General features: G+C 42.9%; 1 protein-coding gene across 1 annotated transcript; it reads right to left on the bottom strand.

The window, feature by feature from the left end:
* Nucleotides 1-4,210: 4,210 nt before the first annotated feature.
* PPP1R14C (protein phosphatase 1 regulatory inhibitor subunit 14C) lies at nucleotides 4,211-60,264 on the bottom strand. The gene is made up of 4 exons (XM_064447029.1): nucleotides 59,778-60,264; nucleotides 16,441-16,524; nucleotides 14,978-15,010; nucleotides 4,211-5,301 (listed from the first exon to the last, which is right to left on the bottom strand). The coding sequence occupies exons 1-4, from the start codon at nucleotides 60,063-60,065 to the stop codon at nucleotides 5,227-5,229; spliced, it is 480 nt and encodes a 159-aa protein (XP_064303099.1). The 5' UTR covers nucleotides 60,066-60,264; the 3' UTR covers nucleotides 4,211-5,226.
* Between the last annotated feature and the right edge of the window lie 2,389 nt (nucleotides 60,265-62,653).

The raw sequence follows: 62,653 nt of genomic DNA, 5'->3' as shown, positions 1-62,653 counted from the left end.
TTCAAGCCTACCAAAGCTGTAGTTACTGAATCAGTTTTAGCACCCATTGCCTCCAGTACTGTCGTGGTGCATTTGTCTACAGCCTGCATTAATTTTCCCCATTCCTTCAAGTTTAACAGTGATTATTTCTCTTAATGACCTTTTACTACTCAGTGGGAATGGGAATGTGTCATCTGGTGCTATTTCTGCCACAGAGGTTCTGCTGCCAATACCAAATCAATCCAAAAGATTAGAAAGTATGCTGTAAATTTTAGTGTCTTCCGAATTATATAAAAATCCCATCAGCACTAGGTAAGATTATTATAAATAACCATTTCAAAACCTTAGAAACACTGTATTTATGCTGTTGGCAGAGTCCTCAAATGGCAAGAATAAGTTTTGCAGCACTAAGTACTTTCTAGGCACATTTCCTCTTCTTCATTTCAGTTTCACTCTGGCTTTCAATAACAACTTTAATTACATTTACACTTACCGTTTGCTTACTGCCAAGTTAAAAGAAAGGCAAAGTAACATGGAAGTCAAGTAAAAAGTAGTAGAGCTGTACATAATATATGTAACTGGTACTGGTGATTTGACTACTACATAAGCATAATACCTGCATACATAAATCAGTTTGTTTTTTCCTCTGCTGTACACAATTCTAGACAAAAATCTGAATATGTCTACCGTTCTAAGACCTTTACCTTGACTGAACTGAAAAAACTCATCTAATGAACTCTTATCTAGAAAAGCATTTCAATTTGAGTATACTAATAGATGGTGATCTTACCTATTCCCTCAGTAGCAGGCTCAGAGGGCTCCTTGCCCTCACCATCAGGGTCCTTTATCTTCTTCCACACTCGAAGTTTCCTTTCATTGTCTTCCAGGCATTCCTCCTCATGCCTTTCTCCAATACATGAAAACCCTTACAGCTCTCATTTTCTTCTCATACAGAAATATATGCAGCAAAACAAGATTCTTCTTTTTTTTAATAGCTAAACCTTAACAGAGTAATTTTCTTAGTGATTTTTTCCCTAGACTACCCAGTACTTGGTTTCTTTTCTGACTCCCTCCCAAAACCTCAACATCACTAAAGGCATTGCATGCAGTTATTCTGTACCTGTTTAACATCAGTGCATGATGCTTGCAATGGCAAACCCTATGTAGCCAAGAAGCAATTAATCCTTTTGTTACAGCACTTCAAGAGTTTAAATTCAACTGTGTGTTCAGAATGAAACCTCTATCTTCTTCCAGTTTCCAAGCAACAGGCTCTCTGCTGATATGGTCCACATGATCCCCCCCACCATCCCTGAGGTGCATGTTTACATGAAGGCTGTCTTAAATCAGGAAAACCATCATAGAAATAGATTGTTGAATAGTTCCGATTTCACATACACTATTATACCTAGCAGGATAAAGCGGTAAGGGCTCTTACCAAGACTCAGTGTCAAAGAGTTTGAAGTGCACAAAAGGAGCAGGTATTTTGCTTCTGCTTTTTTTTTTGTCATGTTCTCTGACAGTAGGGAAAGCTTCCCTCCCACATTTTCCCCAGATGTTCCCCACATTAATGGCAACTTTAGGAGTAAAGCCCACCATAGGAATAATGAGGGGAAGGAGCAAAACCAAGGCTGGCAGGAGGATGGCTCATCATCTTTCTCTGTGCCACAGCAATATACTACGCTGTCACTACAGCCTCACAAGGCACACTAAATATGATTACAAGTCCTCTTTCTAAGCCAACTGGAAGATCAACCATGGGAGACATCACACTTCAGCTTCTGCTGTAAAACATGCAAAGGCTAGTTTGGCCACAAAGCAGACCCCAGAAACAAGTGCTATTGCAGGCAATCTTTGTATGCTGGAAAGGCACTTCAGTACCAAAACATAAACCTCAGCTTCTCTACATATTTATAAGAGGGAGCTTCAGCTCCTTTCATTAGCCACTTTAAAAGCCCAGAGGAAGCTCTCACTGGAGCCAGACGTGGCCCTTCACATGAAAGCTGTCCAGCCAGGGCAATGAAGAGCCTGGGCTGTAAGATTTAATTTCAAGTTGTTTCAGTAACAGTGTGCTATTGATATGCCCCTTGAATATTGCCCAGAGCCAGGAACACCCACGCAGTATAGAGACATAAAGCACAATGAAATCTTAAGCGAATGGGTGATTCTCCTTTCACTTACACCAAGGCCAAGAGTATCTCCGTTATGTAAAAAGCAGCGAGAATGAGACCCTGTAATCACGCCAGCTGCAAAAACTACTTGGAATTCGTTTTTGCTCACTGACACTTGTAAGAGAGTGAAATACGTAGAGCAGGAGGAGAGGAAGCCCTTCGCAGAACTGACTGTCCCATCCACACAAGACAAGAAAAATAGTAAGCACTGTCCCAAGCTTCATTGTCTAAGTGTATTACCAAACCAATTGGTTTCAGAAGGGTTAGACTGCTATTTTCCACAACTACTTCAATGCCAGAGGAATAGGACTGAAGACACAAAAGGATGATGCACACAGTTGTGTAGGCATTTTTTAACTAAGTAACAAGGGAAAAATATCTGTGGAGTAACATTTTGCAATAGGAGGTAAGAGAGAACTGGTGCCGTTGCCATTATGTGATGTTTCCAATTTTTCACACCGTTATTATAAAGGAAGAAAAGACATTATATTTGCGGTTGTAAGTGAAGTTATGAAGTGCTTTTGTTGATGTGGACGTTACCAGAACCTTTTTGTTCAGACTTGAAGTTGTTTCTAAATATCACCTGCAAAATGTAGACAGCTATAACCACCTCAGAAGGGAAGGTATATTCCATGGTCTCAATTGTTTCAGCCCATGTGTTAAATGCATGTGAATAAATTTATGAGTCAGGGAACAGTACCCATGAGCAGACAGCATTTCAGACACCAGCTCAAAACTCTAAACATTACTAACAAGTCTCAAATCAAAAAGGTTTTTTCCATCTTGGACATAATAAACTTGGTGCTTACAACAGGCTCTCAAAGGTTTACAAAGCAACAGGCTTTCCAGAAAAAGGCCTGTGAAAGTAGTTGCCTAGTCAAACATCAGAAGTTTTCTAGTAACTAGACTTTTACTAACACCACTGACTTCTGCCTCCAGAGTTGAATAAAAAAAAAAGTCTAACAAGAGGCCCCTTACCTCAGGAGTTAGGGAAGCTTTTCCTGTAACTCTCTTCCCTCAAAGGGCAACGTTGATCCAAACTTAGTCATTTAGATCTAGCTACATCAGATCCTCTGCAAGGAGCACAGACCAAGGAGACCGTCTCTTTGTGGCAAGAGAGGTCATTCATATGCACCTCTTTTAGAACCAAAGACATCCCAGGCATAACACAAACAATACTGGGAGATCCCAACACAGAAACAGACGAAATCACAAGCTCCCCCACCCTGATTTCCCTGGAGCACAGGTTTCGCTTCACAATTTCAAAAAAATTGCTGGAAGACTCCTTAGGAAACCAGAGCTGAACTGCAACTTCAGCAAGGCACAAGATTTAAATTTAAGATGCTGGAGGCAAAACCACCAAGTCTTGTCTTAGGGCTGCTGGAATTTCTTGAGAAGAATTCAGAGGGGTGCAGAAGGGAAGAAAGGTAGAATGCCTATCGCTGAAAGACACCCTTCTTCCACACCTTCAGTAGAGAACTGAGTGTCACCCAGTATAAGCCCTCCCCTACTCTCACCTCTGGTGGAAGGAAAAAAAGAAAGCAGCAGCTTTTATCTGAAAGAATTTCCAGGCTTGCCCCCCATTTTTTAAATCCCCTAGGGCACAACGAAGGCAGGCCTCATTTGCAGAAGACTTTCAAAAGCAAGGCTGTGGACCAGGTTACAGGAGCTTGGCCAAGTAATACTGGGCAAGGGCTTTTGTTGCACATTAAAAGCCAACTAGGGTCTACACAGTTGGGTTCCCATGTACTTACCACCTCACAGGCTTCTTTTTCTGATGAAGAAGTCCACTTACCAACCTAGTCAGCAACGGTAGTCTTGTAAAGTGTACATGTAACAAGTCACAAGTTGTTCCATTTATTTGAGTAAATATCTGGTAAATAAAATCATCAGTAAACATTACAAAATTAAATACATTAAAAAAGCTTGCCGGTATACATAAAATTCACAAACATGTACTTCTTTTGAAAAATAAAATATGTTCAGAGCACCCTTGATATAAAATGCCTGACTAGTGTCACCTACCAGCATATGGTAGCTTATTGAACATTTTAGTTAGGACATTTTCCAGGAGGGAGCAGGGATCTCTCTTCTGTTCTTGCTTTTACAAGTACGAGAGCCCAAGTTAGGAAGTCTCCCCACTTCTCAGGGCAGAGCCATAAACAAAGACTATAATATTCTTTGCCTACCTTAATAGGAGAGGAATCTGCATTCGATTAAGACCTCATCACTAAATGCAAGACAGTGCTTGTAATTCATTTTGGTAGCATTGCCTTTCCTCCACTGTGAAGCAGCTTTTGAACAGTGACAGACATTTCTCTAGATATCACTGGAGGCCCTTGTTCAGTATAGGTTACCACAGTTCCAAGACACCATGAGGCAGAGAGGAAACAATCTGGCAAAGCATCAAAGTCAATCAAATAACTTTAAGTTTACAAATTAAGCCCTTAAAATTCCCAGTTGTCATATGCTGCAGTCTAAACAAGGAGATATGATGAAATTCTTCACTGGGCTGCTTTAAGGGTATTCAGAAAAATGGCAGCACTCATTTTAGTAATCTAAATCAGTACTTTCTGGTAGCAAATTTGCAATAACCACCATTTAAATAATTTACTGTAAGAAACTTTTCCTTCTATCCGTGTGAAACAGTATTCACAACCCACTGTATAGTTTATGTACAGACAAGCACAAGAAACTTGACATCCATGAGTTAAATGTACAACCAACTTAAAAAAAAACGTTATCAAACTAGTTGCAAGGAGAAGTCTCCTAGCTCTGTAAATTTACAAGATCTTCTGGTTCACCACGTAGGCTTGCTGCCCCTCATCACTAACTCTTGGATTCTTCACTTGCTTCAGTAATCCTCAAGTGAAAGTTGAGCTGCATCCAAATTGTTGATATTCTTGATAAAAAAACTGACACTTAAAAAAGAACCCTTAAAACACACAAATTCCTTGAGTCAAAACTGAATGAAATCAAAAAAGTTGTGGAGAAAGACAACTATTTTAATAAAGGTCTTGTATTCAAAGTCCAATTTCCCTTGCCATGTCTTTTACAGAGTGCTACTACTTTGAGTTATTTATATACTCTTCTTTTGAGGGGGACTGAGTTTCCTCATTCCTCTTATCCGAGTTAGCAGCTCTTTGATAAATTCCTAGGAAAAAAGATTAGAAAATATGAGTAATTTTTACGATCCCATAATACCACGATTGAGTTTGTTTCGTTTTATAAATCAAAGCAAACGATACATTTCTATGTAAGCTTTTACTGTTAAGCTGGAGGTTCCCTGGCCTGATCTCTAGAAACCTCATATGCATACTCTCATCACATAGTAGAGGTGCAAACAACTAGTTTCTCCTCTGCATGAGTGATCAGGCTCAGTTGCTAGCTGACTTTCAGGTTTTTGCTACACAGGGCCTTCTACCAACTGTTGAATCAAGCAAAAATCTATGGCTGATACAACGCAAAGAGTCAATGGAGACTTTCACAGTTTAAGCTTGCACAGAAACCAGCACTCCTGCCAAAAGAGGTGTTTCTCTCATCACTCTCCATGCCGGCACTAGCATTTTGGTTGGCTGCATACTCAGAAAGCTGATCTGGCTGAAAACCTAGCTGTTTTTCCTCTTCCTCTGCTACTTTCCAAGCTGCCTCAGCTCTCTGACGAGGCTCACCACTCAGCCCCACACCAATGCTCACACCAGTCTGAGGCAAGGCAGGAACAAGGAGCCAGAGGTAGCACCACTGGCTTATGCTGGGTTGTGGAGCTCAGTGAATGACACCATTCTGAAAAAAAAAACCAAAACAAAAAACAAAAACAACAACAAAAAAAAAAACCAAAAACAAAAAAATTCATGGACCAGGTCTTTATTCACAGTGATTTTTTCCCCAGTTTCAGCAGATTTTCTCTTTTTAAACTGTGGGAGAACAAAAGCTTACAGAGTTACACCATTATCTGAAATCCTTTTGGTATACAATTTCTTATAATAACTGCAGATGCATTAAAAGCTAAATCACCCCCCTTACTGTCAACGTTGGGAGAATAATGTTTATCCAGAGTACTATGTATATAGCTACAAAAGGGTTCTTACCATGAAATCATTTAGCTATAAACATGGAATGTAATTACAGATCTAGTCAGTCAAGATGATGTGAAAGTAGAAAAAGCGTGACTTCCTAGCTGAATGCTTGAGGCTAAAAATTCCAGTGAACAAGGTCACCACCTAAATGACAACACAGTACCTTTCAAAAAAGTCACACTGAAATGTATATTATCCAGGTGCTACACTGTGAATAAGGAAAGTCTCTGTAAATGTGTGGTTTACCTTGAGAAAGATGTCCGGTTTTTCTGGTGGGACCACAATCTTGGCAGGTATCAGCCCAGCAGAGCAGTTTCCTTTCCTGACAGTTTATGCACATCTATGCTACACTACATGTACTTTTGCACCATGGTTATTGTTGCACCCACACTAGCTGTGGCTTCAACTAACAGCAGCAAAGGCAGAGCAGCATACGTGTCAGCGTGGGCTACAAACACTCACCAAAACCCCTTTTTGTTCTTGCCTCCATTCCTGAACTAACTAGATCGAGGCCAGTACAGGAAAACATCGATGTATATCAATATTGCACTTTCCATCTGGATAGGCAGATAGCCTGAAGAGGTGATTGGAAAAGCAGATTTGTTAAGACCTCAAATCCTCCCCCTCCATCCCCTAGAAGCTGTCTTTTTCCACACCGACACAAGCCACTGCAACAACATCCACCCTAAACTTGTCAGAGTACAGTACTTATCTATTCAGAGGTCAGAAAAAGGAAGGAGACAGGTTTACTATAAAAATTCACAACTTTCAATGCACTATGCATTGGTTCTGCATTATCCTTTCATCATTTTACTGTAAAGAACTGCTAGATAACACAAAACTAATGTGGCATGGTACTGTCCAAAACATCCTAAATGTACTTTAGGATTTTTTACTATCAAACTTAAATGAAGTCCTGCGTGAAGTCATTATAGAAATAAACTCTCTAAAGTGATCTTAAAAGATTTTTTACTTGCGATTAATGCAATTACTATTGCCTTTCAACAGCTCTTTCCATAAAGCCCTATATTCCCATGCCAAAACATCAGATTAAGACAGGGAAAGAATGGGCTGAAGTTCAATTCTTCCCTTTGAATGACTTTATTAGTCGTCTGTTAAAGGCACAAATACTCTACACCACCTTCTTTCACCATCAAGGCAACAACAAGACGCCTCCACTGGAAACTGTCCAACTGTTTCACAGAAGTCAAACGTAAGAGCACTGCAGGAAGGGCCATCCACAGAGTGGACCAGGAATTTTACAGTACTCTGACTGTACCCATTCTGAATATCCCTGTCTGAAAGGCACTTCTGCCATTTCTCTGTCCATTCTTCTCCACAACTTGGAAGAATCTGGAGCAAGTTTCCCTTGGATATGAAATATAGCCAGGGTCAGTTGCTTTTCAGTACAACATTACAGCAGGGGAGGCGAGTTCCCCCACTTATACTCTGCAGTGGTGCCACAAGCACCTTCTTTTGTAAAACAATATATTTGCTTGAAGTTTTCAGTATTAACTCCACCTAGAAACTTCTTAGTGCTGCCAAAATAAACGAAATTGTAGGGCAACCCCCTAACCAGATCTGAATTAATTGAGGCTGTTCTTAAGGAAAGGGAACTGTATTCAATTGAAGTAGTAAATGTAATAATTGAAAAGGCTTTACCCCTCAGGAACTATTTTCCTTGAAATAAGGGTCAGCACTACCAAACAGTAAAACCCAACAAGAGCATTTTGTCTGTGGCAGACATTTTATGTAATGCAGTAGTGCTGTTGTGCACATCCCGTGGGTGTGCAAACCACAGAATTGCTTCAGTATATTTCTGATATAAGTATCATTTTGCATCTGATGCTTGCATGGAGCCAGCTGTCATTAACAGCAGTGCTCTGGTGCTTATGCCTTTCTTGTTTTGCAGCTCCCCATCAAGGAAAGGAAGAATTCTAGAAAAGATGCATATTTTCCCTCTTGGAGGCAGGAAAGGAAACTTCACAGCATTTCAATAAGCCTTCACTTTATAACTAACCAACTCAGCTTTATGACATACAGTAAACCCATTTGTTTTCTTTAAACATCACTCAAAAATGCAGTTTTATTCCTTGTGGACATCTGAGTTGAGGTTTAATAGAAGGCTTAACATCCACATCTATCTCAACCTAATACACAAAAATCATTTTACACAGAGCATTTTCCTGAAATCCCTCTAGGAGACATGCTGAAGTTTAGCATCATGCATTTGAAAGCTGATCATGTACCAATCTACGTTAAAAGTAGTTCTGTAACACAGGCTGGATTATCTACTTCTGTATACTTATATGATGCTTATTTAGTTCACAGGCTTGGAAAACATTTAACAATAATTCAGCTAAAGATTCAAGACTTATTAATTTTTCCATGGAGGGCTACAGCCAGAAATACACAGATACCAGCACATTGGGCCTTGGTAAATAAAAATTAAAGAAGGCAAAAATGTACACAGACTTAGCGTAAATTCTTTTTATAGATTGTCTGCAAGGAGGCCACCTTTAAATACAGTTTTGTTACAAGTATTGAGGGTCCTGATAATTCATAATACAAAATCAGTGTTTCTAGAAGATGTCTTTCTAATTCTAAAGGCAAATTTAAATGAGACAGAGTAAATCTATAGTTCATTTGAGCTCATCTATATTCAGCCTTAGGCATTTGTCTTCTCCCTTGTCTAAGGCTTTCCCTTGAATCAAAGGCATTCAGTTCAGCAAAAGCATTTGTCTAATGCAGAATAAAAGAATAGAAGACAAACAAAGGTGAAATGATGATTCAGGAGAGGGAAGGAAATCACTTCACCTCTCTCCTTTGCAGGCGTGATTCATTGTTTTAATGAGGTCATTTGACAGACAATGAATTCCAGTTAATTCTGGAGACTAATTAGACTCTGTCTCTCCAGATTTCTCTTCCACAAGCAGTACATATGTAACAGGACTAGTTCTTAAACCAAAATGTAGGGTTTCTAGACCTCCTGCTTCACTAGAGCATGAAATGAACCCTAAACCAGCTTTCCTCCACAGCTTTACTTCCCTGCAGCCAAGTAAAAAAAAAAAAAAAAAAAAAAAAAAAAATCAAGATTTCCTTGAGTGTTTGCCCAAGGCTATTTCCTGGAGACAGCCTCATTGGCTGCATGTAAAAAGTAAAATCAGCCTGGAAAGCAATCTCCACAGCTACTTGGGAAAGAAACTAAACAATAGCTCAAAAATGCCATCTGAATGGGAAGAAAAAAAAAAAACAAAAACCTTCCCCACAGGCTCAAACCTGAAGCTGATCAGGAAGTAGGGAACTGAGGAGGCACAGATGGTTCAGGATAGCAGGGCCAGGAGCCACCTTCTATTAGCAAGAATTGGTACAGTGTCTCTGCTGCCTCGCTGAACAATCCCATGGGCCCGCCTCTCCAGTGAGGCCAGGGCACCATTAGTGCTCCAGAGTAGGACAATACGCAGCAATTTATCTTCTCAGTGAGCCCTGTACAAGGCACTGACTAAACAACGTAATGCTTAGCTGTGGTCAAGTCATACAGTCCAGTGCTCTCCAGTTCAGCAGCATGTAAAACAAACACAGCTTATTCATGCCAAATCACCATTTGCTCCACTATTCTTATAATATCGCTATGGGTATTTGTAAGTCGTACTCACGAGTACTTGCTGAACAAGCTTAATTCCCTCCAACACGGTAATAAAATATATGGCAAATCTCAGCAGGCACATAAAAAGTTTTACTTTACTGAATTCAGAGTGGTCAAATGGACGAACAAGAAACCATGTTTTTCTAGAAATGCCTCTGTCTGCGTTGCTTGTAAATATGCATGCTTCTCAACTTTTTTCACTACAAAGTGTCCTATTTGATCTCAAGTAATAAGGACACATAATATAGTTACTATGGCTTAAAAATTTACCACCCATCAGCTGAGCTGCAATAAATGTCTATGAGCTTCTGGGCTCCCTCAGATGTATGGCAGTGCACTGCACTGAGGCTTTAGGACACATCTTCAGTTACTATTGCTTTGAAGGGGTATCCTATGTATTGCTGCCTTGTGGTTATACTAAAAAACAGTAGCATGAATTTGGAAGAATTCATAAAACATAGTAGGACCAAAAAAATATGATCCTTCAAAATTTTAGAGGTTCCACTTCAGAAGCGTTGAGCTTTCTGTTTCTATCTGCATACTAAGTATACCTTATCTGAAGACATACTCAAAATAGTTTTCAGTTTTAAAACCACAGTGCTTGGACCACTCTAAAACACTGCATCACAAGTCTGTCATTTGCTCCAACTAGGAATTAAATTTGGAGAAACATGTAGTTAAGCAAGTGCATCTCTACCTTTCTCAAAAATAAGTGTTAAAAGCTCCTGAAATAGCCCAGCCACTGAAGTAATTGAGTAGTCAGTGACTTAAATCTCTGCCCAAATTCTCCAGGGAATATGCACAGCAATTTAACATAGTTTGTTTGGAAATCATACTGAAAATTGTTATTAATTAAAAGTTCTGAGCAAAATAACTTTCTTCTATGATGCAACTTCATGTGCTTTTTCTTCTGTTCTGCACTACATGAAGAATTATACTAATGAGATGGTCTGGATACATTTAATCCTGCCACCTGAGTGGGAGAGATCTCTAGCCCATTCACCTGAAGCTTTGTATATTTCTCTGAGAATAGAAAGCAGCAAAGAAACGCCAAACCTAATTTATCCAGTTCTCTTCAAAGATTAGTTATCTACAGCCACTGTGTAGCTCAACCACACCCTTCAGAGTCAGTAAACAAAAATTGCCCCCTCATTGGATTTCTCTCCTATAGTAGTTTAAGAATGTCCTTGTCATTTCTCCTGTCATCACTTTGGCAGTCTCACCTGTGGAAGCTCTAATTCACATCAGCCACAAATATTTCAGATTTTCTCCAAAGCCCCATCTAAATGGGTGGTCTTGCTGCTGCCAGTAGCAGAGACATTAACACAGATTTAGCAAGCCTCCTTCAAAGTATGTGTCTTGACAAAACTTCATTGATTTCATGCCTACAACAGTCTTCCTATTCTAAATAAGAGTCTATTGTCAACTATCATCAAGATTACAGATTATATTTAAATTTCTTTGTTGCATTCACTGCAAACATGAAACCTAAAATTCCCTGTGACCTACATTAAGATTCTCCATCACGTAGACAGAACCAAGATAACAACTTGACAAAGGTGTGGGTGGGATTTTCCACAGGTGATGTATAGCGCCGAGAGAAACACTGGCTCTTGTGGCACTCAGGTGATGCAGGAGGATGCTGCTGCTCCCTGCTCCTTTTCAACCACAAAAGTTCAGATCCGCGATTTGGTTGTGGCAGTGATTTTGCAGATAGCATACCCTTTAAGTTTGTGCAGTCCTAAAAATTAATTCCTGTTCTCTCACATCCAGCCTTGCCTTATGTCAAGACTACATGACTTGTCCCATTTTTCAACTAGGCATGATAGTAACAGGAAAGAAGAGGAAGCAGAGAAAGTGTAAACTCTCTGAAGAATACTTCTAGCACTGTTCAGTTTGGCATGGTGGAAAAACCATCATGTGTCAAAGCACTGCCCGTATTTGAGATCCCAAAGCCTATGCCTTGAGTCAGGCAGCTACTCAACCTCTCTTCAACAAGTGCAACTTAACTACACAGAGCAGGGAGATTGCGGCTTAAGTAAAGGATGTCAAGTACAAATACAAGTCACATATTGCAGTGATTAACGCCAATAAAAACATATACTTTACAGTTTGCTAGTTACCAAATATATCTCTTAGCCACCAGGTTTTAGGGGTTTTTTTTTAATTATTATGTTTCTACAAACAGCCAAGTTGGCAAATTGTGCCCAGAAATTATTTTTAGTTTCTGGCACATTCTACAAAACTAACTTTTAATGACTGAGTGACACATCAGTCACATTGCATATGAATCTTGATTAGCAAATCAACATTTTAATTTAAGGATCATTAACATAAACTTAAATAGCACCCAAAAATCGTACTGACTGTGTGCACTTCCCTGATTAACCTTTATTTGCCTTGTTTGGGTAAACTACACAACTCTCTACAACAAGGTTCCCATGTTAAGCATATTTCCATACCAATTAAACCAACAGCTGTAGCACCTACCTTAGCTTTTAAAAACTTCAGAGCACATTCAACAGTCTGGCTATATTTCCCTTAAAAGAAAGGTTCCATAGCAGTTCCTCATAAGTTACTGTCAGCTACTGTCTTTGGCCAATTTATTAGAGGCTAAGAATTCCTCCCACCTTTCCAGTGACCTGGATAACTCTACTGCTTCTGATGAAGAGTCAATCCCAAATACATGCAAGAAGCCCTCAGTCTTTCCTTAACCTTTAGTCTAAGTGGAAGACACTAAGCAAAACCGACAAGATAAATGAACAGATGGGATAAGAGCTTCAAGTTATTAAGCTTTCTGCCTGTACTATTTTTCCTTATGTTCTCAATAGTGAAGGCATCATATTACATAAATTTTTCCCCTGTTAGGGATTACTGTCTTTTGCAAACTATATAACTCTTGGTGCTAAATCCCTAGTGCACTTGGTTGACTGTATTTGATTGGTCAGGAGAAATTCCATCAGCTCACATCCATTCTCCACAAATCTTCCAGAAATCCTTTCACAAACCAATTACCTCAATAGCTTTGAATGGTCTGCAAATATGAAAAGATTGCCGATATTCTAGACGAGGTGTGGATCCTCATATAGCAAGTTTAAGCCAACTTAAAGGCTCTTAGTCCATACGTGGCAAGTTAAAAAAAAAAAAAAATCACTACTTTTAAGTGGCCTAAGTTAGCAGTCATACCGTATTACTGGGCTTATCATGCTACAGATGAAGAAAAGCTGCTGTTGTGAAAACAGTCCTGGGAAGTGACTCCCATTTTGGCAACTACCCTCACAGTAGAGCAGATTAAGTACTCCTCTCAGTTTGGCTATCTCAAAAGTTTGTCAAGGAAGGTGGATGTTCCCCCAGGTAAAGGATCTGCCTCCATCCCATCAGCACAGGACTGAAAAGACAAGTCACAAGTTCAGTATTAAAATCTCAGCTTGATCAAAGAGTCTTGAGGGCAGCTGAACACACATGTCCAGGATGTTGTTTCCTGTGAACTGGCATGCCAACTTAGTTTACCAGCGTGGCACAAATATTTCCGGCCATTCTACCACCAATGTTTCCAGGTGAAAACTCACTAACATTTGTCATGTACCTTTATCAGAGCTCTGAAATTTGTCATTGCACTAGATGTCAAGCTTCAGAGGTAAGAAAAATAACTTCTATTACATGTTCAATGAAGGAGAAAAAAGGGTAATCATTTGAGTCTCTGCCTTCCTCATCTACCTTCAGATAACGTGGAGGTAAGAGGTCAGTACATGAGTGGCCGCTACACTCTTGGCAACCTGTTCCTCCCACTCACTCATGACCCCCACATTCTCTCACTAGCCTGTGGGAAGAACCATGCCAGGTTCCACATGCCACATCAGCCTGGTGCCATAAGGTTCAGTGGCACACGCTGAGAGAAGGCTGGAGGAGGCTGACAGGGGTCATCTGTAGTGTAGCATTACTACAGTGAGACATCAGAAGACTTTGTTTTTTGGCCTGGCATATCCATAATGGGAGACGTGTTACCGGCTGTAAAGAAAGCAAGGTACAACACAGACCAAGCTATACAAGTGTTACCATGTGAGTATTTCTGGGTCAATTCCCTGCACTGCCAAAATGTTAGTAGCAGCAACTGTAATTGCAATTCTGGAAAACTTTCCCAGTCTACCACAGGCATCGATAACAACAGAAAAGCCCTCAAGAAAGTATCTGATACACAGGGAATTGTCTATTTAACCATACTAGTGGTTCTTCCTGACAGCCTGAGTAAACCTAGTTTACGTGGCTACAGATGCTACAGAGGAACCAAGCTATAGACAGCCTTGTTTCAAAAACCAAACACCTGGCTCCTAGTCATGCACAGCTGAAAGGTGTCTAACTAGGGCAATCCTGCAAACCACCCACTCCATTAAATACTGTGCAGCAGCCACTGGTGGGAAAGCACTGAACCAAGAAACTGACCCACAACTTAAAACTTTTTTTTGTTTAGGTTTTTTTGTTTGTTAAAAAAACAATAAGTCCAAGTTTTTGTTACAATATTTACTCTTCCTAGTAAGCACACATTACTGTATGAGAAGTAAGCTACATTGGCACTGCACATGTTAATGGATATTCAAGTTGAAAGCTGAGTACTTTTAACTAAATCCTGCTAGTTCAGGTTATCCCATGATTGTATTCAAGTTTATTCACAGGAACAATTAGCTGAGCTGCACAGCTTCATAACAGTTCCCAGAATAAACAATTTTACTGTCAGAGGTAAAATTAGATGGCTTCACATTGAAGAGCACTCAGTCCATCTCTCAAACTGAAATTTTATGCAAACATAGCAGTGTTTTAACCATCTGATGGGATTTGTATTTAGTTCTCTTGTAACATGACAGCTTTAAGAGAAAGTAGACAGTATTGATACTTCAGCTGGAATGACCAGCAGTACCTCCACAGGGCCCAGTCCTGTTCCTAATGTAGTCAGGTGACAGGCACAAATATTTCCAGGATATAAAGCCCCAGACCATCAGCTCCCCATTAATATTCCTATAGTTACTTTATCATATGTATAAAAAAAAGTTACTTTAGCTTGAACATAGCTACACTTTCCACATAAGAATAGTATTTAAAAGAAGTCGTTTTACCTCTGTTGGTTTGTAGCAATCTACAAGAGTTTCCTAAAAGCAAAATAAGAAAGCATCAGTTCCAATACAGAATAACAGTGAACATAAACAAGTCTACAGTATAAAACCTGGCAAGGGAGTACGGAAAGAAAAGGAGCAAGAATCAGGAATCACTGGATGAAGATGCTATTGAAAACTGAGTGTTACAGCAAGTCGCCTTTGCCCCCTTAGGTGGACCAGAATGATTTGCCGCGGGAGAAAAATAATGGCTTCTTACTCCAGGCTGGAAATCACAAAATCTCTTTCTCCAAGAAAAACTGAAAAGAGGAGAACCCAAGAACATTTCTCCCAGCAATACACATGTGAAAGGGAGCTTTCTGTGAGGGCACCACAGCCTTTGTAATGCAGAAATACAGCGGTTAGCTAAGTCCGGCATTCCTAGCAGGGGGGCTGCAGCAGCTAGCTTAGGCAGAAGCAGCAAAGCTATTTATGAACGTTGAGAAAACAGCCCCATGCCGCTGTGGCTGGGCAGTGGGCACTGAGGAAAGGGTGCCAATAGGCACTACAATCAGGAATGGTGCATCTAAGCACCAAGTTAGTCACCTCCCAGAAGTGAGCTGCGGGCAAACCACTGCTCTGGGACAGGCATCCTTCCTGTAGTGCATCTGAAAAGATTATAAACAGAGACCCTCATACTGTTTTTATATCTTGATTTAGATACACATGTCTCTATTAAGACAATGTTTCTTTTCCTCTCCCCCCCCTTCTTCTGTTCATTAACTTTTACCTCAAGCAGCGTTCAGAGAATGCGACAGCTGGTTTGAGCTGTATAATTTCAGCAGATAGCTTCTGAATTTCCCTACTAATTCCTGTTGATTACCATCTTATCCTTTCCTCAAGCGTTTAGACAAGTTACTCTAAGATAACTCAATGGGTTCCAATTTCTAGCTAGCCTAGTCAGAGAACAAAGTTTTCAGTATCCTATGGACAACAGAGGATTTCTGCTCTGTATACGCAGGCATGTATATTTCTGCTGCTGCAGTGAATCACAGAAACTACCTGGTCATCGTAACTGAGTCGCAGATGCCAAAACTTTTATGTGACTGTTCTTCATTTTTCTGTGGTTTCTGTTCTTTATTTTATGTCCTTGTAAAATAAATCACAGAATGGTAGGGGTTGGAAGGGACCTTTAGAGATCATCTTGTCCAACCCCCAAAGAATGAGTCTAATCTGTCTAAGCATATCTCCCTATATTAGTGGATTCTTTGAACTATTATTTATTCCTGTTATCACTTACCTTCCAGAAATTCTTCATCCTAAAGGATTTTGATTACCTTCACACAGTCCAGTAGATTATGCTAAACTCAGACCTAGGAACCTCTCAGTTCTAATTCTACACATATAGTGGATTCAAACACAAGATACAGCCCCAAATGCATTAATTCAGCCACACATTCTGATTTAAAATTAGAAAATAATATTACCTGTAATTTGAGAGCTCTCTCCTCTTCATTGGCTGCATCAAGAAGGTCATCAATGTCAATTTCTACATCTGGCATCTCTTCTTCCTGAAAAGCAAAACTTCCCACTTAGTCCATACAGATATCCTCTAACTAACCTCAAAAGCAGCCTAGTGATAGCACACATAACCCCATCTGCTTGGAGCCAGACAAGAAGGAAATCAGTAAGGGACAATGGCTTGATTCCTTGCCCCTGGCCCAGCAGAAGGCCAAGCCCCAGCCACACAGGAGGTGACTGCTCTTAAATAACCCTTCCCTCACAGCCAGGAGCTGTGTTACTAATCCATGCCCAGCAGCACAATCATGTTATTCTCATAGTAGTGAGAAAGAAGATGATGAAGAGGTCACGGCAGGGGAAGTAGACAAAAGCTGCAGCAAGCCACGAAATTGCTTTGAAAACTCTTTTGATTGGACTGCTTATTTTGTTACACTATAGAAGATCTCCCTTGCTCAAAGTTGGCTTACAAGGTTGACACACATGCGCCATCAGAAGAGCTCAGATTTCCAGTGCCTGCAGTAAAGCAAAAGTCTAAGCCAGAGTATTTAAGGCAATTTTTTTTTTTAAACTCCTCCACCCACACACTTCTCGCTTTGCATCACCAGCACATCAGACACATTGTTCTGAGTCAGGGCAGCAGTACACACACTCTGAACAACCCGAGCTCTGGAATCCCAATAAGAATTCATCATCCACAGATAGCACCGTTTACTGCATTTGCAATTATGCAAAAAAATATTCTGGTGGCCGTTTTTTGCATTTTCTCATAAAAAAAGAGCTCAGAACAGTAAAGCAGCACCTCACTGCACATACAAAACCCTCTGGTCTCAGCCTCTCCCCCACACCAAGTCCCCCCCTCACAGTGGCCTTAGCGCCAGAGACACATGGCTCTTCTGTTGCCCCTGCCCCAGCCAAGGCAAGGCCTGGGTCCTCTCCCACAAGTGCCCTGTCACTGATCAGCTCCCTGGCGCTGCATCACCTTGGCACCTCCTGAATGAATGCAGGGACCTGAAAGCATTCAAAAGGGAGGGTGGATCTGAGAGCCAGAAGGAAGCAACAAGACCATCATCCCCAGCAGGGGCTGTCTTTTTGTACCCCACCAACACTTTCAAGATCCTTTAAAGAAGCATTTTGACAGGAACATCGTGGTCCAGCAGTTTGCAAAAGTTTCTACAATTGTGAAAAAATTTAACAGCTCCAATAGCAAGTGCCACAAGTAACATCAAAATTACTCTTCTACTGGATAAAAGAAGAGTCCAAAAAGTAGTCAGGAAGATAACAAGTTAGCTCAAGTTAATCTAATGAAAGTTAAGTACCCAGAGTGCCAAACAACTGCCTATATCAGAATCTCCAGCTAAAATGCCAACTGCTCATTCTTTATTCGGGTGTGAAGAGGAAGGACAGAAATAGGATGACTAAGTTCCCCGTTCCTCACCTCTGAAAGAAAGCATGCAGGAACAAAATAACACAGCCATGCAGGCTGTTAGACCCGATGAATAAAAATTCACAAAGCGCATCCTTTTCCCAATTAGCAATTTCCCAATTTTTCCCAATTAGGTTCACTCTTTCAGCATGCATTTTAGTCAGAAAGAAAGTATGGCCATTTGCTGAGATGAATCAAAAATACTAGTTACTGTAACAAAATCTGGCAATAAGGGAGTTTCTCACCTAATGCTATAGACTCATTAGCAATTTAAATAATGGAGGGAAGAGGCGGAAAAAAAAAGTCTTCCACAGACGATATTCAGTAAAAGCGATCAGAATTGGAAGGGATAAAGATTAATCCATAACAGTGGTACTCTTACTTAGTAGCTTACTATCCCAACCCTACACTAATTCGCATATCACACTAAGAACAAGAAAGTCACTAAACAGACAATAAACATCCTTAACATTTCATCTAAGCAGCTCATTATAAATACCGTTAAGATAGGGTGCCTGGAGTTATTGTTAATACTGTAAACTTATTAAAATACGCACCCATGGACCTGCATGAATGCCAATTGTGCATCTGTCCGCACTCAGAGTGCAGTTCAGCACATTGAATATTTTGTCTGATACGCATTTTGAACTCTTGTCTGTTGGCATGTCCAACTGAAATGACATTGAAGGTGACAGTGAGGTGGGATTCCCTAGAAGGTATATAGTGCTTTTTTGTGATCATAATTCATTGAAGCCGAGTGCTCATGGAAGGAATTTTACTCCGATTGGTACCAGTCGTGGGGAGAAATCCTTACTCCTATCCGTCTTCACTCTTCAAATCAACTTTCTCTTACAGTCCAGAGGGCAACTGTACCAGTAATTCACCGAAGTTTTGATATAAGACGTAACACAGCGCCTCTACGCCAACAAAAGCCATTAAAAAAAACAACTACCAAACAACTTAGAAATACTTCAGAAATGAGGGACTAAAATTGTGTCTGGCATACTGGCATTCAATTAAGTTACATTTTCTGTAAAAGATCATGCATATCTTCATCACTTTACAGCAAATCTGAACTCTGATACACAACACAAATGGAGGGGAGGAAGCCCGAAAAGGTAACTCTTGCTCTTATTTTTGGCTGAACGAACAAACAACGCACTTTTTCCCCTCTGAATGACGGTGCCTGCATGATCAGGTGTTTTATGTTAGGAATGAAAAACACATGCTTAGGTCAGGACCAAGACCACTCCACAACAACTGTAGTGACAGAGGGAAGGAAGAAACAGTCATGTCTTCTGTTTGCCTGATTTTACTGGTGAGGTAAGTGCGGTTGATCCTACTACAACTCAGCAGGTAGATCCAGATTAGGCTGCCGCAAGCCTGAAAGGGGCTGTGCATAGCTGAAGGGTGGTACTTCAAGGGTCTTGTTAGCACCATGAGGCTATGCAAGGAAACCAAAGCACTGCAACTTTCTGCTCCAGTGAAAGGGAGACAAGGTGTTGCAAACAGTAGATGATGGAGGGGAAAAACAGACCACAGGAAGCATGCTGACAGGGAGCAGCTTTCTGAAAAGCTAGAACAGAAGAGGTATGGGGCTTGTGGGTGCAAACACCCATCAACTGAAACAATGGGGGGAGGGGAGGATGGACACACTGTTTTTAAGCATCCTCTCCAGTTTGCATTAATAATGTAGGCAGGGCAGGAGCTCATTTCTGCTGGAGTATTCTAAGGTCCAAAAATATCACCAAAGTTAGCTTCCATGCTGTTGAATTTGACACTGTCTCCCATTACATCCTCATGGACAAGCTAAGGAAGTGTGGGTTAGATGAGTGGACAGTGAGGTGGATTGAGAAACGGCTGAACAAAAGAGCTCAGAAGGTCATGATCAATGGGGCAGAGTCTGGCTGAAGGCCCGTAACTAGCAGTGTTCCGCAGGGTCTGTGCTGGGTCCAGTCCTGTTCAATATAGTCATCAATGACCTGGACAATGGGATAGAGTGTAACCTCAGCAAGTTTGCTCATGGTACCAAGCTGGGAGGAGTAGCTGATCTGCCGGAAGGCTGTGCTGCCATTCAGGGAGACCTGGACAGGCTGGGGAGCTGGGCCGAGGGGAACCTGATGAAATTCAACAAGAGCAAGTGCAAGATCCTGCACCTGGGGAGGAACAACCCCATGCACCTGTACAGGCTGGGGGTTGACCTATTGGAAGGCAGCTCTGCTGAGAAGGGCCTGGGAGTGCTGGTGGACAGGAAGGTGACCCTGAGCCAGCACTGTGCCCTTGTGGCCAAGAAGACCAATGGTATCCTGGGCTGCATTAAAAGCAGTGTGGCCAGCAGGTCGAGGGAGGTTATCCTCCCCCTCTACTCTGCCCTAGCGAGGCCACATCTGGAGTACTGTGGCCAGTTTTGTGCTCAAGACAGAACTACTGGAAAGGGTTCAGCAGAGAGCTACGAAGATGATCAGGGACTGAAGCATCTCCCTTATGAGGAAAGGCTGAGAGAGCTGATTTGTTCAGCCTGGAGAAGAGAAGACTGAGCGGGGATATTGTCAGTGCTTATAAATATCTGAAGGGTGGGTGTCAAGAGAGTGGGGCCGGACTATTTTCAGTGGTGCCCAACAACAGGACAAGGGGCAATGGGCACAAGTTGGAACACAAGAAGTTCTAGCTAAACAGGAGGAAAAAACCTTCTTTCCTGTGAGAGTGCCAGAGCAGCGGCACAGGCTGCCCAGGGAGGCTGTGGAGTCTCCTTCCCTGGAGACATTCAAAACCCACCTGGACACGTTCCTGTGCCCCCTGCTCTGGGTGTGCCTGCTCAAGCAGGGGGGTTGGACAAGATGATCTCCAGAGGTCCCTTCCAACCCCTGCCATTCTGTGATTCTGTGAAGGCAACTTAAATTCAAGCTTTCATTGGAAGATAGCCCCATGGTTATTTAGGTTGCATGAATGCTTTGCAGGCTACTGGCAAAAGACACTAGGGCACTGACATGCATTAAGTAGTAAATAGCTGTAGCAGTTTAAGACATTACAACCTCTCCAACTGTTTGCTATTTAGCCTCTGGCAGAGGTGATCACTGCCCCAACAGTGAATGGAACAGAAACAGGCCCATTAGTGAGGCCAAGGAAGGTCTGACAGCCTCTGAAACCACCTCCCACAGCAGCTCAAGCCAAAGGGCTGGATTTTGCAGGGGCAGCTGAAGAACACTTGCACACTCTAGTCTGCTGACCATGAGGACGGCACCTCCAGAACAGCAAAAGCAGGTCTGACAACATTACAAGTATTTACAAATTAAACATTTATCTGATACTTTAAAATTTAAAGGGCAATAGTTGTCCTGTGGATAAACTTGCCACTATAAATACAACTCTCAAATTAGCCTGCTGTCCCTCATCCTCACTGACCATTCACTGTGCATCATCTCATTCGCAGTGCTGGGAATTAATGAGATAGGTTGTTTGATGTTTTAGTTAAGATTTTAAGTTTCGAGAGAACAGAGAAGTTAAGTAAAGTTAAAGCCATCATTTGTATAGTAAGTTTGGAAGCAACCTGAAAGGACAGCAAGAGAAAGATGAAGGAAAAGGAGGGAAAGATGACCATTAATTCAAATGTATGAAAGTTTCAGACTGTACGAAACTGGGATTTCTCTCAAAGTCCTGGAAGATGGCCAGCGTAAGTCATCAAAAATAAATTAGAAAATAAGACCAGTTCTTCATGTACTAAATGTATAAGTCTAGAAAAGATTTATTTATTTTTAAAAAGATATATCTGCTGGACATCTAATACAGTTAGCTCTAAACAAGTTCACCTGCAGATATAGATGGCACTGCCCCAATGGTAGACAATGTTTTAAGTCTGAGGATGATAAATAAAAGTGCCATAAATTACCAGGACTGGAAGATGTTGGTTTCGTATGTAACCTGGTGGGATTACGAATGGGTTGCACTTAGTACAGGTAAAAGAATACTAGCAAATAGTCATTTGTATGAAACAAATGAAAAACCCACGTGTTCCTCATTTCAAAGCATTCAGTTGTTTTGGCGACTTATGGGTCAGGGCAAAAGTAGATAAAAATGAGAATAAAAAGAATAGTTTAAGTGATCAAAAATTATGAGTTCAGGATCAAGGAAAGTTCTTTTCGACTTAAAGCTAATCCTCATTAAGTGGAGAGTCAAAATACAACAGCTAAAATAAAGCCGTTTGCAACACAAGAAGGCTTCTACTGTCTATTGATTATTATGAGGAACAGAAGATTAGGAAAGGATGTTAAAGACAGCAAGAAAAGACTTAGTAGTGCCAGGGTTGGGGACACCTGCAGTAGAAATAAGAATCTTCAGTGGTACAACCCCATTACTAAATGACTGTATGTTTTCTCCAGTCCTAAAATATTAACAGCAGTAATGCCATAGCAGCCATGGTGATCTAATGTTAGCCATGCAAAAAAATTCTCTCTCATTTCTGTTGGTCCAGGTGAAGTGGTTCATGGAACAGTGAATATTAGTTTGCACAGTTGATAATCAGTGAACACATTTAGGATGCTGCTTCGAGTATGATACAATCCTTATGCAGTTTTCTATATTGTTCCCCCATCAGACACTTCTCATTAGTGACCAGCCACTTGAATGCAAAATTTCAAACACAGAAAGCAAGGCCCCACACCCCTGAGCACATGCCATCCAGTCTTGGCTCCAACTAAGAGTTAGAAATGCCTGTGCTGCATGCACCCAGGCTGTTCTAACCAGAGCAGCAGTCTCTTCCACCAACATGGAGTCTACCTCTCTTCATCACTCTTGTTCATTAAATAAAAGTGCTGTTACCAAATTTGTCCACTCATTTGAGTCAATGATCCTACTGTTTCTGAATATCATAATTTATCTGTGGCATTGCGGCTATTTACAGAAGCCTTCTCCTGTGCTGAGCCTGTCTTCAAGCCTGATCTCATGTGGATCCAGTTAAACACCCAGAAAGAGAAGCACAGTAAGTGTCCAACGGGTCAACAGAATGCCTTACTCAAGTTGCCCAGTATCTCACAGGAACACCAAGTGCATCTATATCTACATAACATGGTAGAATGGCTAGATAAAAGTCAAGGGCAGTGTTTTATCTATATGGTCTAGACCTGACCTACCCTCACCACTGGTGCTACTAGGGGACTGTGCCCATAGCCTTGCAGACACACCACTAGAGGGAGTTAACACCTTACAAACAGCGAGGGCCCCTGAAGTTGCCGGTAGAGCTTGGAAGTTTTCCGAGACCTAGATTCAGTTCTCAGGTCTGGAGAACAACAGTCTAACTTTTGTCCTCAAGTACCCGTTCCCCTGTGCTCCTGTTCTTAAAAGTTTAGTCCTCAGCTTTTACTCTCAGATGTTACCTGCAAAATCCTACCTCCTCTGCTCCTACATTTTGGAGTATTGCTTCTGCCTCCTTCCTATGTACCCTTTCTCCCCAGCTGAGGGGGAGAAGGACCACTGCAAGCTGAGAAAGGAGCTGGACTCAGATCCAGGCACTGTGACCAGGGCTCCCTGCCTAGACAAACTGCAAGAGCCCGGCCCTTCCTTGTTCCCTACAGAGGAAGCTTGTTCACATAAGAATCTTTGAGCTTATTGCCAAACTTTCACAAGTTTGGGCACATGACAAGCACAAGTCAAAGAGGAGGGGAGATGCTTGATTAATCTGGGTACACTTTCATAAACCGGCCACAGGCATCTCCAACACAAAGGAAGTCTGCTTCCTCTGAAATTTCCAAGATCAGACATACTAGAGTTTCAGCTAAGCTGCTGAAAATCCTCATATAATGTAGAAAAACACTTTTTTCCTCCTGATTATGGTCTCAACACCAGAAATAACTGAACTCTTACCTAAAAATCTTTCCAAGATATTCCAGATGAGGCAGGCACCCACTCCAAATCTCTTCAGCTCAGATTATTTCAATTTGGACAAGTTCACCATTTTAAAAGTGTGTTTTCCAATTGTTAAATCAAGGGTAACGCCAAGAACAATGCTTATGGGGCTCTGCATGAAGGAATACACATCTTGCTGTGAAGCAGAGGGGGAGGTTACCTGGGAATCATCAGTGCCTGGCAATAAAGAAGATGTAACAAAGCTGCAGGAAAAGGATATTAAGCTAGATGAGAAAGATGGACAGACAGACAGACACACACAATGATAGTGTCTACATAGGCAGGTACAGCTTGACCTTAGCTTGCTCTGCCAGTGTGCACAAACTGCATGGTCCAGAAACTATAGCTGTATTAGTGCAGCTTGCAGACCAAGAGAATAAACCCTGTTGGCACAGCATTCACGTTCAGGTGCCATAGTTTATTAACACATCAATCAGATTTCCAGACCAAAGCTTAACCCACATCCACATGGCTTAGAGAAGAAAGAGCTGGTTATGCCTGTCTGCACTTCCCAGCTCACCCTATGTTGGCTAGTACATAGGTGGGCAAATAGCCTGAAGCTTATATTAAGACAGCTTATATTAAGAAAAGCACATCTTACTCCAAGGAAATCACAAAGAGGAGACTGTTGGAGATTGATGTCTGAACCCAGGGAACAGGGAGCACCCTTGAGCTCCCAGGTCTAATGTGTAACCTTATCTAACCACATCTAATGTTGCATCTCAGTATGCAACTTAGGAGCGTGTTGCCCCCAAATGGAGACACACTATGAGGAAAAAGCACAGCACAGGACTACCTGTTAAAGAGGACAAGACCGTGCTCCTTGGACAAGTGAAACAGCATGCCCACCCCACCATCTAGCCAGCCTTCACTAAAACATCGTGGTTAGGAGTTCTTCCTTCTTTCTCCCTTTACCCCAGCACAAGTAAACACAACCTTCTAACACATCCACTTCAAAATAGAGGCAGATTTGCACAAATAACCTTATTTAAATTAAGTCAGTAAAGTCTGGAAGGACAACACAGACTGGGTAGAGGATATAATAGTGACTAGATCCCCCTACATTTTCCAGGCTAGTACTTTCTGTACAAAACATACCTCCAATATATCAGTATGCTCACACACATCACTAAGCAGCTGATCAACAAGTGACTTGGGAAAACATCCGTCCTGTGAGCTGAAGCTTCAAAGAGCAGGGAGCTCTCTCTTGACCACCAGTGAGCAAGGAAAAAAGTAAAAAAAAACAGAGAAGACTGAAGCTCCTTCTTTAGCTTTATATCAAACAGCTCATTCATTATTCCTGGTGAAAAACTACATAGTATTGTTAACTGCAAATATTTGAAAAAAGCACGTAGGGCTGCAAAACCATACTGTCACAAGCTGACAGCAACCTGTTGGTCTAACACACTCATCTGGATAAACGCTCTCCAATAGAGAGCAATATGGAGTCAAAGGGAAAATGAGACTAGGGGTGAGAAGGGCTTTTACTCCCATTTCGTATAAGCCATCTGCAAGCATTTTGGTGAAGAACATGGTTCCTTTTTATAGGCTTGGTAAGGTGTCCTAAAGTTAACCCTAGTTAAGAAACACTTGCCCACGGTACATCTGAAGCAAATGGTTTCCTGGGCCAAAACGCAAAAAATGGAGGTGAGGGATCCTGTGAGAATGACTCCTCAGTGGCAGGACTCCTGTGAGTTCTGACTATTCAGGATCACTGATTCCCTTCTGAAGCTTATGAAAGGGGGCAAAGTTAGCCAAGAGAAACATAGAGAAAGAGGCACAGAGCTGAAGTATAAGGGCAGCCTCTAAGTAGCTTGGCCTCCTCCATACCCACCACTGTCCACATTATCGTTTCCTGTTACACAGGTAGTAGACCAGTTTCAGCAACATGTCCCTTACATGCAAGGAAAAGACCCAAAGTTTGGATTTAACCAGCCTACACAATGACATGTGTAGAGAATTTTTAAATTTAAAGGGATGCAGTCAAACAGGGACATGCTCTCTCTGTGAGTTACATTATCTGACAACATAACTTGCCAAACAGTTCACTCTCGCAAGCTGCCTGGAAAGCATAAATCATGAGGGTCACAAGTTTGTGGTTTGGTTTGGGGAGATGGAAGAATTCAGGACAGAATGATGTCAAGCAGGACAATCCCTGTATAAGGATATCACCCTGGGCAAACTGGGACATTAATCCCATATATTAGTGTTGCTTATCAGTAGCCAAGAATAGTTCAAACTTCCTTACTTAAAAAATTTTAAAGAAAAAACATGGTGCAAAACAAATTTAAAGCAACTTCTGGGAATCACTTAAGTATAAGGGCCTCTTAATGTCCTTATATGTGCCAGGAGTTAAGTACAGCTGTAGCTTCAGAATTCAAATGGAAATTAAAAATATACTAACAGGGCAATGACTATATAGTGTACACAAGCCACTTAAAATTCTAGTTATGAAGCTTATTAAAGCCATTAACCACAACTGATATTTTCAATAAGCAGGGGAGGAGCACCCACTCAAGCAAAGTTCTTCCACCTTGTTACCCAAGCTAGGTCTTTCTCTTCCCTCAGTCACTGTAAACTGTTTTTTGTTTCAAGCTGGCACTGCCACAGATCAGCCTCTCCTCCTGGCTCTCAAGCGACTGCAGAATAGATGAAGTGGACAGATGCTTTTCCAATTACAAGTTCCATTCAAAGAGTCAGCCCCTCTAAAGCAATAGCACACAGCACACATTTTTATTATAAAATAACACTCAAGTACACCAAAATAGCAAGAGCACAATCGTGGCACTTCGGTGACACAAAAAGAAGCAACTCTCTTGTGCCCTTACTTCAGCCAGGGTGCCTCTGTCAGCATAGAGGGATCAGGGTTATGGGCAGAGGTAAGAATATCACCCCTCAATGCAATTGTTATGAAAGCTCCCTTTATGGGCAAGCCTTTGTGAAAGGGGATAGGGAAAGGACCTCCACATCCAGAGCAAGGGTCCCCACCCAGCTTCCCTGAATATCTTCACCCTCCCACAGAACACAAGCCTGCCTGCACTGACACTTGACACAGAGGCAGCTGCTCTCTTTGCAGATGCTGTTGCATTTTTGCCTTTCCTTCCATTAGAAGGCTAGAGGGCAGAAAGACTATGGCAACACACCATGATCTCCTCTGGACAAACTCCTTACAGCTACAGGCTGTCCAAATGCTAAATTTAAGTCAGCTGCTTAGGTCCTACATCAGAACATGGTTAGCACATATAAGATTTTACCCTGTGTAAGGGGTGTGGGAAGATAAGATGGCCAGCTGTGTCAAAAGTCAGCTGGAAGAGGGGAAGGGAAGATTAAGTTAAAGCACAGCAAGACAGGTACAAGTACTACCAAAACATTTACTGAAGTGAAGTTACTCAGGGAAAGGCAGGCAGGGCCAATTTCAGAGGACAACTCAATATATAGAGGCCACACAACTAAAGGTTTTTGGAATTGGAGCAATTGAAAATCTAGACCACTCTCCTGCTACTGTGGACAGATGCTGCGCATCACATCTAAACTACCTTAGTGCCACACAATTATGCCAACACAAGGCTTGGAATAAAACATGGTAGCACTTAGCATACAACAAAAGAGCAAGTAGTTGAAAAACTATTGGCATATTTACTTGAAGCAAGCACTTTAAGCTACATCAAAATTTCCATGAGCTGTTTCAATGTAAACTCTGGCTTACCTACACCCAAGAGCAATGACAACAGGATTTTCAAATGGAGGTCAGAGGCCCTCTTTAATCAGTGAAGGCTAACCAGCCATTAAAATTCACTGTATACTTCTGCATCAGTGTAACCACTACTGTCAGAGATGCCTCTGTGTTTATATGGACCGTATGAGAATGCCATCGTGACCTCAGCCAAATGCTCTAAAACTGGCTCTGCAGAAGAGGAAACCTTGGTCCTCCTCTTCCCCCAGTTCTCTGTTCTGCTTGCTAGCAGGGCCAAAAAGCTGCTATTGAAAGAATAATGTGCTAGGAAAGCTAAACTGTAGTTTTACTGCACTTCAAACTCTGCCAATTCAGTTGAGGCTGGGCTCGCCTAGCAGACACACTGCCTGCTGTTGGTCACCAACACACCCAACCAGTTTTTTGGCTGCAAGGAAGACCTTCTGTGCTCTTTCAGAAGGCCATGCCTTTTTACTTAGACACCCTTAGAGCCAGCATGGGCTAGCTGCCACATTTCACTGCCTGCTTTCTCCCATCAGCAGCAGGGAGGTAACTGTACGGCTAGATGCAGCTTGCAGCTCCATAAACAGCACTGGAGGCTCGTGTAGGCACCTCAGCCAATAACGATAAGTAACAGAACCTTTTACTTCTCCCCATTTCTGATCAAGATTTTTTTCCCCCTCAGCTTTTTTTTTTTTTTTAATTATATGAGAGCTAAGGAAGTAATCTGCAGAGAATCAACAGTAGTAACTTTTCCTCTAATTAGCTACTAAATAGGCTTTTGTAAATGTAAAAAAATGCATACACACACTATATAGGAGTTTGAGGGTTTTTTGGCAAATTAATTTCCTGGTATCTTGTGTTTTAACAAGTTTTGAAAAGACCCTATTATGTAGGTGACTGAAAATACTTATCCTGGGCCCTGGACTTGCTATTTTTAGCTTGGCATTTATCTGTTGCTTGAATGGGTGACTGAAACACTAGTCAGGGGTCACACACTTGCAGTGTTGACTCTGGTCTGTCCATACACAGTAGTTCTTGTATGAGCAGCTGTTTAGGAAGCACTTGCTCAGATCTCCTGCCACAAAGCATCCAACAGTGAGAAACCAAAATAGGTTCTGACTTGGAACAGAACAGCTTCTAGGAATCCCACATTGGCCAAAAAACACAGTTTGGCAAGCCTTGCTCGGTTCATGGCCCCATCATTCATTTAAATACTTCTATTGATTCATTTGGGAAATGGAAGCTGAGAGTCAGATAAAACTTGTTATTTTCTCTTATTTTACTGTATGGGTATTTGATAGCTTCAGAAAAATTGTGACAGCCCTAAAAAATCAGATGGTTTTAACTGTGACACTAATACGGCCGCCCAGTACAACAGAAATGTGGCCATTTCTCTTGAATAGGCAGAACAGCTTTGGGCTTTCCTCTCCTGGCCAGGAAATCCTTGCCTAGTCTACAAGGAAGAGTCATGGTGATGCCAATGCAGACACAGCTGCTAACTTAGAAAAAGCATCTTTCTCCAACATTTCTCTACAAGCAAAATAGCACAGGCCAGTAAGAAACATGCAAGTAAAGCTCTGTTTCTCTACTATTTGACAATTTAATAGATTTCTCATCTGAAAAGTTTGTGTCAACAGAAGACAGAGCAAATAAGCGAGTGCTGGAAGATGAAAGATGAACATGAAGTTCAGACTATATTCTCTGCCATTGGTGTAGGTGTATTAATCCCTTTCAAAATGAGGATTTTCAATGGAAGCATTTAGTTCTTTTTCTTGCATTGAAGCATTGTTTTCCCAGCTGGTTTGTTAACTGGGATTTTTGCCATGCAGCATCACACCTCCTTCACACTTGCAAAAACACCATTTCACTACCTGACATATGTGCTCACAGGTTCTATATGTCGTCTCATCCCATCTCAGTTAACATCTAACTGCCAGTAAGTTTTAGCCCACTCTTCTCCAAAATCCTTTCATTATATCCAAATGTAGCAAATTCAAAAGGAATTTAGGCTTTAGGCTTCATTTTAGGATACCTCCATTTACTGTCTCTAAGAAGTCTGGCAAAAATGTCTTCCCATTCATTTAGTTCCAAGTATACACATTCACTCTTTGCTGAGTCTCTGAAAAACAGGTTGTAAGGAGACACTGTATTTCTACATTAGAAGCACATCCTTGCAACCAGAGCACTGAATGCTAGAGAAGAGTTCACTGCAAAGAAGTCCAAAGCACCACTAAAAGAAAAGCTTCCAGTAAACCCTTCTCAGTCCCAGCTCCTCCCACATTCTTCTACCCATTTCACGACGAAGCCCCTACGTCCCTATGGGCACGTTTACCTGTCCCAAGAGAAATGAACCTTTGCTCACTGCCAAAGAAAGAATTGCACTCTAAACAGCCAGCCAACCTTATAAATGGTGCTGCCATCTTGAAAATGCAAACTGAGCAAGTATCATTTGACAGAGTCTGCAGATTGTTGCAGGTGATCTGCAACAACTGTTTTAAGAACAGACACCAGCCTAACTGCCTTCCAAGGTAGCCTGGCAGCATCAGGACCTCCCATTTCAGCTCCCAGGATCCTTAAACAGTGCACTTTTTCAACTGAATTCTCACTTTGCTGTGGTCAGCCTAAAATTTGTTCTCCTTCTCCTGCTTCAACTTCAAGATTTATCTTTCTTAAGCAGATGTCATAAATGCATGATAAAATATTTTCCTCCATTTTTCAGAGACACACAAATATGCAAAGTCAGGACTTTTCAGAGATCTCTAACCATCTGCATTGTTGGAAATGGCCACAGGCTGAAAAAAACCATGTGTTTCTCTTAGTGGCATTCCAGAAGAATTCCGAGCTATGGATGATACAGATATATTTCTTTCTTTTGTTTTCTTAAAGGAATAAAAGCTTTGTGGTTCCACAACCATAGCCTGAAGAGTCATTTAAGGTATACTGCAGGAGAAAAGTATAACATAAACCAAGATATTTGTTGGTTTGGCTTGGTATAGAAGTAAAAAAAAAAAGTCATTCTGAAGCATCTAATTTACTCACAGATTTACTTTTTAAATGCTAAAGATCCCATCATCTTCCAGGATATGCTACCTTGCTAGCAGCAAACATGTGGCAGACCTTTTGACATTGGATAATGAAAACTTCCAGCAGGCTACATGATCATGACAGTGTTAGCAGCCCAAACCAAAATGGGGCCAAAGCACTGAGGCGTCTCTCTGCTCCTCAGATACACGAACAGGCAATACTTTCCAGCACACCGTAAAAATTCCAGATGCTCATGCAACAGCTGCTAGCCCTCACAAATCACTGTAGCTGAAAGATGATGCAGGCAAACAGAGCAAGTCCAGGACTGATGAGGACCCTTAAATGAGATGAACTTACAGACTGGCAGTATCAAGTACAGAGAAACTGCAGTTGGGCTGAACTGAAGGGAAAGAGCCCCAACAAACTGCTGAAGGACGAACACTAACACTAATATTTTTTCCTCCTGCTTAACAGCACAACTCCCATGTACACACTAAAGAAAACAACTGCTTAAACAGGTTTCCTATGACTGAAATGCAGCTCTGGGAAGGGACTAATTTTTGAAAAGCTACATCACACCTAGCCCTTCATTACTGAGTTGGAGCCCTGGCAGAAGTGCTATAATCCTCACATTTTGAAGTTAACAAAAGAGTGATAGACTACTCTTAAGTATGTTAATTCACACAGTAGGCAAAAAAAAAAAAGGGTGGGGAGGGAAGAAGGTTTTAAGGCAAGTATAATTTTCTCAAGTATCCCTTAAATGCCAGAAGGAGCCACCTTCAATTATAAGGGATTCCAAAACTTCCCAGAAAGGAGAGAACTCACATGCATACTCAAGATCCCATTTCTTAAACAGTTTCCTGGTTCTGTAGGACAGCACACACCAGGACTACCTGGGATCCAAAGTGCTTCAGTGTAAATCAGAGATCCTCTGCAACTCCCAGAAGTCCAGAATACAGTCAGAGCAATTCTTGAGTTTCCAGAGGCCAAAACAGGGAGGTGTTAGCAGGAGCTTTGTCTGTAGCCGAGGAGACACAGCTTTTCAGACGGAACCCAAACGAATACAGCCGTCTTTCAGTTTTCTTCTGAAGTTATTTACCTGCTATGCAAAGCATTTCCAGCAGCTTAGGTATATTAAAAATATAGCCAAACAGTAGCTTCATTCAGTTTGATGTTATACTGAATTGCAGTACTATTTCATGTATACCATCCAATAGCATACTATATACAGTGTACACACATATACATACACACTAGCCCTTCAGAAGCATGTTAATAGACCACAAATATGCACCTTCTACACATATGTATGAACAGTTACCTGTTGTTACAGAAAGTTACCAGAAGAAAAAGAATCTGTACAAAAATTTCTGCAATGAAAATATAGGCAGCAAGGCCTTGAAGAAGCATGGCTTGCTGTACGTAGCACAGCAGAGCATATTAGCAAGCCATCTGTTCATTATAACAAGCTCAACAGGATTCAGCTTCTAGCTGCAGAGATGCTACCTACAGCACATCCCTTGATCAAGCAGACACTTGTTGGATATTGCCAAAGTCTTGCCACATCCCTTTCAGAGAACATGTTATATGTCTCTGCCACCAGCACAGACTGGATTTAGAAACTGCTTTCCCAGGAGGCTGTGCCTTTGAGCAGAATTAGTCACACTAACAAGCAGCCTAGAGTCAGGTTCCTCCAGCTAGAGATATGCAGACATTACCAATGCTATTTGCTTAAAGCTCTAAAACTTCTGCTCTCACCTCGGAGAAAGACACATTGTATTTCCAGGAACACAAGCACTGAAGAACATGAAATCCGTTCTCAGAAGAGATATTGGCTCTTGAAGAGGAGACAAAAGCAACATTTCTCTCTAATCCTTTGCAAGCAAGATGACTAGTCTTTCAGTTTCTCTCTCCCACCCCCCACCCCCCACTATGTTTCTCCCTTCAAACAGAGAAATTATGAAGCAGCTGTTGCTTTTGCCAGCTTTGTGAGAGGCAAAGAGCAGCAGTCAGAAGTAGCAGCAGGGGAACAAGACTGTAATATACTCCATGTCCCATATGTTGAGAATGGGTAACAGAAGACAGAGGGCAAGGAGACAAACAGGGACTCCAATGTACAGTCAAACAGCTCCTTTCTTAACACCTATCTTAGGTTCTTTAGCTCAATATCCAGTGACTGCAGCAAAGGAAAGGACAAAACTCCAAGTTAAATGTACAACATCAATCAGTTTAGTATCCTGACAGTGTTCACAAGCAAGTTGTTTAATTAATACACTGTGCAGCCAGTATTTTGGCTTAGTTGTTACTCTGCCATGTGGCAAACTAGACAAAGCAGATGGTCAATAAGCTCTGTTAAACTGTCAGGGCCAGCTACTATGAAGAGACACAAAACAGCTCTCTTCTAGTTCCAAAATTTTTAAGCTAAGTCTCAGCAACCTCAGTTCAGTTCTTTCTGCTAGAAAAGCTGGCATTAAAAGAATCAAGATTAAACTAAACTTTCCCAAGGCTCAAATCCTCAAGTTTAGAGCATGCCAGGCCCCATCCTAAAAGATGCTCTAGTTCATTAAAAGGCGCAAAAATGCAAGAATAGCCAGTATCATCTGCACTACACTAAGAAAACACTGACTTGTGAAATCAGCTGGTTTGCATCTTAAAAAAGAAAAGTGTAGCACTTAAGTCAGAAGAGCTAGAACTGAAGTTTAATATTAAACTCTTCAGCCTTTGAATTCCAAACAGGGAAACCAGCACAGCATGAGTCTTGCTTAAAATGATGAATCAGTTCAGAAGTTAAATTCCAAACTACTTTCTGCTCTTCACCAGAAAAGTTACTGTCACACCTAAACTCTGAAACAGTCTCAGACACTTTACCTCACATGTACCTCCAGATAGTACTTTGATCCTCACAACAAAGACAGATGTTCTGAACAAATAACCAAGCATATTTGAAGTCAAAGAGCACCAGCTTTGCCAGGTTAGAGGAGAAAATTTCTGGCAGGGCACATAGCTTCATTTTGTTCTGCTAAAATCCATCTCTTCCCACTACAGTAGCCTCTCTGCCTGCTCATCAAGAGACATTCATGTAGGGGCCTTGTTCTGAGGCATCTCCAGAGTCAAGCGTTCACATTGACAAAAACATGCCTCTTCCTCCCCTACCACCTCCCATGACAGCAGGCTTTCCTTCAAGGCATTCAGGTGGTACAGTTTAACTTCTGTGTTTCACCTGAGGAAAAGCACACCCTGTGGTTTTACAGCACTGTTATGACAGTGCGAATCCCAGCTTCAGCAAACGTGGCCAGCAAAACATAACATACATGCAGCCCCAGGGCTCCACAGCTCTTCTGAAATGAAGCATCAAATCAGGTAGACTGCAACATATCTTGCTTGGGCACTGCAGAAATACCAGTCTCCTTAACATGGGAAGTTCTGCTTTCCCAAATAAAAGCAGCTGAACCTCTACACCAGGAGACTAACAGCAACTAACTTTTATTAGTCTCTACTACAACAGACCAGCATTTTAAACAGAGCCAGCCAAATAATTAATGTGTTTGTTTAGCACAAGGTAAAAGTGAACTTTTATCATATTTTAAGGCAAACTTTGATGAATCAAAGGCTCATGCATCTACATCCATAGGCTTCAGCCCCAGCTACATAGGGTATCTTACTGACTATCACAATGCCAGCATGTTTTGCTCCCAGGGCCACAAGGAACACAGGTAATGCCTATGTGTACTGCTCCCTGGCCATATAATAGCTAAGCGCATGACGTACCTTCTGCTTTAGTGCTACATCCAGCTAAAGTAGTTGAAGTTTGCTTAGGATTTGGAAGTTTTGAGCCCAGTTCTCTGTAAACCGCCATCAGGAGAGGCTAGAAGCTTAAACATGTTTCTCAGGCCTGAGAACACATGGAATAGTGTTGCAAAAATACTGTAGTTAGAAGTTGGTTGGATGATGACATTTCTTACTGAATTTTAACATTTATGCTTAAGAGTAATTGAAGGTCTCCCTTAACAGACAAATGTAAACATTACTATAGAGTCATGAGAGGGTGTCCAGTGAGCTGATGCTCCCATGTCTGCAACCTCATGAAAGGCAAGCTCCTTAAGTGTCCTTCTAGCAAGTCACCTTTGTGTTCACAAGCAAAATATTAACAGTTAAATCTTCTGCCACCCAGAACCTTTTCAGGGTCTAAAATGGCCCTCATCTTTAACATGCTACTTTGAGGCCAGCCACCTCAGATGACAGCTTTAGACTACCAACAGCTTTTGGATGGATCCTATACCAGCTCACTTGAGTGCATTACAGTCACCATCACTAGACACCTCAGCACCACATTTTTCAGGCAGTACTATCTCTCATTTGGGTTTGCAACTAAGTGCCTATCACAGTAGCGCTCTAATCTTAGTTGCTTGGTCTTGCAAAAGCTCCTGCAACAGCTGCCAAAGTCATTTTAATCATAAGTTCACTGGCATCGTTCAGAAGCTGCTGGCAAGAGAATTTAAGGAGTTGAGACAGATCAACTTTGTCTAAATTATCTTACATTTGTGTAATAGGGGCTCAAAATTTCTACATCTTGAACTCAGCTAATATATTTACAGCAAGGAGCTAGACCTGCTTGAGCAAGCATCAGGTAAGGCTGTAACAGCATGTGTTTCCTCCTGGACAGCACTGGCTAGTTTCTAGCCTCTGGCAGACTTTCAAGGAACCATTCAAAGAATTTAGCTGGATCCACACTTCAGTTACTCATTCCAGTGAGTTTCACTTTCCTTCCACTTGAAAGCACTTGGAGGTTAGCCCTCTCCTTTCTTCATCTCCCCTGCTCTCAAACACATCGATCATGTGACAACCAAAATTCATGCATGTGAAGCTGCTTAGTATGTAAACAGTCATACCTAACTCAAGAGCAATCATTTTCCAAAATGAGACCTCCATCCGTTCAAAATCATGTTGTGCTGGGCAACATTTCAAAGCAAAGCTACAAACATTACTACTATTTTTTTTTTAAAACCAAGGCTCAGGACTCACAAGCTGGGATTTCTTTCACCTGGCTTTGTATGTCTACCATCAATCTACAGGAGTTGTTTAGTTGTTTAAAGGGAGTGTCAGCAATTATAGTATAGAGGTCTGTCTTATGGCAGATGAATCTTACTAATGGTACCTCTCATATACCTGCAGAGAAGACCTGTATACTCCTGTTATGGGAGTAGCTGAAGTTCACTCCTACTATTTTTCATCCTGAAGGCAACATACAGCATTATCTTAGTCCAGGAGAGCTGGAGCCAATGCCCTTCCTCAGATCTTGATGAAGTTAACCAGTGTACCTTGGTAAAGGTTGAGTCAGGACATGAGACTAAGGACAGACTGTCTTGAAGTCTGGCTGATTGTGTTACTCATACTGCTTCGCTAAAAGAGACATGTTACAAATCACAGTTAATGTCATTTAGTTTTTCCATCTGTTATACTGCCTTTTAAGGCTAAACTTTTTACTACCAGAACAAATGAAACACATCAAAAGTTCTAAAGATGGGCACTACCAGCTGGCTACTTTGACCACACAACAAGTGTTAATTTCAGTGCCAAAAACCCATATAAACCTTAGCCTGCCTCAGGTTTAAAACTTAACTTGGACAGATTTTAATTAATTTACTCAATATAGTGCAGTAGTCTTTTCTGCAGAAAATTTTCTACTTCCAGATACCAAGAAAAGGAAGTTACACAATCAGAGCACCATCCTTTCTGTTCCAGTTATTAAACATAATGTAGCTTTTTCTCATTAGCACACCTTAGTCAAAGAGCTATTTTGCATTCTTCTCACATTATTCCACCTTTGAAATCAAATATAGGATTGGAAATGCAGAAGAAAACTTCAGGTAGTTAAACATTACGACTTAAAATAAAATGGTGTATGTAAAGGACAGCAGTGTTCTCACTGACACACTGTACTTAGCATATACATTCAAATCCAGAGTCTTTGGGTGGCAGTGAAGTATGTATAAGAAATACAACACATTATCCCATAGGGCATAGATAAGGAACTAACTCCAAGGAATCCAAAACAAAGTCTTTCAGCTCCTTCCCAGATGACCCAGGCCTGCAAAATACCTGCATATAAACCAAATACCTGCAGCAGCCTATTTCCATTCTAGGGACAAAGTGATAGCCATAAGTAATCAACACTTTCTGCAAACAGAAAACCCCACTGAGGCTGGCATCAGCCTGTACCGTGACTGTGAGGTCATCGAAAGGAATCGAGAAGCACTCAGGTGCATCTTTAAAGTACCAGTTGTGTGCTATTCTATGTTTAATACAGAACAACCAATTCAAAGGAACTTTGAATTCAAAACATAATACTGTTAAACAAGTTATTTTTAACTGGCTACCTTTCTTACAAGCATCCAAAGTCTAAGATCTGAAGCCCTTTTAGAGATCAGCCTGGACACAAACATGTTCATGAGGAAGACTCCTATAATCTTTGCTCTTCTAGATTCTCACAGGCTTGTTTCTATTTCCACCTACAGATTTTCTCAAATTGGAGATATTTCAGAAACACCAGAGACAATAATCAAGTCTTCAGACACGAAACTACATGAACATGCACGCAGAAGCAGGTAGAAGGAAGGGAATAAGATCAAAGTCAGGCACTCCCTTTCCTTTCCTGGGAAAAAAAGATAAGAGAGGAAGCTGCACTGCTCCTGTCTCACATCTCTGTTGTTTCCCCGCTTTCAAAGATTTCAGTCGCCAATAGTTTTCAGCACAAACTACATCCAATACACCCTGAAACAGCTGACTTTCACAAGACTTGTAGAAGCAACAAGAATGTTCACCTAGCTTCCAGGGTAACCTACAGGATCACAGGGTTCAGGGGGGTGGTATTTTGAGGTGAGTTGTTTTGTTCTTTTGTTTGTTAATTCACACTGTGGCACACAGAAGAGCAATGACTGCCAGTGAAATGGCACCTCAACAAAGTAGACTGAGGGGATGAGGAATAGATTGAACGTAAGTTTTACACGAAAGTCTGACTTGCTACTAACAGGTAATTTTCTTTAAGACAATGTCCACTTTAAAGTGAACATTGTGTCTCAAACTAAAAAAAAAAAAGAGATGGCACTATTATCCACTATCACTAGGTTTGTCTGGTCTGTCAGAGACCAACATAGGGGCTACGCAAAAGAGGGTCATGTCCTACATTTGTGGATGGATTCCTCATGTCTGTTCTTACACAGAGCAGAAGCAATGACACAGGTTAGGATGTACCGGAGCTAAGTGTGGGTTTCCTGTAATTCATGTCTCATTGCTCAGGTGCCCAAATAAAGCTCTTCCCTTATTAAGAACACATAAAAAGTTATAAAAGCTTACCTGTGTGGATTCACTACCATCTAATAAAGGATAAAGATCTTCCCTTCAGTGAAGATACTCATGGGGTCTCCAGGTTTTGTGAAAACAGGCAGCTAAATTCTACAGTTATCATGCTATGATATCACTATCCCTCTGGCCAATTTCAAGCTAGTGTTATAAAAGTTTGCATGGCAAAAGACACATGTGTGGACCTTCTGCCAAACACTTTTAGCTTGCCATTTTAGCTTAAAAATGGAAACAAATACACTTGGAGCCTTTAAAATCCAACCAACCCTGTTATAGTGTCAGTCCAAACTGGTACTGGCCAGAGAAGCAGCTTTCAGGATTCACATTTGAATGGGTTCAGCAAGCTGTTCCAAGCTTGGAAAACAGCATTTATGCCCATAAAAATAAAAGCTGAGCAGGAGCAGGTTAAGTACCCTCTAGCACTAGCTCAGAAGACTTTCTGCAGTGGAAGAGGCCCCTCTTAAAATTGGTAGTAGTAAATCAGTGCTCAGGTAGCCCTAAAACCTCTCCTCTTTCCTCCTCAAATTAAAAGCCTGAGCTTTAGAGGACTACCCATGCAGCATCACAATTGCATACAATTGCTCTTTGTCCAACCTACATTGCCTAAAAAGAGTGTTTTAATAAAATCTGGTATTCTAAAACATGTTAGCATACCACATTAGTGAGAAGCTCCAAGGGATGCACATTTCTTTAATATTTTCTCTTATCAATGGACAAGGAAACAAAACAAGGAGTCAGCATAATCAAAGTGACAGGTCGATTCTGAAAATCACTTCAGGCTACAGCTAATAATAGAATACTCCGTTTCAAATTAGAAGTTTGCATGAGTAGTCTGACACCCTCAAATGCTTAAAAAACCCAACACCAAAAAACAAGCCAAAACCAAACAAACAAACCGAAAAAAACCCACCAAAACACTAGTGCTTTTCCAAGAGCTAGTCAGGGTGAGTGAGCATGCCAAAAATACAGGAAGAGCATGAGAATTTTCTCAGGTAGTAACTGGCCTGAATCCAACCTCCTAGATAGACTTTCTCCTCCAACTAAGGGGAGCTGGGGCTGCACACATATGCAGCCTCCAAAGACAAGCTTTGCTCCAGCAAACCCAAGCCAAAGCATTCTCAACCAAGCTCAGAAGAGGCACTGACTGGCGCAGTCAGCACAAGGTAGTATCATCAGTTCCTTCCCACCGGCCTTCCCTTGATGCCAGCCTTCTTAATCATTCAAATGGTCAGTCAAAACAGAGTTTAAAGTTCACCTCACCACTTTCAGGGTATCTCCAGAGTGAGCACGTGGTTAGACATTACAAATTCATCCAGGAACAGCAGCAGCCACACTTCCCACTCCTGCACTGCACTCCTGTTCACTGAACTGCACTGTCAGAGCAACAGCTTAAGAAATGTCTAACTCTCTCCTGTGACAGAGGGCTTGGACAGGTTGGGCCATTTAAGAGGTCTCTATCTGCTGGTTCAAAGACAACATAAAGGATTGGGGAAGGGAGAAGTGTTTTCTAAAAATAAAGAAGAGAAAAATGTTGATATATTACTAAAGTAGCTACATCTGGACACTGTTTGAGGACCCCACTTTGATTATTGCCCAAAGCTACCAAATAGCTACTTTTAATCCTCAAATTCTTCCAAACCTAGACGGTTTGGAAAATAAAAGATGGAACAACCCCCTCAAACCCATCCTCACAGCTTGCAAAAGGTCAGTATAAAGGACACTGTACCCACATTCCTCCCACAAGCAGGCAGCTTAGAGAAAGCACAAAGGGTCAGTGCAGTTCTGCACACACAATGCCAAGCAGAGAAGTCAGGACCCTAATAAATCCTACATTCATAATAAGGAGTGCTACCTTCCATAACAAGAGCTTACAGGATAAAATCTAGTGAATATGGAACAGGTGCAGCAGCCCTCGCCTGGTCACTTCAGCACAGAATACAGGCATCCAGGGAGCATTTTATGACCAGGAAAGAATCTAACCCAAGCTTTTTAACTGGCCTCTGGAATAGAGATTTAGAAGCGGTGGAAGAACCCATTGCCACTCACTAAAATTGAACATATCCAATATTCCTTTGTTTAAAGTCCACATTACCTACAGCTGTAAAGAGGAGGAGATGAGCTATGCTAAGAGTACTCCACTTCAAAAATACCGAAGATCCTTCATATAATGCCTTTGGCATCTACCACTGAACAAAGACAAGCTAAGTCATAAGACACTTTGCAACACAAAAATATTCAAAAGGAAAATGCACAAACTTGCAACACCATTTTCCAGTCCAAAAGGATTAAACAATTGTGTACTTAATTACAAAAATTAGGACATCAGTTTCACCTTGTTTCTATGCAGACCAGAACTTACTTCCTGCTGTGGTTTCAGACGTAGCACCGGATGACTACTTATGCAAAGACAGTAAGGAAAGCAGGCTACTTCTGAAGTTTCTACATGTTGTTGTTCTTAACAAATAAACAAAAAAGTACAGAGAAAAAAACTACTCTCTCTAATTTGAAGAGAATCCAGGATGTATGCACTCGAATAAGGAATATTCATGTGAAATCCTGAAATACTTCAAATAAGAGTCAAAGGAGAAATAACAGCTGGTTGAGCTACCAATCTACAAGGAAGATTCCAAATATACAGAGGAACAAGTGAGGGTAAATTAAAGTTGCAGTTAAAAGTTACTCATTCCTTGGTAAGTGCAGTTTGGTGGCTTATGTTGTATACATGTTCAACCTGGCAATCTGGCTCAGGTGATAAGAGTTGTTTTGAGCACTGGGCCAAAGTTTTACATCAAAGCATCTTCACATTGCCCTAACAGCCAAGGCAAGGGTATCTGTCTTGACTCTTTTTTATTCATAATAAACTACTCTGGCCTTCTTTTAACACTTTGTTTCATAGCAACTCAGCTTTGGCATTTACTCATGCGTTGCTCCTAATAAGCTCCTACCCACACAAGTAGTCCACCGTGTACTCGACGCTCCACTCCCAGCCACCCTGGCCTATTTGGAGCTACACACAAAAACCCCACTGCTGCTTACTTGTAGGCTGATACTCTTCCACCTTTTGATGATTATAGCCCTTTGATTACAGCCCTAAAGCAATTTTAGTCATTTGATGCTTTCCCACAACATCTTCCTCCCTTCCCCCTCTAAACATGCCCCAAGGACAGACAAGTTCCCACAATGCACTGGGAAATAGAGAGCAGCTCAGTTTACTGGAGGAAGAAAAAAAAAAAAAACAAACCACCACAAGCCACAAAAAACCATGGGAATAAGACACTGGCAGTCCTAGCAACGGGCATATGGGACTGAAGTGCCTAGGTACACAGCAATCCATTCGGCTTACAAGTGCACCAGGCCTGGGGGCCCAGGTTAGTCCACCTGCTCTTGCTCTGCATCTGGCTGTGTTTTGCACGCAAAGTTATTTTACACACAGAAGAAACATGTCAACTGAACACTGAACTAATTCGTATGCTACAAGACTGCTACCCAGGGCTTGCAGAAGTTTAAAATTCACAAGGAAGTGTATTCTCAAAAAGAGTGAGGAGCTCTACATTTAAGAAACAGGAAATACATAGAGTGAATGAAGTTAGTCCTGCAATTAATTGAGATTAATGAGGCCAACAACCTTACAGTAGGATCTTACCATGAAGTATGTGTTTGACATTGGGCAAGTCATAAAATGATTATTTCCATCTCTGGCGTGGAGGAAATACTTAGCTAGGCCTTAGTTCTGAAGCTTTGTTCATTAACCTTTGTGCGCTTGAGACTGAGTGTGCATCAGAATTAAAGCAATGTAAATATTTATCATGGAAACCAGAAGAATAAAATTCTGTGACTAAGAGTCAAATTAAAACTAACCTCAGTTTTAAAAATTTGCCTTCCAGTTGCTTGACTGTCCTCAATCACACAGCTTCAATGTTACTTTAACAGGCTTCTTTTAACTGCATATAATTTTCCTTGAGATGTATGTTTAATACTGGCAGTTAAATGGATCATTAGGATTGGAAATGTTCATCTCTTTGGAGATGAATAGGATGGAGTAGGGTACGTTTCTGTTTTCAAAGCTACCATTAGGCTGCTGATAGTTTTCTTTAAGACACCATTAACCCAGCAGCAGCCACAACTGGCTTACATTGCTGCAAATAAACTATTATCCAATAAGTTTAATCCTTTTTCCCCAACCTACATGAATCTTTGCAGAAATCTTTCCAAGTCAGGCAGTACTCTGAATGTTATGAAGATACAGCCAGGAAACTCATCAGCTCCTGAAGTTCTTTTTATCGTGCATTATCTGCCACCGCACTTCCATGACAAAGTGACAGGAGGGGGTTGCATGGCTGACTTCTGGAGGATTACTGGATCCGAAATAGCACTCCTGCTCTTACCATCTTTCCTTCCTTTAACACCTCCAGCTAGCCCCCGGTCCCCAACAGGACTGCAGTGCCTCCACACAGCCTTCATGGGCTCTGGGCTCAGCCTGTCCCCTCCTCTCCCTTCCCTTCCCCTACTCTGCCTTGTACAGTTATGTCATCCTCAGCATGGAGAGTCTGTGGCAAGCAGAATCTTTCAGCATATCAAGATGTTGTGATATGAGGTAACGAAGATAAGAAACATCATTCCAAAAATCGACATTTAAATGCGTTTCATGACTGAACAAAGGTGCTTCAAAAAATGAGTCTCTACATAAAAACTAAATTAATGGCGCAACACACACCTCCTCATCAGGGTCCACACGGCCGCCCTGGTTATGATAACACAGCTGGGTTCGCACCAACATCTTCAAATGCTCAGTCTCCGACAGGCACATTAATATACCCCACGCCCCCATGTTACAGCCTGTTTTCCAGACCTGGAGCTCTCCCTACAAGGCCAAGCTTCCCATATTTGCCCCTGAGAGCCTTAAGAAATACCCAGGATTAAAGGCTTTTTTAAGAATGTATCCTAGAGTGAGCTCTGCCGTCAGGCAAGCCGGACCCAGAAGCCAAACTCACTTAAGTGCCAGGGCCTGGGGGGCACCATGAGCCCAGACTGTCCCTACCCGGCCCCCCAGGGCTCCCCATGGCCCATGTCTCCATGTCAGCCCCTGCCCCAAGTGATGCCACTTGGGCAGCCAGGCCGGCCTCCAGCTCCCCACAGCCCTGCCTAGCCACGGGTCCCACCAAGCCAGGCCATGCTCCAGTCTGGCCTCAGCCCATCCCCAGGGAAACGCCAAATGCCTGGGCTGGCCCTGCCTGGCCCAGGCAACCTGCATGCTCCAGGTGCAACATGAGCACACTGGACAACTGGCAGCAAGGCCCAGGGCCGCACGCTGTGCCCGAGCCCCCACAGGTCCCGCACAGCACTGTAAGACCACTGCATAAAACAGATGGTGAAAAACAAAATCTCTCACCAAATACTATTTTTTGCAGCCAGCAGCAGTGGCATCCCCAGCCAACCTCAAGCAAGAAACGTCTCCTGCCCAGCACTGGGGAGCTAGCCGCAGGGCTGCTGCTGCCACCCTTCCTCCTTTCTCCAAGGGCACTTGGGTTTTCCTTCCTTCACTGCCAGCCAGCCTTGTCAGAAGTACCACCCCCCTGCAGCCATGCTTTGACGAAAAGACAACTTCAGCATCGCTGCTGCTCTACACGGAGCATTACAAGATTTGAGGGGAGGGATCATAAATTAGGCGAGAAAAGAGATCACGCTCCTTTTCCCACCAGCTTCCACTCCATGTCTCATTTCCTGCAGCACCTCAAACACTAAGAGTAATGCCAAACAGACATGTCTTTGCATATATTATTTCCCCTCCTATAACACACCCCCATTGCTTGCTATTATTCTTCTGCTTCTCCTTACCCTACAGCAAGCAAAGACTCCTCATCTATAGCAGCAGAGCTGGAAGCCAACTGCTCTGTGCACAGCTCCTCTGTGAGCCAGTCTTTGCTAATTCACAGATGGCTTCCCTTCTTTTTGCCTTGTCTGTGTATTCTGACTTTTGGGGCAAGAAATTCCCAGGCTAGGTTTTAACGTAAATTTCTTCTTTGCTTGAAGAGGAAAAAAAAAAAACACACAAGCCTGTGTGGGAGGATAGAGTCAGACATACTCTAACTTCACTGCTTTTATGCTTAACACTGCAGCAGTGAAAGTCAGAAGGGAAGAAACCTGCTTTTTCAAGGCATAGCCAGCCTGTCTACTGCAGTATTTCAGAAGCACATCCCTAGTGCTCCTGTTCAGCACTGTGGAAATAATTGCATGTATAGTTCAGGTTTTGCCTTTTTGTAGAGACTTAAAAAAAAAAAGTCCTGACTAGTAGTATTTTCTATCCTTTTGAATAACAGCAGATGCCATAATGTGACAGGGTGAACAGGTCACTTCAAGACTAATGTTGAAAGACCATAATTTTCTAACACTAACTGTTTGTACCATAGCTGGAGTATTAAAATTAAATAAGTGTTAAGCAGGACTCAGTGAGTGGAAAATTGCTTCTATTAAAAATTTCCCTCATAACATGCCTCTAAGAGGCACAGAGTGCAGAAAATCAGCTCAAAGCTGTCTATTATTTCATTTTTGCCACAGCCTGTACCTCAGACATTTGGACCTGGTGGTTCCTGTTCCTTGAGAAACTCCTTATGGCCACTAACAATATATCTTATTTAACACCTGTCAGCCCAGAAAAGTCTGAGGAAAAAACATTTACAAAGACCGTTTAACCCATTAGTCATAGGCTTAGAGCAAGGGGGCAACTGCACAAGTGTACCTGAAGATACTTTCCCAGATCCAATGCACCAGTTACAAAAAACATTGAACAAATTCTTGAGAAGCATTTGGGTACATCACGTGCCTTCAGAGCTAAATGTACAGACCTCACTTAATTGCAGAAATGTCAGCAGTTGGTGATAGTGTTCATATTACTTCTCCCTGTAATCCACTTCCAGTGAAGTCTCCAATACTGGTATTGCTTTAAACATTATTGAAATAAGTTTTCGTAAAATACAAAAACCCAGTATCCCTTTGCCTCAAGAGCAGCCTCTAGAGCAAGAGAAGCAAACTTTTAACTACTGTCAATCTCATTGTCCCTACAACCCCTGGCTTCTGAAGTTCCACTATAATGAATATTTTTGTGAGTCTTTAAAGTCTAATGAAGAAAAAGACAGAAGGGGAACAAGCTGAATCAGGGACTTGGGGGCACAGGAGGAAAGCAGGCTACTGAATAATTACTCGCATTTATCAAATTGGCACCTTCTACTGCCCACAGTCCTGCTGCTAGAAGCAAGCCAGCAGAGTTTAGGCAAGGAGACATATACCCACATACCTGGATCAGAAGTACCCACTGAAAGAAATAACATGGAGAAACATGGACACAAGGCAGGCAGCCTGCCACAGGCTTTCTATATGTATTCTACCACCTCTACCCTAATTCTGCCTCTCCAGGTCCACCCACCTTTCCATTTTCTGCTTTGCCTCTCCAGTCTCTTCCTACCTAGCCCTGATAACCCAACACTTCCCACTGATTCAGAGGCAGTAGATACCCTTCTACCACCTATTACAGAGACGGACAGAGGCAAGCTCTAGAGGAGCGAGGAGTATTTGTTCTCCACTAATCAGACATGGTGTTTAAGACAGCACAGTATTTGTTGGCACAGAACTTGTTCTCTACTTGCTGGCAGTGGAGAACTAGGTGGAGGAAGGGTGGGAAAATCCTCATGTCCTCAGAGCCCTATCAACAACTGCAGCCTTTGCACTTTCTAGGATAAGGGCTCCCAAAAGAGTTCCCAACCACTCCATCCTCACAAGTACTTAAATTTCTGAGCAGTTCAGCAGGCAGGAGATGTGTCCTTGTGGTATGCATCCTAAGAAGGTAAATTACCCTAGAGCCACAGGCAGTAAAAGCAGGGATGTAGCCAGCAGGTGGAGGTGTGGGCAAGACACAAGATAGAGCAGCAAATTCTCTGGGATCCATGCCATTGCTACTAAATTATGGAAAACAAGCACCACAAGAAATACCACACCAAATGCCGTGAGATTCTGAATTCTGAGAACTCTACACCTCATGGTGCCCATAACAGGAGATTGACTTTTATTGTCGAAGTTATGATAGCTGCAACTCTCTATTGTCTTTATCACAACACAAAATGAAGTCAATTGGTGAAAACATGTGACTACAGTAAATTATTTTAGGACACCAGAATACCTGTGTCCCCCAAATCAACTGCCAATAATAAGAATAATACAGCACACCAGGCATTCCATTCAGCCCTAAGGTTAATTTTAAAAAGACAAAAACCACACCTCTGCTCCTTATGCAGAGAAAGTAAAGAATCTTGCACTCTCCAACTGTGTCATTAGTAAGCATAGAGAAGGAACTGACATCCAATCACAGTAAGGTTTAGACTTCATTTAGCCTTCTTTAGTACTAACACTGGTATTTTACTGTTTTCATAACTGAACTGTCAAAACAACTTCAGCTTATTCAAAAATATCCATAACATGCTGGTTAAGGAATTGTTGTCTAATTTGTGCATCTCTACAGAAGTCTAAAGGAATCACTATAGCATGAAATTGCTAAATGTAGAAGAGGCACTGATCACAAACTACACCAAGCAAAGAAAGAGAGAGCATTCAGCACTTCCTAACCATACCCATGACATGGATCCAATCTCAGCAAAACATTGGTTAAAAATCAAGTGCTGTCTCCACAGCAAATGCGCTGTGGTCTCGATATAAAAATAGGACATGCTAAGTCTATGCTTGGTTGTCACTTCTGTTAAACAAAACACTCCAAAGCAGATAGGGAGGAAGCATCACGTTTTTTGTCATCAACCACTTAGGGCAGAAATAGTTTGGTATTAGCAAATACATGTTGTATAATAATTCACTGTTACATAGTCATCCTTGAGAGGCAGAGGAAGTTAAGCCATCAGGAGCTTTCTGAACGGTGGTACTTTGAGGATTATGCCAGTGGAATGACTTTCTACATAGCAGTGTCACAGGACATCCCTATCTCTGCCTGATTCACAGTAGCAGGTCACTCTTCACCTCCAAATAACAGAAGCCCAGCTGACAGCTTCCACGAAGTTTGTACATAATTCTGTGTCTGGGAAGAATGCAATAGTTTGATAACAGATAAGCCCATACTGTGTTGTTCCACCACATAAAGGGCAATGGTGAACCAGAGAAGCTGAAGAGAGGACTTCTTGTCTAAGAAAAGAAGTGCTTGCGAGAACAAGCTGCATTATATGGATGCACATCTGAGCTCCACAGCTAGACAACACAGGATGAACATGCATTGACTTCAGTTACAGGTTACCGCACCTCATCCTTGCATTTCCATGCTAATATGGCCTTACTTGGAAAACACATACCATGGTTGGAACTGACTTTCTAGCCTCTAGAAAGATTCATTTCCCTTTCAGAGAGGAATAAAATTCATACAGCTCTAACTTAAGATTCCTAAGTGCCAACCTAGTACTTCAGAGGAGTCCTGAGGTTCATCAGTTTTCTCCTTCACTCACACCATGGTGGTGCCACATTCTCTTAGTGACCCCTGATGACTAGGACCATTCCATGCTAGGTCAAATTTGACACATTCACTGCTTTTTTCAAGAGTGGAAGTAAAAAAGTTGCAAGGAGTACACTTTAAGAAAACATTTCAACCAAACAGGATCAACACCAGGTCCTCTGCACTCTGGGAATTTAGGGTAAACAGCAGTGCAATTAAGTAGGTTAGGCACTTGGGGCACTTCAAGCATTAATTACTTTATCAGAGCACTTGAAAGAACACAAGGAAAGAGCACACGAGATGAGGCCTCTAAACAGCTCTCCTCACCTCAGTTTCAGCAGCCCTGTAAAAATAATCTGTTAGTCTCCAGTACTGATTTTCCCTATGCTGAGAAGCTGTGTGTAAATTGACTTCTGCAATCAGGGTCATACAGTGTGGGTACATTAAGTGTCTGACACACCCATGGTCCTCTCGCTGCATTTTTGTGTTACCAGGTAATTAAAGCATTATAGGTTGGAATAACACAGTTTTCAAATATCAATATTTCTTTAGTTAGAAGTCCTGCCAGATTTGATATGGGAGGCAAGTCTGCCTTCTGGGGGAAGAGCAGGCAGGAATGTTTTATTCAGTGGGTACCAAAACAAGTGCCCTTGCATCCTGCAGAATCTAGGAGCAACATAATCATCCTGTTGAAGAAATGTAGTCTGTAAGAGATCTGGAGAGCTTCTCATAGTTTGTAGCAAGTCATTCCTTCAAGTGGTGCCTAGACACAGCAGCATGTTCTACATAGTGATGCCTGCTAGACCTCTCCCTTCCCCAAAATGCTAATTTTGAGCAGCAGGCAGGCCAGGGACTGGCAGTCAATGCATTTTGGCTCTGGTCCACTGGTGTCAAGAAATATCAGCAGGACTTCTAAGGTACTTTAAAGGAGACACTCCAATTCTCCAGGGGCCAGAGACACCACTTCACTACCCAGGCAAGTCCCTGGACTGTAAAGGATAGAAGAGTGCCTGAGGGATCTTTAAAATTAATTCACCAAACAGCTCCAGATCTAGGAAGTGGAATAATCTGCTGGGACTATCCCACCAGGGACAACAAATCCTGGGAGAAGGAAGCTAAAGACTCTGTAGGACCCCTGTTTGATTCCAGTGCTTCTTTTCGCTGTCAGATTGCAAAAAATGTATTTTGACAAATAGTCCTGCCTCTTGCCGCTTGCTACATCCAATGCATTGCAAACTACTTACCCAGAGTAAGAGCTAACAATGCTAACATCAAACATAGTCATTACGTATTGTAAGGTGAAATCTGATAGAAATTATAAAAAAAAATTAACAGGAAGGAACGCACAGAGGCCTATTGAGAAAGGGGAGAGGGTTGTTTAGGTGTTTGCTTTTCCAGAAGTAGTCCTGGAAGCCTCCATTGCAGGCAACCTGAGACAAGACAGCCTCCAGATTATAAAGTGAAGGATTGTTGTCTTGCTTCCTCATATAAGTGCGTTCTTTGGTTATCAGAATTACTTCAAGACACTAAAGCAAATCATCTGTGTAAGAGTGTGGTCTTGCTAAATAGCAGCTGGATATCTATAAGCAAGTCAATTAAATCTTTAGCTATGCAGACTAGTAAACTAGTACCACAGTGACAGCTGAAGTAAGGGCTGAGATGTTTCTTGCTGCCAGTGAGCAAGTTCCCACCAGTGCTACTCCTCGCATTACTTTCTGCACTCGGAGAGGATTCAGTTTTCAATATTAAGAGAAGGAATTCAACCATAATCCAGATTTAGGGAGTTCTGTTAACTTTCTTAGAAGGAAGACTAAGCAGTTTTGCCTCAGTGCACCTGAGACAGGAATAGAGAATTAGACAGTAAGCCTAAAAAGGCATGATTACTGCCAGCATAACAAAAACAAAAAGATCCAAGAACGTACTCCAGAACACCTAGACTTCTTTTCTGACAAAAAAAGAAAATGCAATATGTGCTTCAGGTATTATCTTTTAAAATGTAAAGCAGCCAATTGTAAAAGCTTGAGGCATTCTTTGTGTCTAAAGTAAATGTGTCAAGATGTTATATATCAGTCACCTAAAGTAGAACAAATCATCTGTACCACACTAGAGTTAATTTAGATATCAACTTCAAAGAAGTTACCATTCAAGTGCTAAAATAGGTTAGGATCTTGAGCAGCTAACATCATATATTTTCCAAGTACTGCAAAATTAATTCCATGAAATATTAGTGAGCACATTTCTCCCAGAGTCTGCGCACACATCTACTCAAAAGACTATAACAAAATCTTTGTTATAAGGTAGTAAGTGACCTACAGCAGAATCATCATCTCTATACTTCCACCCCTCTACTGCGGTCATCGTTTGAACTCAGTGATGCCCCGAGTAAGGACAGCCAGTAAAGTGCATTTACAATCTATTTAAGCTTCACCACAAAGTGAAAGTCCAGGCAAGCCTATCACAAGCATGCATTGTTTTTTGTCTATGTCTTTCTATATTTTGTGAAGGGGGTGGAAAAGAACCTAGTGTCTAAAAGGTTTAAAAGGTATATCTAAATCTATGAAATAATGTGGAAAGGAACATCATATAACTGAGTTACTCCATTAAAAAACTATATCAAATGCAAACAGCTTATCTGCAAATGAGAAGACAGACCCTGTGACCTAGGAGATCCTTCCCAATTCTGTGTTCTGGAAAGTAATCCTATTAAGACAGTCTGATAAGAGGATTTTCATTAGGCATTGATTGTGCCATCATTTGCATTTATGAAGTCCAACACATAGGACTGAAGTATGTGATCCCCTTGTTGGCAGCACACCCAGAATGGTGAGCTTTTCTCAGTCACCACTGGAACTGTCACCTGCAGCCTAGCACCGCTGCACAAGCTAGCCATTTACTTACTTACCATTAGGCCACTTTTAATTACTGCTATCTTTTGTACTAGCTTTGCTCCATATGCAGAACAGTATTGCACTGAATTAATTAAGCTACCAGCATTCTAATAATTAAAGACCTACAGTACATGTTATGATTTTTCTCTAGGTTTAGATCCACTACATCTGCACTACTGATAGATATCATGTGGATTGAAAAGATATAAGATGCCTCCGGATCTGTGATCTCTGTGTTCCCCAAAAATAGTTTAAGATACCGTGTTGAACTGGTTCCTAGAATAGATATCATGTTCCCGGGGAGGGGGGGGAAGGGGGGGGGGGGCAGGAAGGTAACAGTTCTGCTATTCAAATGTAATACTCAGAATTAAATACTTATCACTTCAAAGGAGCTTTGATTTGTTTCAGTGTGTACCTCTGCCCAAGCAATTCCTTGTTCCAAGATCTTTACCAGACTAAATTTATTCTACCTTTGAAATATAGTCATACTGTTGCTGTATGGACTGCACACAATTAAGATTTTATCCTCCCCTTCTCCAACATTAATAACTTCTAGAAATCTTGACTTCCATAAGTCCACGTGTCACATGAGGGAACAGCAAGAGAAACTGGCAATGGTTTATGACAAGCAGCCAAAAGTTGCAGTGACACAGATGGATGGCCATGGCTAACCTACTCAATTTGTGCTGTCAAATAGAAGTTTCTGGAGTTAGAGGGAAGGGAAAAATGAGAACTTAGCGTTCTTATACTGCAGGCAAACCACAAGGCTGCTGGAAGAATGGACTGATATTGCTGCTGCTTTATCACCTGTGGTGACAAGAGGCAAGGTGACCATAATTCAGACTGAATCAGGTTAGAGACGGGGAAAGCATACTTTTTTCATCATCATCTCCTGTACTCTCAGAGGGCTGCTTCACACACATGTACAGTAGTATGCACTGCAAAACTGGTCAGGCGGTTTTGGTTGGATCTGGGGCCCAGTACAGTGCCTTTTAAGTGGCTGGACACAACCTAATCTAAAGGGAGAGCTATGAGAATGCAAACGAGTTCAGCCAGCCTTTGCAAAGCATGGGTCAACAGAGAATTAGTCTCATGTCAACCCTAAACTATCACACCACTTGTAAAATAAAATCTTACTTGAAGTATAACATCTTTTTATTTGGATACAACATCTTCATAGAAGCATCCCCTGTGCCTTTTAAGAGGTGGCAGAAGTGCTACGAAATACATATTTTCCTCATTTAAACAGGGTTATTTTTGTTTTGGGCATTTGCTTCTGTAGCACAGTTTAGATAAGCTAATGCAAAGCTATGCGAGTAATGGGAGAGACCCCACTCTGACTCACTCTGTCAGAATACAGGAGTACAAGGGACCAACAGTGCTCAAGTCAGACCAGTGTCTTCAAAAAAGCACAACATAACCAGGTCTCAGCTATCCGTGGATAGATCATCCATGTTGCAGTTTAATCGTACTACAAGTACAGACACATCCAAGCCAGAATGAAGTCCAAAAGCAACATAGATTGTTTGCACGATGAACTTGAGTGGGAGAAAGGGGTAATTAATGATTGATTTCCACCTCTCCCCCCTTCAGCTGTATGTTCACTGCATAATTTGCAGCATAGTTTACTTTAAAAAAAAAAAAAAAAACACCACACATACACACCACGGTTTTTTCTATTGTATCCATGCTCTTTCTTCCACCCCCTCCCCACTCCCCACCCTTGTTACGCTGGATAATCAAGCACTGACTCTATGTAAAGCAATTTGCCTAAAGGCAGAAGAGCCTTTGTAGCCACAACGGTTGAGAGCTAATTTATAAGTAGTACAATTACAAAAATATAAGTGATGTAAGCAATCAATTATTTCTTTGCCTTGCTATAAAACAACCGCACCTACCGCTTCAGCAAAGGAACCAGTTGAATCTTGAACAGAGAGGGAAAGGACAAAAGATTTGCTATGGAATAGCTGATGGAAGATGAAGATTTATGTTGCAAAGCTTCTAAATTAGAAGTCAAGAATATTGCTGCTACTTAAGATAAAATGACATCCAGCCTCAAAGCTCAAGTAGTAGCAAAATAATTTTCTTGAACTCCTTTGAGATGCAGTGCAAGTTTTGCATGTAAAAAGGAGGAAAGTAGCTGAATGGTGGTACATTTCCTACTAGATTAGGGTCTTTAGAACCCAAGATGAGAGTTTAAGCAGCACATTTAGAGACAAAAGGCTCTGGCCTCACCGTCATCAGGTGCTTGACACCTTCGCAGGTACTTAAACCCACTCCTCTGAAAGTAGCAGCATGCCTTTTACAAAGGTTGTTTTACAGCTACATGCATTTTATAGGCCAAGTCTGGCTTCCTATTTTGAGACTGGAATGCCTTTCTTTGGTTGCTACACGGTATGAAAAGCCTTTGCTACACCAACGTTGCCTGTGTCTTTTTTTAAGTCTCTATTCACAGCAACCCTTCAGCTGATACGGTTATGCTGAGCAGCATCCGTGTCCTCAAGAGAGTGCTCCGAAGTTCATGCTGTACAACATGGAGATCTGACATCGGTAATAGTTGTCCAAAAGAAATAACCCAAATACATTTCTAAGCAATTTGATGGACCTTTAAGTACTTCACTCCAATGCGTCTAGACTGAAATACTCTATTTCCTGAAGAAAGAAATCCTTTATTTCGCTTCCTACTGACTTGCATCCTTCTAAGCAGCAACACTAACTCTCAGAATCCTCTCGGTCTCTTTCCACTTTTGATCCATTTAGAAAGGAGCCTACACGCAATTACCATTTGTGAAATCTTGGTCCAAGTTAGAGGAAGTCTATTCAAAGAGTCAGACAGTCAGCAAAAGTTGGTTTCTGTAGTGTTTTATTCAGTGGATTTCCTTACCAAACACCCTTCTGAGAAATAATAATGAATTTCAAACATTACCTCACCACAGCCTGAGGAATAAGTAGTACCTAATCATACCATCGGGTCCACATCACTACATGGCAGCCTTAGCAGCATGCTGACCAAGCTGTTTTGGAAAGGACACGATGTTTGGGGTGTGGGGTGAATTGTTTGGCCCTGAAGTCCTTGCACCATTTTATTATGCATTCTTCCAAACCCAGAGCAAAACAGACCTCTAGTAACCATTGCAACTGCCTCAGGCACACAGGATCTGCGGGGTGTGCAGAGTCACTGACCCATGAGAGAATGGGCTGGAAAAGGTGGTCCATACTGTGCAGAAGGTCAGTGCCCCATATAAATACAGTTCCGAATAGCAGGGAGAGAAACAGCTGCAACCGAGCCCATCAAATCACAAGACATGCCTGTTTGGATGCAAATGTGCAGAGGAGCTGATACCCTTGTACAGCATCTAGTTATTCCGCATACAAAGCACTGCTCTTGGTAGACCATCAACACCCAGTCGGCAACTGGATTCAGTATCAAAAAACTATTTTGAAAATATAGTCGAGGCAGCTAATTTGTTCAAAGCTTTCCCACAACCCTCAGTCCACTTTTTACACCTTGCCCCCAGCTTTACCACTACTGCCCACACAGCTGTGTGGCAAGAAAGGAAAGGGAAGTCTAGGAAGTTTTTACTCTTGTGACCTAGCTCTCCAACCTAGATGAGGGTCTTCCTCTTGTCTCCTGTCTAGCACCAGGCAGTTCAAACTGAAGTGTGTACAGAACAACAGACTCTCTGATGCTATATTAGGGACAGGGCGTCACTGCTAGCACATCCCAGCAGCTTCAGGAAGATGGCCAAAGAGGGTGTTCTCCAACACTACAGTCACTGAACACCCAGAGGAAGAGAGCTCAATCCATGTAGAACCAAGTTAAATTGCTCCCTTGCCTCCCACACCCCACCAATGCTTTTTTTTAAAAACAAAACTAAAAAACCTAATGGCCACAGATTGGCCCTGCCAACATGAAATCCCTTACCCATTTTGGGGCTTCATGTCATTCTTGTAACTGTCGTACCCGTATCGGGAGGTAAGAGAATCCTACATATGACAACTGTCAGTCTGGCATGGCTTTGTACTCTTAAAGAGAATGCTTAAGGGGCCTTTATGAGCAGCTCTTTCAGTTGGTGGTTTTTTGGTGGGTTTTTTTTTGTTTGTTTGTTTGGGATTTTGTACACTGAGTTTTTCAACAGAATTCCAGGGTATTTTGCCCTGGAATGGAAAAGGGGTAAGCTTGGCCATAATTCCCTGTTAATTCCAGACCAAGATCATATCCTTTGTCAAGCACCAATTTCCATACATTATTATACTAAGCTCATCAATATCTCTTATTAGAAGATAAGTCTTATATTCAACTTTTAGAGTGAAAAATCTGAGGGCTCATTTGATTTGTACATGCATGTCTCTACATTAAAAAACACTCAGCAACAAACCCATAGTGCAAGCAAAAAAAAAAAAGAATCTTTCTTCATTCTTTACTAATGCTGTGCAAAATCTGCGTGCCCTCAATGTGGTCATTCCAACAGCATTCTGCCATTTATAGCAAATGCTGTAATTGTGGGTAGACAGGACCCCTGAGCACAGTAATTCACCTGCAGACTTGAATGGTTTCTGGGGACAAATCCAGTGGCTTCTTTTTTCATATATAAAGCTGTAGAAGTTTGGCAGGTGCACATAACGTAGATCATACATCTGGTAAACTAGACTGTCATCACTTTCATACCGAACTACAAGTTGCAAACCATTAGGGAATGAATAGCGATGATGTAAGTTGTTCTGTGCAGCATTATTTAGCAATTCTTAACCAATAGTGGACTTAGCCCAAAACATGAAGCATCTGTGGAGAAACTATTTTTTAGAAACAGGATACCTAGTAAAGGTCAACACTGAAGTCAGTTCAAGTCCTGTAATTAAGACACTGCATTTTCAATATACTAGTCTGTGACTAGAACCTCAGTTTCAGCGCTCACAGAAACCCCAACAAACAGGTTATAAAACTTAATTTTTTTAACAAAGGAGCTCCAGGAGCGAACAGCCAGCCTGATACTCACCTGAAGCACTTGACCCAGTACACTAGCCTGAGAGGTTCTGGTGCCAAAGAAATCCTGCTCAAGAGTTTCTGGTCCTACTAAAGTTTTCTACCTTGGTAACCCATTACCATTCCAGCTGGTTTTTATCCCTGAAGTCTGCAATATGTGGAAGTAACTTTTATAAGGCTGATCTTTGTATCACAGATCTGCGGTCAGCATTAAAAAGTCTCAAAGAGCTCCTTCTAAACCACTTCCCCCCAACTCCATTATCCTACTTGGCATCCAATCTTTAGAACTAAAAACTGTACTGCCAAAGACAAGATCCCTTAGAAAAAGAACACGAACAAACCTGTCTTCTTATTTCCCAACCTCATCTCCTAAACTTTGTCACCAAGCCAAGACAGGCTTATAGCTGATTTAACTTGCAAGTACTTGAAAGACTACGAATATGTGTTTAGCTTTGAAGGGAGTCTTTCTGCAAGTATCCACTTACTGACAAATCTCAGCATAACTTAATAGAAAACATTGTTTAAATGGAAAACAGTGAGCAAGCACTACATTTGTGCAGTCCCACAAAGGGACACCCAGGTCTTCTTGCAGACTTTCAGTGCACTGCACTGCAAGCGCCCTCTAATTATTTCTGCTCTTCCCAGGAATGGAGTGCATTGCTCTTTAGAAACAGAGCTCCGAATCCGAATAGCAGTGAAACACTGACACCGGTTAGGTCTTCCAGGATTAGCAATTCCATGGCTATTTCTGACACTCTGGAAAATTTCAGGTTGTTTCAGAACTTAAGTGTCATCGCATCAGGAAGTTATAGTAGATCTGCCACAGAAGTTAAAGCAAGCAACTCCCAACCCCACCGCCCGCCCCCAGCCTGACTTCAGACAGGGTTATTAGCTGTCTGCATAGGTGATTAAGTTCCAGCCCGAGAGCTACATCTGTAAGCCTAAAAGTAATTCAAGCAGATTCAAGCAAAGCATCCTGCATTAAATTGCTATTGTCTTTAATCACTACACTCATCATGCATCTTCAACTTTATTCTGATAGCATATTAATTGCTTGACCTTTTCACTACTGTCATCCATGCTGACACTGGATAGAGTTCATGCATAACAGCGAAGAAGAGGACTTAAACATTTTGCCCTCAACCTTCAAAACTAAACATTTTCATCTGTTGTGTCAAACAATTTTTCCTCCAGCAAGCTAGTTATTTGAATACTGTAAAGAGCAGCAATGATTCCTCTGGACTTTGGTTTGGTCCCATATATCACATCCTTTCTTACATACAGAACAACTACACTTGCATGTCAAAAGCACACAAGCCAAATAGGCCTGGTGTTTTTGAACAACGAGAGTCAAGCAAAAGGCAATAGATCCAGTAGGCCAAGTACTAACTACATTATCAGATCATAGAAATACAAGATCATCACATGCACAGTGCTTCTAACCTCAGCAAAATCCTTCCCACCTACAGGCAATGTAGCCTAACAAATCATGAGTCTGGAGAGGCAAGTCACACAAAGAGTAATAAATGCTTATTTTTAACCAGAGTTTCTCAGGTTCAAGACTATATAAGGCACCTGAAGCTGTACAAGTCCATGGGACCTGTGAGATGCATCCATGGGTCCTGAGGCAGCTGGCGGATGAAGTTGCCAAGCCACTCTCCATCATGTTTGAGAAGTCGTGGCAGTCCAGTGAAGTTCCCACTGACTGGAAAAGGGGAAACATCACCCCCATTTTCAAAAAGGGAAAAAAGGAAGACCTGGGGAACTACAGGCCACTCAGTCTTACTTCTATGCCAAGCAAGATCATGGAGCAGATTCTCCTGAGAACTCTACTAAGGCACATGGAAAACAAAGAGGTGATTGGTGACAGCCAACATGGCTTCACTAAGGGCAAATGGTGCCTGACAAATTTGGTGGCCTTCTACAATGGGGTTATAGCATTGGGGGGTAAGGGAAGAGCAACTGTCATCATCCAGCTGGACTTGTGTAAAGCGTTTGACACTGTCCTGCAGGACACCGTTGTCTCCAATTTAGAGACTTATAGATTTGACAGCTGAACCACTCAGTGGATAAAGAATTGGATGGTTGCACTCAAACAAACAATCGCAGTCAACGGCTTGGTGTCCAAGTAGAGACCAGTGACGAGTGGCATTCCTCAGGGGTCGCTATTGGGACCGACGCTGTTTAACATCTTTGTCTGCAACATGGACGGTGGGACTGAGTGCACCCCCAGCCACTTTGCTGACGACACCAAGCTGTGTGGTGCAGTTGACACTGGAGGGAAGGGATGCCATCCACGGAGACCTTGACAGGCTTGAGAGATGGGCCTGTGTGAACATCATGAAGTTCAACAAGGCCAAGTGCCAGGTCCCATGCAAGACTCGGGGGAATCCCAAGCACAAATACAGGCTGGGCAGAGAATGGATTGAGAGCAGCCCTGAGGAGAAGGACTTGGGGGTGTTGGTTGACAAGAAACTCAACAGGACCCAACAATGTGTGCTTGCAGCCCAGAAGGCCAACTGCATCCTGGGCCGCATCAAAAGAAGCATGGCCAGCAGGCCAAGGGAGGTGATTCTCCCCCTCTGCTCCACTCTTGTGAGACCCCACCTGGAGTACTGTCCAGCTCTGGAGCCCCCAAAATAAGGAGGACATGGACCTGTGGGAGGAGGTGCAGAGGAGGACCACAAAGATGATCCAAGGGCTGGAGAATCTCTCCTGTGAAGACAGGCTGAGGGTGCTGGGGGTGTTCAGCCTGGAAAAGAGAAGGCTGTGGGGACACCTTATTGTGGCCTTCCAGTATCTGAAGGAGGCTTGCAAGAAAGCTGGAGAGGGACTTTCTACAAGGGCATGTAGTGATAGGACATGGGGTAATGACTTTAAACTGAAAGAGGGTAGATTTAGATTAGGTACAAGGAAGAAAATCTTCACTCTGAGGGTGGTGAGGCACTGGAACAGGTTGCTCAGAGTAGCTGTGGATGCCCCATTCCTGGCAGTGTTCAAGGCCAAGTTGGATGGGGCTTTGAGCAACATGGTCTAGTGGAAGATGTCCGTGCTTATGGCAGGGGGGTTGGAACTAGCTGATCTTTAAGGTCCGTTCCAACACAAACTATTCTATGATTTGTATCTTTCCTCCCTTTAGTTCATGGATGTCAACAGTTAAGGAGGTTTAACTTGTCACAAGTACTTTTTTTTTTTTTATGAGGGCAAGTCCTTCTGACAAATTTGCTGATAAGCTTATTTTGAGATGAAAGGAAGTTTCTTTAAACATTTGTATTATGTTCCTGTTAGATATTCAGGCCTGCTTATTTAGGCCCTCACATCCACTCGAGACATCCACACCTCAGGGACTGTCAAGCTCTTGCCTTCCTAGCTCCAGAATACCCTGGGGTGAGATGCTGGCTCCAGAGATCCTAGTGGCAAAATTCACATTTGGCTTCAGAAAACCTCACTTCAGAAGTCTCTAAAAAAAAGCAAATTTACACTACTGATGGGAAAAGTATGTGCAAACCTCAGTTTAGACTTAACATTTTGACCCTTTATAACAGTAAATAGTTAAGGTGGCAAGGGGGTAGGGTACCCTAGGGACTAAGAGGTCTACATTTCTAATGCAGCTTTGACAAAACCAAGTACTGGTACTTCTTTACTTACAACATTGCCATCTCGATATGAGCGAGAATAGTTACTATTCCTCTGAATAATCCCGAACAATCCTCCTGTTCACCTGTCCTCTACATTAGAAAATTCATTCTGGCAACGCTCAGTTTTTGCCCAGAGCAACAGAAAAGCAGGTTTGATACCTTCAGATCAGATACAGCCCCCAACACTTCAATTTCTCATTCCAGTGATCTTTTAACTGCTCACTGACATTTCCAGGCTAGTGCCTACACCGCTCCTGGAGACCGGGGTCATACAAAACCACGGGCTAGCGGGGACCGTACCCGCACCGGAGTCCTTCCTCCACAACAGCCGCCTCCGCACCGCTCCGCCGGGAGGGACCCACAGCCCCCTGCTCTCCCCTCCGGCTCGGCGGCCGCCCCGCCAGCTCCCGCCTAAGGGGGACCGACACCCCCCAGCCCAGAGAAGACGCCCCCGCGTCCCGGCCCACCCTGCCCTGCCCCGGGGGGGGGGGGCTGCAGGGACGGCGACTCCCGGCCCAACCCGCCCCGGGGGGCTCCGCCGCGGGAGCCCGGCGCCGCCCGCCGCCCCCGGACCCGCCGCAGCCGCCGGCGCCCCCCGGCAGGAGCGGGGCCGCTCCGCTCCGTGCGCGGCCGCCGCCTGTCCCCAAAGGGCGGTCCCCTCCCAGTCACCTCGGAACGGCGACGGGACACGGCGCGGGGGACACCCTCCTCCCTTCCCCGCGGGACGGGCGACACCGCACCGCGGCGGCAGGGAGGGGGCGGCGGGCCGGGAATGTCATTTGGAGGTGGCGGTGACAGCTCTACCCTGCCCGCAGCCGAAACGCGGCTCGGGGCGGGAGGGGGGTGCCGGGGGGGCGCGGGCGGCGGCGGCGGGCGGGGGGGACTGCGGCGGGGACCCCGCCACCCCGGCCCCGCACCTCACAGCCGTAGAGCTGCCCCAGCTGCTCCACGATCCACTCCTCCAGCACCAGCCGCTTCCGCAGCTCCTTCCGATCGTATTTCACCGTCACTTTTCCCTGCTGGTGGCGCCGCTGCTGGACCTGCACCACGGCCGCCGCCGCCGACACCGAGTCCTCCCGGGAGGAGCCGCCGGAGGAGCTGCTCCCGCCGCCGCCGCCGCCGCCGCGGGGGGTCTGGAAGAAAACCCGGTTCCCGCCGCCGCCGCCCGCTGCCGCTGCCTCGCTGCCCCCGGTCGCCACCGACATGCTCCGCTCCGCCGCGGCTCCCGCCGAGCCGAGCCGAGCCGAAAGGCGTCCGTCCACCGGCTCGCCCTCCCGCCGCTACCGCCGGGCCGCAGCAGCCGCCGGTTGCGCGTCTGCCTGGCTCCCCCGCACCTGCCGTTTAAAGCCTCTCATGGCACAGCGGCGCAGCCGGCCCCGCCGCCGGGAGGGCTGGGCCCAAACCGGGGCGGGGCGGGGAGAGCCGAGGGGCGGCGCGGTACGGCGCGGCGCGGCGCGGCGCGGCCCGCCCGTGTGCCCAGCTGCCCCGCGTCCCGGCCCCGCGTCCCGGCCCCGCAGCGGCGCGGCGCGGCGCGGAGCCTGGAGCCGCCCGGGGGAGCCGCGGCGGCGCCGGGGCCTCTCTGGGCCGGCCCGGTGCGGGCTTGGGGCGGGCGGCTGCTGCTGCCCGCGGAGCCGGAGCGGCCTGTGCCCGCGGCAGGTCGCGCCCCGGGGCTCCCCGGGGTCCCCGGCTGCTGGGTGCTCTGTGGCTGCTTTGTTTTTTAAGGGAATGCAATATTGCCCCGTCGTGCATGCGACATTTATGAATGTTGTATATCTGCAGCATTCAAAGGCTGAACGCGATCGTTTCCTCTCTTCGAGGGGACCGCGCGCGTGCGCATGTGTGTGCGCGCGTGTGTGTGATTTCAGGGCAGTGAACCCAAACAGCAAATATTTCGAGCTATCAGCAGTTAGTGTGACACCTAGCCCTGTGGAGATGGCTGTCTTTCTAAAAAGCACGGGTTAGCATTAGCGTGTTCAGCAGCTTTGTGTCTCTCGGGAGGCACTGGGTGAAATCAGCAGTGGTCCGTCACGACCACCAAAGTGACTGCCCGTAAGCAGCCAACGTGACGGAGGTGCTTGTCGGGCACTGGACCATCCCCATTAGCAAAGGGGTTTGCTAGTGACAAGGGGCAGAAGCCAACCCCCTGCACGTGCAGACCTGCGTCTGGAAGTGCCCGGTGTGACGGTGTGACCGTCCCCTGCACACGGTGACCTAGGGGAGGATGTCTTAAGTTGGCAAGGGGCAGACGGGAGTGGGGCATGGATCACTGGCCATAATTACCTGGGCACTGCTGCTTCAGTCAGATCCTTGCTGCTGTTTGGCATGTCTGCGTGGTTGCGGTGGCATTTCAGACTCTTCTGCTCCCTGCATTTGACACACCACTGAACAAGAGGCTAGCATGAGTCATCTGAACCTTATCAAGCTATTTAGGTAAACCTCAGCTTGTGCTGCTGATCATCATCTAATATGATCAAGAGATTAAATCTTATTATTGGTCTTAAATTCTATGATAGCTTTCAGATCTTCATCTTAAAAAGCACCAGTTCTTCCAAGCCAAGCATATCTGTACGTAGGGACCACGTGATTTTCAGAGATACCAAGCAACTACAACGAGACATCAGCACAGATCACACTTAAAGCTTGGGCTGCAGGCAGAGCTTACGAGCAAGTCACATCCCACAAGTCCGAGTTTATGCAAGGAGGCTGTCCTGTCTGCTGGGCAGTCTCCCCTGCCATTACCCAAGCAAATCTTGACTTCCAGCTACAGCTGGGTAGTGCTGCCTGCCTGGCTTTTATAAATCTGAGCTTGGGTAAATACAGTAGGAAAATACCATCGTCAACAACTTGTTCTTAGAGAAACCAAAAAGGCGCAGAGGAGTTTTTGAAAGAGGGGTGTGGCTGTCTTTGAAACTGTTGTGTTTGGAGTGGCCTATAATTTGGGTCTTCAGCTCTGCGTGTCATGTTCGAAGTCTGGTGCTGACGTTCTCAACCACAAAACTTGAAACTTCCCTGTTTAGAGCAGGAATATTTTCATCTTACAGACTGATTTTGGTTTTGGTTCATGAGAAAAATTGATTAATGCAAAAAAAGGTAAATATTGCATGAGAGGCTTTTTAAAGCCATACTAAGCATCATACTGGCCGTTCCATGGGATATAAAGCAGGAATACCCAAACTGTCACCATAACAGGATATTTTCTGGAACCAAAAGAGTGCTGAAGTGTTTCACACTGGACCTAAGCTGGCAGGACAACACTGAGATTTTTGTTCTCTGCTATGGCAAATATCAGGTGTAAAGATGGCTAAAATATTCCCATTGACTCTGAGTGTGAGAACCCAGAAAGTCTCAGCTGAAGGACTTTTTCAATGCTATTATTAATAGGCTATTATAATCACTACAGACATTTAAAAGCTGGCACCCGCTATTCAAATAGCACTTCCGCAACACTCTTCAAGTAGAACACGAGGTACAGGGGATTAAAAAGCATGTCCTCAGAGGTTATCATTTCAAAGTTACAATTCTAACATAAGGCATAGTGGTTGGTAAACGTGGGTGGATGAGAAACTGGTGGAACTGCCAGCATTGTCATAAGGCACTTTCATGTGCCATTGGTTTTTCATTCAGTTTTTAAAGTAAGTGCATTCCTCAGGAAGCCAGGGCAAAAAGTGCTGCCAAGAATCTTTCCTGCAATGATTTAGCTTCATTTGAAAGAAAGATCTAGTTGTTTAAAAGTTAAATTTGAGAAGAAACGTTTAGATCTGCTAGCATCCTGGCGATGGGCAATGCTGCCCTG

This window comes from Phalacrocorax carbo, chromosome 3, assembly GCF_963921805.1.
Source record: "Phalacrocorax carbo chromosome 3, bPhaCar2.1, whole genome shotgun sequence".
Lineage (NCBI taxonomy): Eukaryota > Metazoa > Chordata > Aves > Suliformes > Phalacrocoracidae > Phalacrocorax > Phalacrocorax carbo.
Note: the sequence above shows the minus strand (reverse complement) of the source record. Positions and strands in the feature narration are given on the sequence as shown.

What these genes read in the sequence shown, in the direction of transcription:
- PPP1R14C (XM_064447029.1), bottom strand. Translation starts at nt 60,065, where the DNA reads ATGTCGGTGGCGACCGGGGGCAGCGAGGCAGCGGCAGCGGGCGGCGGC. An exon ending in GGCAGCTCTACGGCTGTGAG is followed by an intron (nt 16,525 to 59,777) that starts GTGCGGGGCCGG and finishes TTTGCTTTTCAG; the next exon opens with GAAGAAGAGATGCCAGATGT. An exon ending in AGAGAGCTCTCAAATTACAG is followed by an intron (nt 15,011 to 16,440) that starts GTAATATTATTT and finishes TTTTGCTTTTAG; the next exon opens with GAAACTCTTGTAGATTGCTA.